We start from the raw sequence: 72,089 nt of genomic DNA on the forward strand, positions 1-72,089 counted from the left end.
TCATTTTGACTATATACTTGAACTTGATCCACTCTTATATCTCTACATATAGTTCACGTAATCATACTATAGCAAGAGTGTTCTTAGTTTATTGGATTTAGATTAATGATCGTAAAGTTTACTTTATTCAATAACAATCTTTATTGAATAAACAACAATAATAACTTTATTGAAAATAGAATATGTTTTTGTTTACAAACTATGAGTTTTAGGACATAAAACTCAACATCTTGACCCATGTTTATTATGTTGATCAATGAATCTTGACCCAATTCAATTTAGTGGGATCTTTCATTCACTTTTTTTTTCCATTAAGAACGTTTTATAAACCTCTTAGACTTCCGAATTTGTAGTATCCTACTTTCACGCAATTCACAGGGTTCAACAAGCAATCGATATTTGTAGTGTAGTTCTATTTGTAGTAGTGGTCCTTGTATATCGTATTAACAATCGAAAGATGATCAAAAGAAAAATCTCTATTTGACCAGGTTTCTTCCTTTACCTATGAATTTCATTGGATCTTTAATTGAACCCTTGGGGTATGGGAGAAGTTAGGGTATGGGAGAAGAAGAAAGGGAAGAAGAAGAGAGAGGCCAATGAGGGAAGGAATGAACTATTATAACCTTTGAACTGAGTAAATATTTACAAGCCTAAAACAATAGGGAAAGTTGTGTCAAATCTGAAGAACACAAAAGGGAAAATGATATCAAATCTAAAAACCTAAAAACCTAAAAAGCAAGATGTTCTAACAAGTAACTTGAACAGCGAGCCGATTACATTTCTTGCAACCAGTTGTCCCAAGATTCTTTTCTGAAACATTAATGGAGCATTTCCCTTTGTCCAAGACATGCGTGTAATTTTAATCAAAATTCAAACAAACTCATCAGAAAAACCCAAAACCCAAAACCCAAAACCCACAGTGTCATCCATTAGAAAAAAACCCAAAACCAGAGTATCATCTATTTAACAAAAACAGAGTTATACCTTCTTGATGACTAATAAGACAGTGGAGGACTAGCAGGAACTCTTCTAGAAATTATCACAAGTGCCATGGGGTTCCAAAAGCTCACAAATTTGATACCAGAGATGGTTCGATCATGGCATGACAGCTCCAACGTGCTTCCAGCATAAGGCATTGCACATACCTTTTTCACCCTCGTTGTTTAGATATCTATATCCAATGGCGTCCCACCACACTTTTCGAATAAAATCAGTGTGTTCTCTTCCCCATAATTCAGGTAAGATCTTGGGATATGGTACCTGAAAGTTTAAAAAAAACAAGATATTCACTTAAGCTAAAAGTTGTAGGATGTTGAATAGAGAGTTCAAAATCTAAGAACTCCTCAAGAACATACCATCTTTGAATAGGTTTTCCACCGTTAGTGGCACACTTGCCATCAGGGTAAGCCCCACGGAAGGCACAATTTGAAGAGCAGCCATTCTCATTTGAAAGATAACTTGGCCAATACCTTCCAATGCTTAGTCCATTAACCCAAGCATGGCCCTTCCCCATGCCCATCAAATCCATTATCATTGCTTCACTTCCGCTTGGAGTTTGGAAAGTGGTTTGTACAAATAAAAAAAAATAAAAAAATAAAAAAATAAAAAAAATAAAAAAAAATTTACGAACATTTCAAATTATTATACTAACAAGAACACTTCAAAACTGAAACGATTCAGTACCTTATACCAAATGAAAATTTTAATCAATGGGAGATTGCTACCGTCCCAGGGCTCCCTTTATTGACAATTGGGATTGAAAAATTCAAACTTTTCACCATCAAAACCAACCTTGTAATACCAATCATCGCTTGAAAAATTCATTATTGTTTCTCCAATCATCGCTTGAAAAATTCATTATTGTTTCTCCATCAATTCAACTGGTCCATGAACTCCTACATCAGAATTCTCAAAGTGTGCTCCATAATTTTGTTCATCAATTCAAAATCTCAGGTTGGCATGGAAGAGTTTGAGAAGGGTTGTTTTCAAATTTCATTCAACTTTTCATGTACTTGCAATCAAACTGTGGCACTTAGTAGAGAAATTTGGTTGTATCCATACAATAGATCGTTGATTTTCTTCTCAAATAAGAAACTATATTTGTCCTTTTGAGCATGTTGTGATCTTGGAATTGAATTATGAAGCAAGTTGTCATGTCATTTGATGAACATAAATGATCTAAGAGTAGTGAGTTTATAAATATGCCTCCTGTTCAAGAATGCATGGAAGTATGTGGCCACTGGTCTTAACACGATGGAAGCTGAAGGTAGGATTATTCTAATGAGTATGATTAAGATTAATTAAGTGAGATTTGAGAAATGATAAAACCAAAAAAAAGTTTACCGGGTGATGTACCAGGTTTCTCCCTTATTGTTGTTTGAGTGTTTAAGGCACCTGTCTCAAATTTGAGGTCTAAGGACCAACAAATTTGAGGTCTAAGGACCAAAAAAAAGTTTACTTAGTGATAGTACCAGGTTTCTCCCGTATTGTTGTTTGAGTACGCCTCCTCCCTTATTGTTGTTTGAGTGTTTAAGGCACCAGTCTAAAATTTGGGGTCTAAGGCGCTCGTCTCAAATTCTGGTTAAGAGGGCGTGAGTTTATATCCCATTTTTTACAACTTTATATAGTTGTGAGGCTGATGCTGAGCCAAAGTTTCACGTTAGACGCCTTCTCTCTTATTGTTGTTTGAGTGTTTAAGGCACCAGTTTCTCCCTTATTGTTGTTTGAGTGTTTAAGGCACCCGTATCAAATTTGGGGTCTAAGGCGCCCGTCTCAAATTCTGGTTAAGAGGGCGTGAGTTTATATCCCATTTTTGGGCGTGAGTTTATATCCCATTTTTGACAACTTTATATAATTGTGAGGTTGATGCTGAGCTAAAGTGGATAATATCTACTTGCGTTGGGTGATTGGGTTGAAAGAATCATTATCTCGAAGTTCTAGTTAGTTCTCTTACACACGTCACAAACCCAAGTTGATTCAAAATTTCTACTAGGAAGAAGCAAAGGAGGGCTTAAACCTCTAACCTTGTGGTTAACAACCACACGCTCTAACCAACTGAGTTATTCCAAGCAATCATTTGTTATAGTCCAAGCCTACCACTAGTTGATATTGTCCGCTTTCGTTCGATACGTATTGTCGTCAGCCTCACGGTTTTAAACCGCATGTACTAGGGAGAGGTGTTCAAACCCTTGTAAGAAATGTTTCTTCCCCTCACCGGTAGATGTGGGATCTCACAATCCACCCCTTCTGAGAGCCTCCAGTAGATGTGGGATCTCATAATCCACCCCTTCTGAGGGCCTAGCGTCCTCACTCGCACATCGTCTGGTGACTAGCTCTAATATCATTTGTAAAAGTCCAAGCTCACTACTAATAAACATTGTTCATTTTGACCCATTAGGTATTTCCATCGGCCTCACAGTTTTAAAACCTGTCTATTAGGAAAAGGTTTCCGCACCCTTACAAGGATTCTCCGTTCCTCTCTCCAACAACTAGTGGATATTGTCTATTTTAATCCGTTACGTATCGCCGTCAGCCTCAAAGTTTTAAAATGAGTCTATTAGAAAGACGTTTACACACCCTTATAAGGAATGCTTCATTCCCCTCTTAAACCAATGTGAAATCTCACAATAAGCAGTCAAGATGGTTGAGTGGTCTAAGATGCTAGACTTAAGTTTGGTCCTTGTGAGAGGGTGTGGTTTCGTATCCCACTTTTGACAACGCATATTATTGTGAACTAATTTTTCGCAGATGACTCTATGGACGGTGTATCTCATCTCTTGGGTGATCTAATTTTTAATTCCTCAGAATTAGTCAGCTTGCGTTGTCACAATAGTGAATAGGTTGGCGCAGTAGTAGGTTCGATCTAAGTTGTTGAATAGCGCTGCTTGCGTTGTCACAATAGTGAATAGGTTGGCGCAGTAGTAGGTTCGATCTAAGTTGTTGAATAGCGCTACTGAGGTGTAGAGGAAATACGAGGTGGTCGGGCTTTAGTGACATTGTTCATCCTGTTAATGGACTTGTAAGTTGTCTTAAATTTTCTTAGGCGTAGTGGAGATTTACATAGTTTTTAGGGTATCTAAGTAGTTTAAATCACATCTCAATTTCTACGTTGCTCGGGACTAGCTTTTTAAGGCCAATCCAATTTCTATGTCGCTCTTTCCTATTTTTCAATGAAATTTGGTGACAAAATTTGTTGTTGAAGGGAGATTTGCTGCTTTTTGGGTTTTCTAAAAAAAAAAAAATTTAATGGATTTTTGAAACAATAGAAAAATTAAAAAGAAAAAAGAATGTGAATTTACATTTTTAATAGTATTTTTTATTTTTTTCTATTTTGGTTCTTTAGTTCTTACAAATTTGGAAAGCATTTTTTCCTTCCATCTGAATTAACCTCTAGCTTCTAAAACTCTCAATAAAATAAAATTTACTTAAAAAAATTAGAAAAATTAATTCTAGTGGAGGTCCTATAAAAATGATTTAAGGTTATTTTTATCTTAAAAAAATGTACTCCATAAAATTTTACCGGTAGAATCAATGATTTTTCTTAATTATTATCTCATTAAATTCATCTAGATGTGCACTATACTTTGGGTGAGGCATCAACTAAGGTTAGAATCGAGCTTGATGATATGAAAATTGGAAATTGAAGGAAAATGACACCTCCGACCTCCATTTGTGAAAATGAAGGTTGAATAACCAGTGTTGTTGGTTGAATTGAATCGGATCAGTTGGACTATTTTTATCTATTTTGATTCACTTTGACATCTTTGTTTTACCATTTTTTTTTGAGTTAAATGCAACTATTATACTTTTTATTTTGAAAACTAATCAGCAGATTTTGAAAAATTTATAAGAGGAAAATAGTTTGAATCAAACTTAGATTGCGGTAACTATTTGGATTTCTCCATTTCAATATTGCTTATAGATTAAACACGTTTATGAATTGATATTTAATTTAATATCTGTTATATGGTTGAATGGATGAATTTAACGTGTTAAAGCATGTTAAATGGCAAAGGGTTTAAGTTTTATGCCTGAGTTATATTTATAAATTAGACTTGAAAATTCATTTATTTAAGCATGTTTGTAACTATTAACATATATAGTTGAACTAATTAGAATTGTAAGCATGTTATTTAAGCATGTTAGTGATTGAATGATACTTGATATACAGTTGAACTAATTGATATTGATTTGATAAAGTACATCAGTGCTTATAAGTAAGTGAAATATCAATGTTTGATTGAATGATAGCATGAGATCCCACATCATTAGAGAGGGGAACAAAGCTGTAAGGACCGGGCTGACTCGATGACTCTAAAAGATGGGGAAATTTTTCGTGAAATAAAACAAAGGAAGTTAAAACATTATATTTACATTATATCAAAATAAAGTTTGTACATAAGTATTTAAAACACAACATACTAGTTAAAACACAAAATAACTAACGAACACAAAACATTTTAAGACAAAAGGGTTGAGGACGACGGGTGAGATTAGTATATGGCACCTGCTCCCGACCTCAACTAGCTCCTTATTACCTGAAAAAAAAAAAAAAAAAAGGAGAATAAGGAATGAGTACAAAGACTTAATAAGTAGCCTAATTGTAGGCTCTTAATCGTGTCCTTGATAGGTTAGGGTACCACATTACTTGTTCTTGTTTTTGTTTTTGTTCTTGTTCTTGTTCTTGTTGTAAGTACTTATGCCATCTACTTCTTGTTCTTTACTTCTTGATTATCCTTTAAGGGCCTTAGTACCATGGTTCTTGGTTTTTGTCCTCAGAACTAGGATATCGATCCATGTTCTAGTCCTTGATCTTTCTCTTATTCTTGTTACTTTCTTGGTTCTTGATTCGTTCTCCAAGACACTCCCCCTAGGATTTACGGCACTAGCCATGCACTTGACAATCCTATGTCCAAGGCTTCATGTGTTCTAAGGGACATAGCCTTAACCTACGTCCAAGGCTTCATGTGCTCCAAGCGACATAGTCTTACCCACATCATAGGGCTTGCCCTTTTATACGGTCTTCTAACCTATGCCCAAGGCTTCATGCGTTCCAAGCGGCATAGTAAAAAAATCTACATCCAAGGCATCTTGCGTTCCAAGCGATGCAGTCTAATCCACAATTAAGGGCTTGCCCTATAATACAGTCTAAATACCTATGCTCAAGGCTTCATGCGTTCCAAGCAGCGTAGTCTAAGTCATGAGCATGCTGTACCGTGGGAGGTCTTAGGAGGTTCTTGATTCTTGGTTAAGGTAACTTACTCTCTTCTTGTTCCTCCGTGGCCTTAGGCTACTCCCCATGATGGACCATAAAGGTCACGTGGTCGGTGCATACATGAATATTGCATCCTGCAAATCTTTTGGGTACCCATAACATGGTGCAGGACATCTCATCTAGGTAAAGGAAACTTGAGGCCAAACATGACATCCTACAAAGGAAACATGGTGCAAGGCATCCCACCTAGAAGAGGAATTCTTAGGCCTCTAAAAGTACCGCTTGGTGGGAGGTCACAGGTCATTATGTATATGATTAGAGTATTACGTAGAGTTTCTGAGTTTGGGGACCTTGGTCCCTCGTCCTTGAGTCAACCTAGTAAAGCTTGTGTGATGTTGTTCTTGGTTCTCAATCTTGTAAGTTTTTAAGGTCCATAATTTCTTGAGGTGTAAGTTGCAACTTTCATTTGTAACCATATGAACCCATCTTAGCGTGAGTCGTTCTAGAAGATCATAGATTCCTAGGAGTTTTTTGGAGGGTTCTAGAAGAGTCTTGATTCTTGTGGTGCTTCTTGGGTCCTGACTTGGTTTAGGTTCCAAACTTGCTCCAATCAACTTGAAATCTCAAACATATCTTCATGTCCTTGAGAATAAATCTTATAAGAATTATCAAATCATTTGAAGCACGTATAGACCTTGAATTATCATAAGTAGTCCTAGGGGCATTTTAGTCATTTACCCCTAATTCTTGGTTTTGCTACTGAACAAGCTCCAATAGTTTTCAAACTTGACCACATCATCAAGCATCATAAAATAAGATCTACTTCAGTGTTTCATAATATTTGGAGGTCATCTAGGTCATGAACCCTAGGTAGATATCCTTAGGGGCATTATGGTCATTTTGTACCGTTTCTTGGTTTACCTACTTATCCTTATCCAATGACTACCAAATTTCATATATAACCTCGACATGCTATAATATGCTAAGCATTAAAGTTTCATAGGTAGCAGAGTTCATTTAGTCAGTTATTTTAGTGTTACCTAATTTTTGAGCAATTTGATTGGTTTAAGGCCTTAACTCATGCTTCTTTGAGTTTTTCTTTCATATATCCTTAATTCATACTTTGTTCAAGGTTCATATGGAAATCCAAGTAATTCCTACAAGTATTTCTTAACAAAAAGTCCAAGGTGGCTACTTACCTCATCGTTGACGTTCAGGACCGTCGTTCTTGAGCTTCCGATATCCAAACTACCTCAAATTTCCTTACACAAACTCCTTATTGTGTCTAGTTTCTGGAACCATAAAGATTTTTGAGAGCCAGCCTGGAAGGGAGTTAAAATTGAGAAAGACAAAGGGTTTTGGGTCGACATGGCTGGTTCAACTGAACCGGCCATGTCATCGTCTTCTTCCTCTGGACGAGAAGAAGACGCGCATGACATATAGCACCCTCGTCTGAAACTGAACCTCCGTAGCTCCAATCACGTCATTTTTCTCCTCTATTTCTTCACGAAACTTAAGGATGGTGTTACAAGGAAGAGCTAGGAATTGATTTCATACATTCTCGTGGATTGTAGCCTAAGATATTTGCTTCCAAAGTTCGTCTAAAATATGATTTGTCGCCGAGGCAAAAACAGAGGATATGTTATTGGGTATCCGATTCTAGGGGTTTCAAGGCTCGATTTCTTCACGAAACCTCTTCCTTATTCTTTCCTCAAGCAACATGAATTGGTTTGGAGGAACGAAGTTGAGTGTGTGTTCGCAATTTTGGAGAATCGTCCTCGGTCTGCAAATTAGCCAAAACGCCAGAAAATCGATCTCTTGGGTAGCTTGTTTTACGACGTTTCAGCTCTCAATTCCTTCATTAAAGTTACTCAACTTCTTCCTCTGAAGCTAAAAGAATCCTTAATTTTAAGGAAAATGGACCATAGATAGGAATTCGAAACTTACCCCCAATTTGAGCCCAAAACGGATTTTCTTCAATTGGGCATGTTCCTGAGGCTATTTCTCTTTGTGGTCTTCTATGGAAACATTCCTTGAAGGTGTCGAAACTTATTGGGATCGTCCTAGCTCGATGAATTCTTGTGTATCCTCGGATTGGAATTTTGAGTTTTCCTTGAAGCTCTTTAGTGGCGGATTGGATTGGGGAACGGGTTTCTAGTCACTTTCAGCACTCAATTCCTTCATAGAACTTGTGGTTAATCTTGTTTAGAAACTATAGGAACAGGTTTGAAAGGAAATGGTGGGGAATTGCTCCAAAATTATGAAGAAATCCAAGAGTAGGAGACCTAAAATCTAAACGCTTATTGATTACGATTGGGAGCTCGACCTTGCTCGATTCTTGTTTCAAACTATTCCTCAACTTCAAACTTTATAGGGGAAGCTTAAATCGAGATTGAGAGCTCCCAAAGCGTTGTGAATTAGAGGTTGGATTTTCTGGAAAACCAATCGAAAATATCATCTCCGATCAGCGAGCTACTGACCTTGATTTTGAATCCTAGTCGTTGGATGTGATGATCAATGAGTGTTCTAGAATTATCCAATTTTAGAGGAGATCCAACGGCTAAGAGTCGATATTCGATGGATTTTGTGCAGGTGGTCATTGTTGATAATCTGATTCTTGCCCGAATGACAGTTTCGTAATTATCCATATCTTGAAGGGTAAATTAAAGTATCCTAGCTATGATTCATGGTTATAGGCTTCGTAACCAAGTTATGATGTAGGTTCTTTTAAGGGTTAGTTAAATAATCTTTAATATGAATTTGTCTTGAAGGGAAAGAGATGACATAGTATCGTGTAGCTGATAAAGGCACTAAATCACTTCCCATATAATTATATTGATAGGTTAAATACATGTTATTCGTAAAGGGTAATAGTTAAACTTTAATAGTAAACATTGTTAATGTATAGTATACATATTTGTATCAAAAGAGCTTGTTGAGCTAGGGGCATGCCCGAGGTGCATGTAATATCCAGTGCTATCAAGTTGTTATACAAAAACACCTCATTTTTAGGGCCTTCAAGACTTACATTTCTATATGATTTCTGTTGTCCCTTCCTTCTAATGGGTTTTGAATATAAAAAATAGTTTGTTAGTCTAACCTAAATAAATATTATGAACTGAATACAACAAATAAGAGTATCGTTCTTGTCTCAATTGTTTTCATGTTGTTCGATTAAAAATTGAATGTGTATCAATATGTTAATATTTGGTATATAGAGTCACTATTTGACATACAATCTATCTTCTATTTTTTTATAGATAGAAAACATCTCATTTTATAGAGATAGAATTTATTACCTCCAAGAAGTTCCTTATCTTATCGATCGATCTCCGTAGTCAAGAAGTTCCTTCGAGCTATTCTCCTAAGATTCATGCAAATTGTTACCTCCATCGAGCAGTCCGGCGACCTTATGAACGTGCTAGTTGAGAAGGTTTTTGGTTGTCTTAAGGTCCATGAGGAGACAATTTTTGTTATGAAGACAAAAAGGAGGAGAAACATCTCTTACTCACATATGTAGAGTGGCTCACACAGACGAAAAGGAATGATGTGGTTGACTCTTTTTTTTCAAGTACGAGGGGATGTGGTAGCCATAACGAGAAAAAAAAAAGGTCTTGGGTCTGGTCGTAGACATGGATGTGGACGTGGTGGCAGAGGAGGCTGTGACAATAGCTCACAAACCCACGATAATTCCAACCCTGAGAAGGACAATAGTATGATCAAGTGTTACTCTCGTGGAAAATATGGGAACTATGCAGTAGAGTGCCGCAAGAAGAAGCGCAATGTGGAGGGAAATCTCACACTCACCAGGATCAAGAGCTTGCACTGATGTTAGTTGAGAAGATGCCTAACCTGTTGATGCTCAACGAAGAGAAGGTTATGGTAAACCTTCTCAAAAAAGGAGAAGACCAAGTGAAGACCAACATGTGATACCTTGACAATGGAGCAAACAACCACTTGACCGGAGATCAAACAATGTTCAATGAGCTTGATGAGAAGTCATTGGAAATGTGAAGTTTGGCGATGGATCAATTGTACTGATATAAGGCAAATGATCCATCTTGTTGCAGTGCAAGAATGGTGACCAATGTTTACTGACCATGGTATATACTATATCCCAAACTTGAAGAGTAACATTATTAGTCTTAGTTAGAGGACGAAAGGAGGAAGCAGAGGGGAGCTAGTTAGCTCGTCCCTTAAGATGTTCGACAGAAATGGAACTGATGGTGTTAATATAACACATGCAGAAGCAATTTGGATCTTAGGCACTTTAAGTACATCAATTATAATAAATTGGCTAGCATGTTCAAAAGCATTAAAACTCAATGAGTTTGAATACTAACATTTTGTAGTTTAAATCCCTTTTCCTCACGAACCAGTTTCGAACCACCACTAGTTTCTTCCCTACTATTCTCCAGCCTTAGAACGGGATTGTGGAATCCAGTGAGTGACTAAATTTAAAAGAAATTTAGTAGATGTAAAGAGAGTTTTGAGAGAATTTCTCAAAGTTTTCAAGAACCCTTTACATGTACCTTGATCACTCTATTTATAGAGTGATATTTGCGTCTTCATGCAAATTTGCGATTAACAACACTCAAAATTCCACTCAATTTGTGGGATTATGTGGCAAGCATGCAAGTTTGAATTAACCAAATTTTGACACTCAAAATTCCACTCAAATTTTTGGAGTTTATTTGGCAAACATGCAAGCTTGGTTAAACCAAATTTTGAAACATGCAAGTTTGATTAAACAAAATTTTGACACTCAAAATTCCACTCAAATTCGTGGGATTATGTGGCAAACATGCAAGTTTGTTAAGCCATATATTGACACTCAATATTCCACTAACTCAAACATGGATTAAGTGAAGTTAACATTTTGACTTTTTCTATTTTAATTCAACAATTAATTTGAATAATTAATTTCAAATCAAAATAATATTAAAGAATTAACTAAACAATTTAATTAATATTTAACATTAAATCAAATGCAAATCTCAATCAATTTCGGCACATATTGATTATGAATCCCTATTCATAATTAAAATATTTAAATCTTATTTAAATATCTCAAATTCTCTCATTTTGTTTAATTCGTAAATAAATCAAAATACGGTTAAACATATCGTATATATTTAGCGCATATTTCCTAATTTGAGTTCGAATACTTCAAACTCACTCGTCACACTGTTCTAAGGTTTAGTACGATATGAGCTAGCAGGAGGACCTAATGGACCTACAGATCATGGGCTCCAACGATTCGGGATTAACCGGCAAAACTCATTAACCTTTTAACCAACATTCGTTAACTACTAGGACACTCCACTATTAGTAGTTGCACTTCCCTCACTATAGATATATTTTTGTCCATTAGATATAACCATGATTAGTAAGTCGATCCTTCACCAGTTGTTCGTAACTAGAGTTGGGTCAATTTACCGTTTTTACCCCTAAAGTTACTTCTTGTTCATGAAGTCCCACTGATCCTCTAATGAACAATTGATTTGTGGTCCAACCACCAAACCGAATCCCTCTTGGGCCAATGAGAGGGTGGGGCCTGTTGTTCAAGACCTAGAGTCAGTACTTAAGGGAACAACCTCTCTAATGTCCCTAAAAGCGGGTAGGAGTGAATTATATCTTGCACCCTATGTCCCTAGCTATTCACCCAGTCTTACCCTTGAAATGGGAGGCTTATTGAGTCGGCGAACTCGGGCCACTCTCACCCATGCAAATCTAAGGATAATTCTGAATGAACAGGAGTTTATAGTTAGCTTAAAATTAAGGTCGAGTTACCTAAGTCATCGAGTGAAAAAATTAGTCTCAACAGTAAACGACATTATAAAGTGAGAGTGATTTTCTTCATGGTCCGATCTTATGCAATACTCATTGCATAAGACGCCCCCACTCCCATGTCTCCACATATACAATTTAGTGATCATATTGTTTATATCATATACAAAAGTGGGCCGCATCCATAGTGTCCCCAGGTACTTAGTCTTATCCCTATACTATAGATCATTTTGACTATATACTTGAACTTGATCCACTCTTATGTCTCTACATATAGTTCAAGTAATCATACTTAGCCAGAGTATTCTTAGTTTGTTGGATTTAGATTAATGATCGTAAAATTCACGTTATTCAATAACAATTTTTACTGAATAAACATCAATAATAACATTATTGAAAATAGAATATGTTTTTATTTCCAAACTATGTGTTTTAGGACATAAAACCCAACAAAGTTGGAATAGACTCATAATGGAGATGACGAGATGCATGCTTCATGAGAAGGATCTTCCAAAACGTTTTTGGGGAAAAGCAGCAGACATTGTTGTGTGCTTGAAAAATTGAATTTCTTCGAAAGCTGTAGAGGACCTGATACAATTTGAAGTTGGGTATGGTTACAAACCTTCTTTAAAGTTCCTTAGAGTATTTGGGTGTCTTTGCTTTACTTACATTCCACAGGTCATGCGTGATAAGCTTGACAAAAAGGTAGAATCTGACATCTTTATTGGGTATAGCCCTATATCCAAAGCTTACAGGGTTTTTCAACCACACACTAGTCGTGTTATTGGGAGGCGAGATGTTCATTTTGCTGGAAATGAGCAATGGAATTGGGAAGAAATGACGAAGGTGAATAAGATTTCTAATGCACCAAACAATTTAATCTTTGGTAGCATGTTTGAAGAGTCTGAAGATGAATGACTAGAAAAGTCTGAAGATGAATGACAAGAAGAGTCTGAAGATGAACGACAAGAAGAGTGTGAAGATGAACGACAAGAAGAGCCTGAAGATGAACGATAAGATGCTTTGGTTGATGATGCACCTGTCAGAGGAGGAGGCTTTCGGTGATTGAGAAAAACAAAACCTGGGAGTTGGTTGATCGACCTATAAACAGAAAGATAATTGGAGTAAGATGGGTGTTCAGGAAAAAGCTTGGAGTTCACCGCATCTAAATAAGGAGGAGTGTTAAAAATCACATGTTTGTTTAGATTGTTGTCAGTTAGTATCTGATTAAATCTCCTTATAGTTAGGAGTTGATTTAGTTTTGATTTGTTTACTGGTTTGCTACCAGATTTTCTGTAGATTTTTAGATATTCTCTGTATATATAGAGCCTTCTTGCTCTTCATAATACAATCTTCTCATCAACCATTCAATCACTCACTCTTTTCACTAACAGTATGGAACAGATTACCTTGATGATCAAGATCAAGAGTAAAGAAAACTCATTTCTAAACTCGTGATTCGAATCACTCCACAAGAGGCTTGATCAATACCATTTAAATGACTCTCGCATGCAAGTTCTAAATAAAAGAATTTGCAAAGAAAATCTTAGCTTTCATCAAAGCTAAAAAATAGAAATTTTATTCTTTTTTTTTAGTTCCAAAATGTGATCTTTCTGATCAAAGAAAAGAAGGTTTTATACTGTGTTTACAACCTTAAACTATGTGACACATAACTCCCAAATTAAATTCGCTGGTAAATGAGAAATACTCATAACCTAGTATTAAAATGGCTAGTTAAGGGTGGGTTACAATATAACCTTAACTCCTATATTAATAGCTAGCTTAAATATGACAAACAAATATTTAAATTATATTTAAACAGTGCAGTGAATGAAATGTGCTTATTAGTCATCCTTAGACTAGTTCCATAAATTCAGTGAGTTCGTTAAATGCAACTTAAAGTGCATTTAATGCATCTCTTTCTTGAAGCTCAACTTTGCACAACATATAAGGGAGATCTCCAATGTCTTCTAGAATTTCCTTTGATGAGCTCACCATAGCTCGAATATAAGTGTACAAGATTTGTTGTAGCTTCTTGGCTCTCGTCCTTGTAATTGGACCTTAAGGTATGGAAATCCCTTGGTCGTGGTTCATATCACAAATTAAGACATGGAACTTCCTACCATGCTGGATAGAAATTGAACTCACTAAAGTTTTAAAAGTGTCAAAACATGATTTTTAAAATTTCATATTTTGAGAATATCTCGAATTTCGAGTTAGTTCTCTTACACGCCACGTCACAAACTCAAGTTGATAAAAAATTTCTACTAGGGAGAAGCACCAACATCGTTATAAGTTATGCTTCATTCTCATCTCTAGAAGAAGGGCTTGACGACCTCCGACCTTGTGCTTAACAGCCACACGCTCTAACCAACTAAGCTATTCTAGCCAATCAGTTGTTACCATCCAAGCCCAGTAGTTGATATTGTCTACTTTCGTTCGTTACGTATCGCTGTCAGCCTTACGATTTTAAACCGCATCTAGTAGGGAGAGGTTTTCAGACCCTGGTAAAAATGTTTCTTCACCTCTCCAATCGATGTGGGATCTCACTATCCATACCTTCTGAGGGCCAAGTGTCCTTACTAGTACATCGCCTAGTGACTAGCTCTGATATCATTTGTAAAAGTTCAAGTGCATTGCTAGCAGACATTGTCCATTTTGGCCCATTAGGTATTGTCATCAGCCTCACAGTTTTAAAACGAGCCTATTAAGGAGAGGTTTCTGCACCCTTATCAGGATTGTTTCGTTCCTCTCTCCCACTGCTAGTAGATATTATCTATTTTAATCCGTTACGTATCGCCGTCAGCCACACAGTTTTAAAACGTGTCTACTAGGGAGACGTTTACACACACATATAAGAAATGCTCAATTTTCCTCTCGAACACATGCGGGATTGCACAATAAGCAGTCAGGATGATCGAGTGGTCTAAGGCACCAGACTTAAGTTCAGGTCCTTGTAAGAGGGCGTGGGTTGTTCAAATCGCACTTCTGACAACTCATATTATTGTGAGGCAAAAAGCAAGCCAAAGTGGATAATATCTACTACCGTTCAGGGCTTGGGTTGAAAGCATCATTATTTATCAAAAAATGATAAGAACTTCGTAGATTTCAACTTTTCAAAGTTAAGAAATGGAACTTAACCATGGTGGATATCAATTGATCTCAATAGAGTTTTTAAAAGTGTCAAAACATGATTTTTAAAAAACTTCAAAGTTTGAGAATATCTAGACGCCACGTCAGAAGCCCAACTTCATTGAAAACTTTTGTATGCTTCATTCCCATCGCTAGAAGAAGGGCTTGAGAACCTCTGACCTTGGGGTTAATAATTGCATGCTCTAACGAACTGAGATGTTTAAAATGCTTCTACTACGGAGATGTTTACACACCCAAATACGGAATGCTAAATTCTCCTCTCAAAACAATCCTGGAACACATAATAAGCAGGATGGGTGAGTAGTCTAAAGTGCCAGACTTAAGTTTTGGTGCTCATGAAGAGGGTAACTATTTTCAAAGTTAAAGGCATGGAACTTCCTACCATGGTGGATATCAATTAAACTCATTAGAGTTTTAAAAGTGTCGAAACATAATTTTTTAAAACTACAAATTTTGAGAATATCTCAAATCAGTTCTCTTAAATTTCTACTAAGGCAAAGCACCAACACACTTATAAAGTATGAGAGTTTTAAAAGTGTCAAAACATGATTTTTTAAAACTACAAATTTTGAGAATATCTCAAATCAGCTCTCTTACATGCCACGTCACGAATGAAAGTTCATTGAAAATTTCTACGAAGGCAAAGCACCAACACACTTATAAGGTATGCTTTATTCCTAAAGCTAAAGAAGGGCTTGAACCTTCAAACTTGTAGTTAACAGCCACACGCCCTAACAAACTAAGCTATTCCAGCCAATCATTTGTTGCGATCCAAGACAACCATTAGTTGATATTGTCAGATTTCGTTCGCTACATATTGCTGTCACCCAAATGGTTTTAAACCGCATCTACTAAGGAGAGGTTTTCAGACCCTTGTAAGAAATGTTTCTTCACCTCTCCAATTGATATAGGATCTCACAATCCACCCCTTCTGAGGGCCAAGCGTCCTCACTAGAGCATCGCCTGGTGACTAGCTCTGATGTCATTCGTAAAAGTTAAAGCACACTAGTAGCAAATATTGTCCATTTTTTTCCATTAGGTATTGCCATCAACCTCAAAGTTTTAAAACGCGACTATTAGAGAGAGGTTTTAGCCACTTATTAGGATTGTTTTGTTCCTCTCCCCAACAATTAGTAGATATTATCTATTTTAATCCGTTACGTATCGTAGTCAGCCTCACAGTTTTAAAACGCGTCTACTATGGAGACATTTACACACCCATATACGGAATGTTAAACTCCCCTCCCAAACCAATCTAGGCACACACCATTAGCAGTTAGGATGGTCGAGTGGTCTAAGGCGTCAAACTCAAGTTTTCGTCCTTGTAAGAGGGTGTGGGTTCAAATCCTACTTTTTGACATCTCCATATTATTGTAAGGCTAAACGCGAGCCAAAGTGGATAAAATCTACTACCGATGTGGGTGTGCTTTGGGGTCGGCGGAAACATCATTGTTTATCAACAATGTGCTTTTTAAAAGTGTCAAAACATGATTTTTGAGAATATCAGTAAGTTCTTACACACCACGTCACATGCCGATTTTGATTGAAAATATATAACAGAGAGAAGCACCAACACCTATGTAAGAAATGTTTCTTCACCTCTTTCTCACAAAGAAACCATTGTGTGGGCCAAGCGTCCTCACTGGCGCATCTCCTGGTGACTAGCTCTGATATCATTCGTAAAAGTCCAAGCGCACAACTAGCAGACATTGTCCATTTTTTCCCGTTAGGTATTGCCATCACCCTCACAGTTTTAAAACGCGCCTATTAGAGAGAGGTTTTCGCCGTTTATTAGGATTGTTTCGTTCCTCTCTCCAACAATTAGTAGATATTATCTATTTTAATCCGTTACGTATCGTCGTCGGCCTCACAATTTTAAAACGCGTCTACTATGGAGACATTTACACACCATATATGAAATGCTGAACTCCCCTCTCAAACCAATCAAGGCACACACCATTAGTAGTCAGGATGGTCGAGTGGTCTAAGGCGCCAGACTCAAGTTTTGGTCCTCGTAAGAGGGCGTGGGTTCAAATCCCACTTCTGACATCTCATATTATTGTGAGGCAAAACGCGAGACACAGTGGATGATATCATTGTTTACCATTAAATAATAAGAACTTCCTATTTCCTACCCTTCCTACCATGGTGGATTTAACTCACCACGTCACAAGGTCGCTCGAGCTGCAAGAACTTTTGTGCTAAAAGAATGAAGGAACCTGCACCCCCTACACTCTCTCTTAGGCTTGTGCGGCTACCTTCGGTGTCACCATGAGGGAAGCCAACAAGGGATTTTGGGCGGGGGCGGAATCGAAGCGAAGAAATTCTGAGTTCATGCCATGACGATATATATATGGAAGGGCAGTTTTGTTGATGCATTCCTGTTGAGAATGAAGAAGAGAGATCCTCTTTTGAACAGAAAAATTTGGTCACGTAGATCTTCGATTTTGCCGAAATTCGTTAATAGCTCCGTGCGAATTTACAATGGAAAAACTTCTATTTGTTGTAAGATCACTGAAGTAAGGGTTGGTCATAAATTTGGAGAGTTTGCTTCGACACGGAAATGAAGACTTTCAAGAACAAATATTGGACCGGGAAAAAAAAGGGGAGAAAGTCAAGCCGCATATGGCACGAAAAGGAAATCCGATTTCGGTAAGACTTGATCTGAATCGTAGTTTAGATTCAAGTTGGTTCAGTGAGGGCGGCCGCGAAAGTCACTGAATAGGTCAGTCTTTTCCTTTTGTTCTATATTGAAAATCAAAAAAAGCGTGGGAGGACATTGCACAAATGTCGAGGACGGACACGACTTCTTCTAACGCTAGAAGACCACAGGAAGACACCCGGGACCAGAGCATGTCGTGAAGAAGCACACTAGCCGTGCTTCGACCGTGTCTCCGGGGCAATGTTGAATGTAGATATCATGAATGCGAGGTGCAGGATACTAGGCCGAGAAACCCGGGCAACCACTACCCTATGTTCTCATTAAATAATAAGAACTTCGTACTTCCTACCATGGTGGATTTAACATGACTTGCCAATGCTCTTTAAAAAGTGTCAAAACAAGATTTTTTAGAATATCTGTAAGTTCGAGTTAGTTATCTTACACACCACGTCACAAACAACCGAAGTTGATTGAAAAATTATATTATTAAAGGGAAGCACCAAAACCCATGCTTCGTTCGACTTCACTAGAAAGTGGGCTTGAACCTCCAACCTTGTGGTTAACAGCTACATGCTCTAACCAACTAAGCTATTCCAACCAACAATTTGTTAAATACAAAGACCATCATTAGTTGATATTGTCTGCTCTCGTTCGTTACTTATCGCTGTCACCCTCATGGTTTAAAACTGCATCTACTAAGGAGAAGTTTTCAGACCCTTGTAAGAAATGTTTTTTCACCTCTCCAATCGATGTGGGTTCTCACAAAGCAACCATTCTGTGGGCCAAGCGTCCTCACTGGCGCATCGCCTGGTGACTAGCTCTGATATCATTCGTAAAAGTCCAAGCACACAACTAGCAGACATTGTCCATTTTTTCCCGTTAGGTATTGCCATCAGCCTCACAGTTTTAAAACGCGCCTATTAGAGAGAGGTTTTCGCCACTTATTAGGATTTTTTCGTTCCTCTCTCCAACAATAAGTAGATATTATCTATTTTAATCCGTTACGTATCGTCGTAAGCCTCACAGTTTTAAAACGCGTCTACTATGGAGACATTTACACACCATATACGGAATGCTGAACTCCCCTCTCAAACCAATCAAGGCACACACCATTAGTAGTTAGGATGGCTGAGTGGTCTAAGGCGCCAGACTCAGGTTCTGTTCCTTGTAAAAGGGGGTGTGGGTTCAAATCCCACTTCTAACATCTCATATTATTGTGAGGCAAAATGCGAGACATAGTGGATAAAATCTACTAGTGATTGAATTGTAACGTATCATTGTTTATCATTAAATAATAAGAACTTACTTCGACTCGCCAATGCCTTTTAAAAAGTGTCAAAACAAGATTTTTTAGAATATCTGTAAGTTCGAGTTAGTTATCTTACACACCACGTCACAAACAACCGAAGTTGATTGAAAAAATACACTATTAAAGGGAAGCACCAACACCCAATGCTTCGTTCGACTTCGCTAGAAGGAGGGCTTAAACCTCCGACCTTGTGGTTAACAGCCACATGCTCTAACCAACTGAGCTATCCCTGCCAACAATTTGTTACAATCCAAGAGCATAATTAGTTGATATTGTCTGCTCTCGTTTGTTACGTATCGCTGTCACCCTCATGGTTTTAAACCGCATCTACTAAGGAGAAGTTTTCAGACCCTTGTAAGAAATGTTTCTTCACCTCTCCAATCGATGTGGGTTCTCACAAACAACCATTCTGTGGGCCAAGCGTCCTCACTGGCGCATCGCTTGGTGACTAGCTCTGATATCATTCGTAAAAGTCCAAGCGCACAACTAGTAGACATTTTCCATTTTTTCCCGTTAGGTATTGCCATCAGCCTCACAGTTTTAAAAGCGCCTATTAGAGAGAGGTTTTCGCCGCTTATTAGGATTGTTTCGTTCCTCTCCCCAACAATTAGTGGATATTATCTATTTTAATCTGTTACATATCGTCGTTAGTCTCACAGTTTTAAAACGCGTCTACTATGGAGACATTTACACACCATATACGGAATGCTGAACTCCCCTCTCAAACCAATCAAGCTACACACCATTAGCAGTCAGGATGGCCGAGTGGTCTAAGGCGCCAGACTCAAGTTCTGGTCCTCGTAAGAGGGCGTGGGTTCAAATCCCACTTCTGACATCTCATATTATTGTGAGGCAAAATGCGAGACACAGTGTAAAGAATCTACTAGTGGTTGAAACGTATCATTGTTATTCATTATATAATATAAACTTCACACCAACACCCATGCTTCATCCAACTTCGTTAGAAGGAGGGTTTGAACCTCCGACCTTGTGGTTAAACAGCCACACGCTCTAACCAACTGAGCTATTCCAGCCAACAATTTGTTACAGTCCAAGAGCATAATTAGTTGATATTGTCTGCTCTCGTTCGTTACGTATCGCTGTCACTCTCATGGTTTTAAACCGCATCTACTAAGGAGAAGTTTTCAGACCTGACCCTTGTAAGAAATGTTTCTTCACCTCTCTAATCGATGTGGGTTCTCACAAAGCAACCGTTCTGTGGGCCAAGCGTCCTCACTGGCGCATCGCCTGATGACTAGCTCTTATATCATTTGTAAAAGTCCAAGCGCACAACTAGCAGACATTGTGCATTTTTTTCCCGTTAGGTATTGCCATCAGCCTCACAGTTTTAAAACGCGCCTATTAGAGAGAGGTTTTTATCGCTTATTAGGAATGTTTCGTTCCTCTCTCCAACAATTAGTAGATATTATCTATTTTAATCCGTTACGTATAGTCGTCAGCCTCACAATTTTAAAACGCGTCTACTATGGAGACATTTAGACACCATATACGGAATGCTGAACTCCTCTCTCAAACCAATCAAGGCACACACCATTAGTAGTCAGGATGGTTGAGTGTTCTAAGGCGTTAGACTCAAGTTCTTGTCCTCGTAGGAGGGTGTGGGTGGGTTCAAATCCCCCTTTTGACATCTCATATTATTGTGAGGCAAAATGCGAGACACAGTGGATTTAACTTGAATCGCCAATGCTTTTTTAAAAAGTTACTAGTGGTTGAAAAACGTATCATTGTGTTTCCTACCATGGTGGATTTAACTTGAATCGCCAATGCTTTTTTAAAAAGTGTCAAAACATGATTTTTGAGAATATCTGTAATCGAGTTAGTTATCTTACACACCACGTCACAAACAACCGAAGTTGATTGAAACTATTATATTTAAGGGGAGCACCAACACCCCATGCTTGACTTCGCTAGAAGGAGGGCTTGAACCTTTTTTAAAAAGTGTCAAAACATGATTTTTGAGAATATCTGTAATCGAGTTAGTTATCTTACACACCACGTCACAAACAACTGAAGTTGATTGAAACTATTATATTAAAGGGGAGCACCAACACCCCATGCTTCGTTCGACTTCGCTAGAAGGAGGGCTTGAACCTCCGACCTTGTGTGGTTAAAAGGCAAACGCTCTAACCAACTGAGCTATTTCAGCCAACAATTTGTTACAATCCAAGGTCATCATTAGTTGATATTGTCTTCTCTCGTTCGTTACGTATCGCTATCACCCTCGTTGTTTTAAACCGCATCAACTAAGGAGAAGTTTTCAGACCCTTGTAAGAAATGTTTCTTCACCTCTCCAATCGATGTGGGTTCTCACAAAGCAACCATTTTGTGGGCAAAGCGTCCTCACTGGCGCATCGCCTGGTGACTAGCTCTTATATCATTCGTAAAAGTCCAAGCGCACAACTAGCAGACATTGTCCATTTTTTTCCGTTAGGTATTGCCATCAGCCTCACAGTTTTAAAACGCGCCTATTAGAGAGAGGTTTTCGCCGCTTATTAGGATTGTTTCGTTCCTCTCTCCAACAATTAGTAGATATTATCTATTTTAATCCGTTACGTATCGTTATCAGCCTCCCAGTTTTAAAACGCATCTACTATGGAGACATTTACACACCATATATGGAATGCTGAACTCCCCTCTAAAACCAATCCAGGGACACACCATTAGTAGTCAGGATGACTGAGTGGTCTAAGGCGTCAAACTCAATTTTTGGTCCTCATAAGAGGGTGTGGGTTCAATTCCCACTTTTGATATCTCCATATTATTGTGAGGAAAAATGCGAGTCTCATATTATTGTCTCCTCGTAACAGGGTGGGCATGTGTTTATGTCCCATTTTTGACAACTATATATATTTGTGAGGCTAATTAGCCAAAGTGGATCGAAAGTATCATTAGTTTATCAAATGATAAGTATTTCGTAGTCATGGAAAAAGTACCATGGTGGATATCAATTGAACTCACTAAAGATTTTATCAATTGAACTCACATGAGAGTTGAACCTTTGACCTTATTGTTGTTCGCTCTAACCAACTAAGCTATTCCAAGCAATCATTGTCACAATCCAAGCCCACCACTAGTTGATATTGTCCGCTTTCATTCGTTACGTATGGCCGTCAGCCTCACGGTTTTAAACCGCATGTACTAGGGAGAGGTTTTCAAACCCTTGTTATAAATGTTTCTTCCCCTCTCCAGTAGATGTCGGATGTCACAATCCACCCCTTCTGAGGGCCTAGCGTCCTCACTGGCACATCGTTTGGTGACTAGCTCTAATATCATTTGTAAAAGTCCAAGCTCAATGCTAGTAGACATTGTTCATTTTTGCCCATTAGGTATTTTCATCAGCCTCACAGTTTTGAAACATGTCTATTAGGAAGAGGTTTCCACACCCTTATAAGGATTGTTTCGTTCCTCTCTCGAACAGCTAGCGGATATTGTCTATTTTAGTCTGTTACGTATCGCCGTTAGCCTCACAGTTTTAAAATGCGTCTACTAGAGATAGCGTTAGGGGATTGGGTCGAAAGTATCATTAGTTTATCAAATGATAAGTATTTCGTAGTCATGGAAAAAGTACCATGGTGGATATCAATTGAACTCACTAGAGATTTAAAATTGTCAAAACATGATTTTTAAACATCAAATTTTGAGAATATCTCTTCGAGTTAGTTCTCTTACATGTCACAAACCCAAGTTAATTTAAAATTTATGCTAGAAGGATGAAAAGGAGTAGGGCTTGAACCTTTGACCTTGTTGTTCACTCTAACCAACTAAGTTATTCCAAGCAATCACTTGTCACAATTCAAGCCCAGCACTAGTTGATATTGTCCATTTTCATTCGTTACGTATGGGCGTCAGCCTCACGGTTTTAAACCGCATGTACTAGGGATCGGTTTTCAAACCCTTGTAAGAAATGTTTCTTCCCCTCTCCAGTAGACGTGGGATCTCACAATCCACCCCTTCTGAGGGCCTAGCGTCCTCACTAGCACATCGTCTGGTGACTAGCTCTAATATCATTTGTAAATGTCCAAGCTCAGTGCTAGTAGACATTGTTCATTTTGGCCCATTAGGTATTTTCATCAGCCTCACAGTTTTGAAACGTGCCTATTAGGAAGAGGTTTCCGCACCCTTATAAGGATTGTTTTGTTCCTCTCTCGAACAGCTAGCGGATATTGTCTATTTTAGTCTGTTTCGTATCGTCGTCAGCCTTACAGTTTTAAAACGCATCTACTAGAGAGACGTTTACACACCCTTATAAGGAATGCTTCATTCCCCTCTCAAACCAATGTGAGATCTCATAATAAGCAGTCAGGATGGCCGAGTGGTCTAAGTCGCTAGACTCAAGTTTTGGTCCTCGTAAGAGGGTGTGGTTTCATATACCACTTCTGACAACTCATATTATTGTGAACTAATTTTTTCAATGCGGATCTACTGGACCGTGTATCTCATATCTAGGGTGAACTAAATTTTAATTCCTCAAAATTAGTCAGCTTGCATTGTCACAATAGTGAATAGGTTGGCGCACTACGAGGTTCGATCTAAGTTTTTGAATAGTGCTACTGAGGTGTTGAGGGAATAGGAGGTGGTCGGGCTTTAGTGACATTGTTCACTCTATTAATGGACTTGTAAGCTGTCTTAAATTTTCTTAGGCGTAGTGGAGATTTACATGGTTTTTAGTGTATCTAGGTAGTTTAAATCACATCTCATATTTATACGTCGCTTTTTAAGGCTAATCCAATTTCTGAGAGCACAAAGGTCTACGTAACTAATTATCGTTCACGATCCTAGAATTCTCAGTCTACTAAAAATATAGTGACCTAGGTCATGTGAAACAAGTCTAGCTCTTGTGCCCTACTCTAAACAAGCCTAGCTCTTTCCTATTTTTTTTCATTGACATTGGGAGACAAAATTTTGTGTTGAAGGGAGATGGCTATTTTTAGGTTTTCTAAAAAAAATATTTAAAATGGATTTTTGAAACAATCTTAAAGATTAAGAAGGGAAAGAATGTGTTAAAAATTTCAATAGTATTTTTTTTTTTTTTTTTTTTTGACTATTTTCTTTTATATTCTTCTTGAGTTCTTAAGAATTTGTAAAGCATTTTTTCCTTCTAATCTCATTTCGAAATTCAGCCTTTAAGACTCTCACTTAGAAAAATTAGAAAAATTAAGTCTGGTTAGGGTTTTAGTCTAACAAAAATGATTTTAGGTTATTTTTATCTTCTAAAATGTACTCCAAAAATTCTACTCTTAGAGTTAATGATTTTTCTTGATTATTATCTCATTAAATTCATCTAGATGAGCACTATACTTTTGGTGAAGGCATCAACTAAAGATAGAATCTAGCTTGATGATATGTAAAATGGAAATTGAAGGAAAATGACACCTCAACATCCATTTGTGAAAATGGAGGTTGAATAACTAGTGTTGTTGGTTGAATTGAATTGGACCCGTTGGACTATTTTTTATCTATTTTGATTCACTTTGACATCTTTGTTTGTTTAATGCAATTATTATAATTTTTTATGTTAGAAACTAATTGAAAGATTTTGAAAAATTTAAAAGAGAAAAATAGCTTGAATCAAACTTAGATTTTGCGGTAACTATTTGGATTTCTCCATTAAAGTATTGCTTATAGATTAAACACTTTTACGAATTGATATTTAATTTATATCTGTTATATGGTTGAAATGATGAATTTAACGTGTTAAGGCATGTTAAATTGCGAAGGGTTTGTATAAAGTTAATTGAAGTTTATAGTTAAAGTATCCTAGCTATGATTCATGGTTATAGGCTTCGTAACCAAGTTATAATGTAGGTTCTTTTAAGGGTTAGTTAAATAATGTTTAATATTAACGTCTCAAAGGGAAAGAGATCACGTAGTATGGTGTAGCTGATAAAGGCACTAGATCACTTCTCATATGATTATATTGATAGGTTAAATATATGTTATTCGTAAAGGGTAACAGTTAAACTTTAATAGTAAATATTGTTAATGTATAGTAACATATTTGTATCAAAAGAGTTTGTTGAGTTAGGGACGTGCCCTAGGTGCATGTTATATCCAATGCTATCAAGTTGTTATACAAATACACCTTAGCATTTTTAGGGCTTTCAAGACTAACATTTCTATATGATTTCTAATGTCCCTTCCTTCTAATGGGTTTTGAATATAAAAAATACTTTTTTAGTCTAACCTAAATAAATATTATGAACTGAATACAACAAATAAGAGTATCGTTCCTGTCTCAATTTTTTTCACGTTGTTCGAACAAAAATTGAATGTGTATCAATATGTTAATATTTGGTACACAGAGTCGCTATTTGACATACAATCTATCATCTATTTTTTTTATAGATAGAAAACATCTCATCTTATAGAGATAGAATTTATTACCTCCAAGAAGTTCCTTATCTTATCGATCGATCTTCGTAGTCAAGAAGTTCCGTCGAGCTATTCCCCTAAGATTCATGCAAATTGTTACCTCCATCGAGCAGTTCGACGACCTTAAGAACATGTTAGTTGAGAAGGTTTTTGTTCGTCTTAAGGTCCATGAGGAGACAATTTTTTGTTATGAAGACAAAAAGAAGAAGAAACACTTCTTACTCACATATGTGGAGTGGCTCGCACAGATGAAAAGGAATGATGTGGTAGACTCTTCTTTTTCAAGTACGAAGGGATGTGGTAGCCATAACAAGAAAAACAAGGGTCGTCAGCGTGGTCGTAGACATGGATGCAGACATGGTGGCAGAGGAGGTCGTGACAATAGGTTACAAACCCACGATAATTCCATCCCTTAGAAGGACAATAGTATGATCAAGTGTTACTCTTGTGTTAAATATGGGCACTATGCAGTAGAGTGCCGCAAGAAGAAGCTCGTGAGGAGGGAAACCTCACACTTACTAAGATCAAGAGCCCATACTGATGTTATTCAAGAAGATGCCTAACCTGCTGATGCTCAACGAAGAGAAGGTTATGGTGAACATTCTCACAAAAGGAGAAGATCGAGTGGAGACGGACATGTGGTACCTTGACAATGAAGCAAGCAACCACTTGACCGGAGATTGAACAAAGTTCAAGGAGCTTGATGAGAAGTTATTGGAAATGTGAAGTTTGGCGATGGATCAATTATACTGATCTAAGGCAAAGGATCCATCTTATTCCAGTCCAAGAATGGTGACCAATGTTTACTGATCAATGTGTACTATATCCCAAACTTGAAGAGTAACATTATCTGTCTTGGTCAGCGGACGGAAGAAGGAAGCAGAGTGGAGTTAGCTAGCTCGTCCCTCAAGATGTTCGAAAGAAATGGAACCTTGTTGATGTAGGTAAAACGATCGCATAACCGTTTATACAGGATACTATTGGAGACCAACCAACCCACCTCTCTACTGATGAAATTTGCAGACCCAGTTTGGCTATGACATGCAAGACTTAGGCACGTGAACTTTCAGACGCTCAAAATGATGGGAGAGAAGAAGATGGCTACGGGGCTACCTAAGATCATACATCCAAACAAGCTATGTGAATGTTTCCTAGTCTGCAAACAAGCACGACAGTTGTTCCCAACTCAAACAAGCTTCTGTATTGAGTGATACTGCAACTGGTTCATGCAGATTTGTGTGGTCTGATCACCCCCATCATCATTGGGGGTAATAAGTATTTTCTTTTACTTGTCGACGATTATAGCTGTTGGATGTGGTGTACATTCTCAAAGAAAAAGGAAAATCTATGTTCAAGAAATTCAAAAGATTCGTTGAAAATGGGTATGATCAGAAGTTGAAAACCTTTGGCACTAATCGAGATGGCGAGTTCTTATCCCAAAACTTCTCAAATGGAGGAAGGTATCAAACGTCAACTCACTGCTCTGTACACTCTACAACAAGATGGTGTAGTCTACCAAAGAAATCGCATCATAATGAACACTACAAGAAGCTTACTCAAGAGCATGCAAGTCCTAGCGATTTTCTGGGGCAAGGCGATACGACATGCGGTTTATCTTATAAATCGTTTACTGACAGAGGCGCTGGAAGCTTGCATCTCCTACGAAGCATGGTTTGACAAGACACCTCACTTTGAGTACCTAAGATTCTTTGGTTGTACAACATATGTTAAGACTGCAAAACAATATATAACAAGGCTTGATAATAGAAGCTAAAAGATGGTGTACTTTGGCATAGAGGATGGAACCAAGGCACACAGATTATATGATCCGCAACATTAAGAAATTAATGTAAGTAGGGATGCCGTATTCAAAGAAGATAAGAAGTGGGATTGGTGCAGCGTTGGCGATAACAAGCAGACTGTTATAGAGTTCATTACTCTAGAAGAAGAGGGAGATTGTAGAAATTGAACGCAACTCTAATGCCAACTAATGCTGCTCTAATACCAATTTGTTAGAATTGAAATCGCCCTGATACCAATTTGATGAAGTAAGCTAAAGTTGCTCCGATACCAACCTCGAAATAAAACGCTTGCTCTGAATCTAACTCGTTTAGATAATTCTCACGAAACTTTAAGAAAGGAGGTGTCGCAGGGGGAGACAGAGACAAGGAGACAAAGAAATTCTCAAGAGGTTATTACACACTAATTCAGACAGTAAATATCTTTCTTCTCTTTCTTGTTGTTATTTCTCTCTGCACTATTACTTTGAACACATGAGGCTTTTTTATAGCATTTCCTGAGGCAAATTTGGCTTTAACTACCCCCGATTTTTTTTTTCACCCATTTACTTTCCCTTCGGTAAATTTCTCCCCTATTTGCTCTCCCTCCCTGGGATAATTATGCCCTCGTTATTAAATCGTTTAGACTGAATTAAAAAAAGCAAAAAAACAAAAAAAAAACATTTAAGTTTATCTTCCAACAGAGATGCAACAGACTTAGAAAATGCCCCTAAAGTAACACGAACAAATCCATACATGTCATCATCGATGACATCTGCTGTCTTTTGACTGAGCAGCTCACCGCGGGTGAGAACAGGAAGAAAATAACCGAAAGTGCAAGAGAGCAAAAACCTTGGATTTTGCTGTTGCTAAAAACTAGTACATTTGTTCCTTGTTTGATTGCAATATTTAAATAACAAACCTAGACTAAAAATGGCAAAATTGGCCAAATGAATTTGCACCACTCTACCCTCTAAAAATTGCTGGAGTGGCCAATTGAATTTTTGCCACTCGAGGGCAAGTTCTTTGCACAGGCTTTATTTAACAATTTTCTTCTAAAACCTATGGTATATCTACCTTATTGATTGAACTCCGATCTTTGAGCGTAGTTCCTCAAATTTCACTCGCATCAGATAGTTGGTGAAGATGTCTCCAAGCTGTTCCTTTGTTCGAATGTCAATCTTGATAAGTCCCCGATCTGCACACTCCTAAATGTAATGGAATCTGATCTCTATGTGCTTGCTCCGGTTGTGCAAAACTGGGTTTTTAATCAAGGAGATCGTATCCTTGTTGTCCACGTATAGTATTGGTGGATTGCCTTCTTTTCCGATCAGCTCCTCCAACAGCCGCGCAAGCCAGACCCCCTATGTGGCCACCATCGTAGCGGCAATGTACTTTGCTTTGCAAGAAGACAAAGCAACTACCTTCTGTTTAATTGATTGCCAGCAGATCATGCCACCTGAGAGGAAGTAAATCATCCCATGGTTGCTCTAATGATCATCAACGTCACCGGCCATGTCACTATCACTCTAGCCAACCAGCTTAAGCTTATGTCTTCCTCTCCCAGTATCTCACACCCCAGCCTCGGGTTCTGGCCACATAGCACAAGATGTGCTTGACAGCTACAAGATCCTCCTTCGTTGATGCTTTCATAAACTTACTCACATATCCAATGGAATAGGCAAGGTTAGGGCATGTGTTTACCAGATAGCGCAGACTCCCGACGATGCTGCGATAATTGGTGGTGTCACCGCCAGCGTAGTGCCGACTTTCCTTAGCTGGAGACGGGCCTCCATTGGCATCCTTGTAAGATTACTGTTTGCCAGCCCAACTATGTCTAGTAGCTTCTTCGCATACGCACCTTGACAGATGGTGATGCCGGTAGTACTCTACTACACTTCGATGCCGAGGTAGTAGCTAAGCACGCCAAGGTCGCTCATCTTGAAGGTCTTTAACATCTCCCTCTTGAATCTTCTAAGAACTTCCATGTCGCCTCAAGTGATTATGAGATCATCGACTTACACTCCCATGATCAACCGCTTCTTGCCGTGGTCGCACGTCTACATCCCATGCTAAGAGGCTCAATGCTTGAACTTGAGCGACAACAGGATACTATCGAGCTTTTTGTTCCAGGCTCGTGGTGCTTGTCGAAGCTGGTAGAGCACCTTGTGCAGGTGCAGTACCTTTCCGGGGTGTCATTATCGATGAAGCCAGGTTGTTGTCAGACGTAGATGATCTCCTTCAGCTCTCCGTTGAGGAAAGCGAACTTCACGTCCATGTGGTGGACTTCCCAGGAGTGATGTCCGCGATCGCCAACAACAGGCGGACAGATTCCAACCCTACCACCGGCGCGAACACCTCTTCGAAGTCCACCCCTTGCTTCTAGACGTAGCCCTTTGCCACGAGACGGGCCCTGTGCTTTACAACTTCTCCCTCTTCGTGACGCTTCAGCTTGAACACCCATTTGAGCCCTATGGCTCGATGTCTTGGCGGCATATCCTCCAGACTCCACGTCTTGTTGTCAATGACAGACATCATCTCTTCCTACATTGCCTTCAGCTAGCACGAGTTCTTCTCTTGTTTGGGGAAAGATTTCGTTTCATCCGCACTGATGGCATGCAATTCGACACCTCTTCTTCGAGCTCGCATGCCGCCAGTCCCGGTGGTTCACCTTCTCCCAATAGGTCTTCAATATTTCGGTGCCTGGCTGTCAGAACATCATCGTGATCGGCATCCATAAATAACTAGAGCAACTAGTCACAATGTCCATTCCTCCATTATAGCACAACCAAAAGCATTAACTTCAAAATGCATCATAAATTCTCACCCTAGGGTTATTTCGATAATTTTTTTAATATACATAACAATCATCTAGATTGCCTTTGGAGCTACCACACGTGCCTAAATGAGTCTTACGCACAATTACGCGTGCTTTGTGGCACAATCGCACTCTTACGACAGTGGGATAGCGATTGTGCAACACTTGTTCTAGCCCAGAAAATAAGTCGGTCGTGTTAAATTCAAACTTTCCAAACAATATTGGTGTATGCTCGCGACACGGGTCACGTTTAATTTTTTTTTTTAGAAAACAGGAGCAAATAAATGCGTTGAAAACAATTTTAAAGAAATCAATATTATAAGCTAAAAGCGAGTAGGCAACAACAACAACTTTGATAGCATATAACTCATGTACGAAGAATTGACACCTATTCAAATTCTCCTATAGTACATTTTGGGGTTTTTTAGCCCTACGGGTGTAGATATAATTTTGGTGACCGGTCATATACCCCGTATTGACACAACGATAATAGTAAAGCCCTATCTAACATGAAAAAATTAAAAAAAAAAAAAGGTTTGGAACAGGCATACGCCCATGAACAAAAAGTCCTAGACAAGCATGACCAGGATATTGGACATGCTCCCATAGGCAACACGTCTTGAAAAAGTATGACCGTGACATCCTCCCTCAATTGGTTGACATCTTTGACAATCGACTCTTAACAAACTCAGTGTTGTAGGATGAGGTTGACTTCAAGTCCATGGATGCACTTCCCACTGATCTTTGTATTAACGATTCTCTTCCAATATGATAGGAACTATTGAAACCCACTTCTTGATTTGTTGACTCTTCGCGTGTTCTTAGTTGGTGTATGTTCTACTTTCTTAGCATGAAAATTTTTCATCTTTGTGTGAGGATTGTGCTTGATGTCTTTTTGGTCGAGATAGTAACATTTCAAGTTACTAATGTGGACAAAAGGGCTAGTCTGCATCTATGGGAGTAGTTGAATCCTATATTATACCTTCTCAACCTTGTGGATAACTTCGACTAGTCTATAGTATTATCGCACCAGTCTTTGGTTCTTGTTGCTTTGAACTCAGAGTTGGTTCTTTGTAACTGTACTAGTCAAGACGTGTTTAATAAGGATTTTGGTATTAATTATTGAGTCTTTGTAACTCTTGAAGTCATTTTTTGACCTTATTTAAGGCATTTGAGGTCGGTAAGACTCCTATTTATCACATTTTAGTTAGTGGGGTGACTTACTGAGTATTTCTTAAAATACTCAAGCCACGTGTTACCTTATATTTTTTAGGTAAAGTTAAAGTTAAAGTTAAAGCTCCCATGCATGGATAACGATAAATGCTGCAAAAGTCATGGAAGTGAGGATAGATCATGATAGAGAAGTAGTATTGAATTTAATTAGTAGATATTAGGTGTTTTTAATGCAATTTGTTTTATGTTAAAAAACAATGTTATTTTAATTGTTATTTTGAATTGAATAGGTAAGTCCATGACTTTATTTTAAAAATATTTATTATGAATTTTCGCATATATAATTAAAACATGCGTGGGGTGACGTAACTAATTAACCTAAAAGAATTAGAAGTGTTACATTATCCTTCAACACTTCTATCCTTCAACACTTCTATTCACTAGTCTGTAATGTCTTGTTAAGTCATTTCAATCCTTTAGTTGCATATTTCGCAAATTGTGTAAGTGATTTCCTTATTTACTTCATTTTGTTGATGTTAAAAAATTATCACTGTGATTGCATACACGAACATGTTTTTAGTCAGACTTTGTGAAATGACTTGAGAGGTGTAGGATAAGTAGGAGCCGAAAGGCGAAAGTGAAATGTCACTACTTTTAACGTTATTTTACTTATTCCGTGAATCGGAAGCGGGGCACTGCCCCTCTTTTTGGACCCAATGCCTACCTCGGTGGGCGATCCAGGCGGAAGACATTGTCAGGTGGGGAGTTTGGCTGAGGCGGCACATCTGTTAAAAAATAACGCAGGTGTCCTAAGATGAGCTCAACGAGAACAGAACTCTCGTGTGGAACAAAAGAGTAAAAGCTCGTTTGATTCTGATTTTTAGTACGAATACGAACCGTAAAAGCGTGTCCTATCGATCCTTTAGACCTTCGAAATTTGAAGCTAGAGGTGTCAGAAAAGTTACCACAGGGATAACTAGCTTGTGGCAGCCAAGCGTTCATAGCGACATTGCTTTTTTATCCTTCGATGTCGGCTCTTCCTATCATTGTGAAGCAGAATTCACCAAGTGTTGGATTTTTCACCCACCAATAGGGAATGTGAGCTGGGTTTAGACCGTCGTGAGACAGGTTAGTTTTACCCTACTGATGAAAGTGTCGCAATAGTAATTCAACCTAGTACGAGATGAACCGTTGATTTGCCCAATTGGTCATCGCGCTTGGTTGAAAAGCCAGTGGCGCGAAGCTATTGTGCGCTGGATTATGACTGAACGCCTCTAAGTCAGAATCTGGGCTAGAAGTGATGCATGCGCCCATTGCTTGATTGCCGACTAGCAGTAGGGGCCTTTTGGCCCCAAAGGCACGTGTCGTTGGCTAAGCCCTTGTGACGGATGAGTCTCAAGGGCCGCCTTGTAACGTAATTCCCACTGAGCGATGGGTAGAATCCTTTGCAGACGACTTAAATATGCGACAGGGTATTGTAAATGGCAGAGTGGCCTTGCTGCCACGATCCATTGAGATTCAGCCCTTCGTCCCTCCCCACACAATATACTAATTTATTTATTTGAAGTGTCATAGAGGTTGTAGGCAAAGTAATGATTTTACATGTTAAGTGTTGATGGATTGGACATGCTCCAAATCAAGGCCATCTATGCTATGTGTGATACATGCCGTACCAACACCTCATGCACCCTTACACACCCATAATGTCCACCCACCCCCTCCAACGCAAACACACCTACAAGAATATCAAAAGTGTTAGATGTTACCTCCATAAAAAAGCATCAGACCCAATACCTATGAAGCGTGAGTACACGTATAAAGCCTTGAAGGTTAGCCTTTAAACAATTCATACACCTAACATCTGTGGAAAGTACGAACATGTATAAAGCCTTGGACTATTAAAAATATCATCAAACCCAATACCCGTGAAAAGTGAATGTACATTTATAATGTTTTATTGTTGTGTTTTATTTTTTTGGGAACTAAGAAATGAGTGATGCCCGTAAAATTTAATTTTTTTTTTTTTTAATCTTTTGGTCATCTAAAACAAAAAAAAAAATGAAGAGTTTTGATGCTAGAGCAAGTACATTACACCAAGACACCCACCATGACGTTGTTTTTACACCCATCACCCATTAATTGTGAAAGTACATGTGTAGTGGTTATTAATTGTAAACTTCATTCTTTTCAAAAGTTTAGACCACCAATGAAGTCACATGTGGATGATCTCCCGTAAATTTTAATTGTATCAGTGCTCCACGCTTTTGGCAGTGAGTAAAGAGAGCGAGAAAAATCTTGTCAGTGACCATGTCTAGGAAGAAATAATTAATATGAACATTGAAATAAAATGCTAGAAGGGAAATGGAGGGACATTGGGAACAAGCTTCTTATGCTACTAAAAAAAACAAACTTATGAAACTATCTACGTCCCAACAGTTCCAAATCTCTTATATTTCAAGAGACAAAAAGAATTGCGAATTAAAATGTCATCAAGAAATTGAAAACAATCTTAGCAAATAGACTAAAACGAAAATGGTGAATCAACAACTAAAAGATAGAATTGGAACCTCGTTTCTAAACTCGTGATTCAAATATCAACAAGCCAAAAAACTAGAAATGGAAAAGGGCGCTACAATAGGAAAGTTAAAAGCTCTCATTAGTAAAGACTACAATGGGAAAGTTAAAAACTCTCATCAGATACGAACCTATGGTTTGGGTTCTGCTAATCTCCGAGGCTGAGCTTCAGTTTTAAGCTTGAATTTCGACTATTTCAACGCTTTCCTTTGTTTTTTTTTTTTTTTTTTTTTTTTTGCATTTGCTTCTAGTTTTTGGACCTATTTCCAATCGATTTTGGCTAAGTTTTAATTATTCTTGCATAGTAATTTACTAGAACATTAGCCAACTTTTATATTTAGTTTTTTTTTTTTTGTAATTATCGATATTTCTCTAATCCCAAAATTGAAAATACAGTCAACGATTAGAGTGATGTATCATAATTTTGATATCAAAGTTCTAATCCAAAGATCTAAATTCCTATAACATGGAGGTCCTAAAAACATACGCTATTCGATATGGGATCTAAAAAAAATGCATGGGATTTACACCGTTGACGAAGAAGAAGGTTTGAGAACAAGACTTTACTGCACTGGGGTCCTTTCATGTCGATCTATTCTCCCTTGTGTTGAAATATTGTGGCTCGTGACCCACACATGGCCAGTCAACTATTCTAAATCTTGCGACAAATGATTTTGTGATAAATGGAAATGTAAAATATTTACATAAATATGAGAATCAGTATTTGGTTTACACACCCTTGGAAAGAATGCTTCATTCTCCTCAAACCAACGAGGGATCTCAGTAGATAATATCTACTAGTGTTGGGAGGCTTGGGTTGAAAGTATCATTAGCTTACCAATCAATGATAAGAACTTCGTAGATTTAAACATTTCAAAGTTAAGTCATGGAAGAAAACTACCATCGTGGATATCAATTGAACTCACTAGAGTTTTAGAAGTGTGAAAACATGATTTTTAAAACTTCAAATTTTGAGAATGTATCAAAGTTCCAGTTAGTTCTCTTACACGCCACGTCACAAAACCAAGTTGATTGAAAATTTCTACTAGGGAGAAGAACAAACATCGTTATAAGTTACGCTTCATTCCCATCACTAGAAGAAGGGCTTGACGACCTCCGACCTTGTGGTTAACAGCCACACGCTCTAACCAACTGACCTATTCCAGCCAATCATTTGTTACAATCCAAGTCCACCACTAGTTGATATTGAATGGTTTCATTCGTTACGTATCGCTGTCAGCCTCACATTTTTAAACCGTATCTAATAAGGAGAGGTTTTTAGACCCTTGTAAGAAATGTTTCTTCACCTCTCCAATCGACGTGTGATCTACTTATCCAACCCTTCTGAGAGCCAAGCGTCATCACTTGCACATCGCTTAGTGATTAGTTCTGATATCATTTGTAATAGTCCAAGCGCACTACCCATTAGATATTGGCATCAGCCTCACAGTTTACACACCCATATAAAGGATGTTTCATACCCTCTCAAACCAATGCGGGAGTGGATAATATCTACTATCGTTGTGGGCTTGGGTCAAAAGCATCATTAGTTTATCAAATGATAATAAGATAAGAAATTTGTAGATTTTAACTTTTCAAAGTGATATGGAATCAATCGAAGGGAAAGTATGGAACCTCGTTTCTAAACTCGTGATTCGAATATCAAATGTATAATAAGAAATTTGTAGATTTTAACTTTTCAAAGTGATATGGAATCAACCGAAGGGAAAGTATGGAACCTCGTTTCTAAACTCGTGATTCGAATATTAAATGATAATAAGAAATTTGTAGATTTTAACTTTTCGAAGTGATATGGAATCAACAGAAGGGAAAGTATGGAACCTTGTTTCTAAACTCGTGATTCGAATCACTCCACAAGAGTTTTGATCAATACCGCTTGAATAACTCTAGCATGCTCTCATCAAAGCATTCTTTTTTTAATTCCAAAATGTGATGTCTAGAAAAGAACGCTTATAGAGCCTTTACAAAAAAGAAATTCTATTATTTTTTTAATTAAAAAATGTCTCTAATCAAAGAAAAGAAGGCTTATATAGCCTTTACAGCAACGAAGACTTATATAGCCTTTACAGAAAAGAAGTTAAATGGTGGGTTACAATCTAACCTTAAGTCCTATATTAAAAATTAGTTTAAATATGACCAACAAATATTTAAATTATAATTAAATGGTGCAAGGAAGGAAATGTGCTTATTAGTCAGATAAATATTGCTTATTAGTCAAATATTTAAATTATAATTAAATGGTGCACTAAACTAGTTCCTAAATTACTAGTCACATAAATTCCGTGGAGTTCATTAAATGCAACTTAAAATGTATTTAATGCATCTCTTTCTTGACGCTCAACTTTGCACAACATTATAAGGGAGGTCTCCAACGATTTCTAGACTTTCCTTTGATGAGCTCACCATCGCTTGAATATAAGTGAACAAGGTTTGTTGTAGCTTCTTGGCTCTCGTCCTTGTAATTGGACCTTGAGGTATGAAAATTCCTTGGTCGTGGTTCATATCATTCTCCCTCTCTTGAGAAGGATTCGTCCTCGAATCCCAGCCATCACCTACATCAAAAGGACTCAAATCAACAACATTAAAAGTTGCACTAACACCATACATACCTGGTAAATCAATTTTATAAGCATTGTCATTGATACGCTCAAGAACTTGAAAAGGTCCATCACCTCATGGTAAAAGCTTAGATTTTCTTTGAGTAGAAATCTTTCTTTTCGGAAATGCACCCAAACCCAATCTCCTAGCTTGAAGATAACAATCTTGCGTCCTTTATTAATTTTGGTGGCAACCTTGGAATTTTGCTTCTCAATTTGTTCTTTTACTTGCTTGTGTAGTTTATAAACAAACTCAACCTTGGCATTTGCATCGAAATTCACAAACTCTTATGACGGCATAGGTAACAAGTCAATGGGGGGTTAAAGGATTAAAGCCATAAACAATTTCAAAAGGTGTGCATTTAGTAGTGGTATGAACAACCCTATTGTATGCAAATTCTATAAATGACAAACAATCCTCCTAAGTCTTAAGATTCTTATCAATAATAGCCCTAAGCTCAGTAGTCATTGTTCGGTTAACAACTTCAGTTTGTCCATCTGTTTGAGGATGACAAGTAGTTGAATATACTGGCTCACTTCCTAACTTACCCAATAAAACATGCCAAAAATGGCTTCAAAATTTTACATGGCGAATATGCAACTCATCCCCAATATACATGCGAATTTGATGATAACCCAATTTTAAATTAATCTTAGTAAAATGACGGCATCCATGCAACTCATCAAGCATATCATCTAATCTAGGAATTTGATGCCTATACTTTATAGTTATTTTGTTTATAGCCCTACAATCAACACACATACGCTAAGAACCATCTTTCTTAGGTACAAGAATAACTGGAACAAAACAAGGACTCAAACATTCACGTACATACCCTTTAGCAAGGAGTTCACTTACTTGCCTTTGTATCTCTTCGGCCTCCTTTGGATTAGTCCTGTTGGTTGGTTTGGAATGGGCTTGCTAGGAATGAAGTCAATCTTGTGTTCAATCCCTCTAAGTGGTGGAAAACTACTAGGCATCTCCTCGGAAAAGAAATCTTCAAACTCTTGCAAAAGCACAACAAAATCACTAGGCAAAGAAGGATTCAGCGTGTTAGTAAAGTTACAAGACCCTTTGCACATAAGTACAAGAATAGTCTGGTTAGAGAGCAAAACATTCCTAGCCTCACTTGATCTAACATACAAGCTTATAGATTTGACTTTTCTCTCTTTTTTTTTTTTTTTTCTCTCTCTAGGCTGGGTCCTACACTTGCTTTTCACTTAAGCTCTTTTTTTCACTTGATTCTTTTTCAATCTTTGCTTTTGCATCCGCCTCTTGCATTTTCTTTTCAAGTTTGCAATGATCAATAAGTACATCTTTTGGAGACAATGGAACAAAAGTAGTTTTTCTACCCTTGTGAGTAAAAGAGTATCGATTTGCATACCCATCATCTATTCGACGATCAAATTGCCAAGGCCTCCCTAGTAGTAAATCTCCAACATGCATGGATACAACATCACATAAAATATCATCAACATATTTTCCAATATTAAAAGAAACAATAGCTTGTTGAGTTACCCGTACTTCCCCACGATCACTCAACCATTGAAGCTTGTAGGATCTTGGATGTGGTTGTGTCTTTAAATTAAATCTTGTGACTAGAATGGAACTCACAACATTGGTGCAACTACCGCTATCAATGACAACACTACAAGGTACTGATTGAACAAGGCACCGAGTTTGAAATAAGTTCTCTCATTGGTCTAAGCCGTCCTCCTCAATGTGGGTGTTTAGAGCTCATCGAGTAACCATAGATATATGTGTAGGGTCCTCTTCACTAAACTCCTCACTCTCATCATTTTCCTCATTTATGTAGTCATGTGCCTCGTCATCTGTAACAATTTCTCCCTCCTTAATGGTCATAATTCTTGTATTTGGGCGATCTCTACTCTAGTGTCTACCCTTTGACATCTCCAACACTTTAAATCCCTATTTCGAACATTAGACTTTTCTATTTTTTCTTTCACTGTTCTAGAATTCTCACCTTTCTCAAATTTAGCTTGAGGCTCTCATGAATCTCTTGATTTCTATGCTTATAATCAATGTTCTCACTATCATTTTTTCACGTAGAAGTAGAATTGGAATATGTTTTTGTAATACGGAAGAAAGAGAAATAGAAATAGAAAAGGAAAAAAAAAATAGGAAAAGTCAGGGGCAAATAGGTAAATTTGCCCCTCCAACCACCTAAGTGGTCCAAATGAAACCCCATAGAGAGTACTGCAAAAGAGAAATAGTGAGAGAAAGGGGTTGAGAGAACCTAGAGAGAGGAGAAAGGATGAACCCGGGAAGACTCACCGAAAACTACCGTCGCAGTCTATTCCGGTGAAGATCATGATGCAAGGAGGTGAAGATCATGATGCAAGGAAGTGAAGATCATGATGCAGGGAGACTTTCTTGGAAGGGAAAAAAGAATGTGGGTGGTCGGAGTCTAATTTTTCATCAAGAAATCGGAAAACCCGCCAGGTAAGGATCTTGAACATTTTCTTAGATCTACGGTTTTCCTTTGTGAATCAAGATCTGAAATCTTGATATATTCATCTAGGAACAACTCTACACATGATCTGTGAAGAAGTTTGGCCGAGATCTCAACCTAAAGGCGGAGGTCCGAGAGTCATCTGAGAACGGTGAGCGAACTTCTGACGTTCTGAACTCGTCTGGTAGTTAAGCAAAAAATTACAAAAAAAAAATACTAGGATGTAGCCCGAAACACGATCTAGAACTTTGCCGAAGGAATCATATCGATCCGATCTACGGATCAAAAGATATGAAAATCGGAAAAGGAGACTATGTTTCGGTTTTCAGAGGACAAAGAAGAAAGAAGAAGAAAAAAAAGGGGGGTGGCCGGCGAGCGGCGGAGGGCGGCAATAGGCGCCGAACATGCGTCGACCATCGGCTGGAGCAACACAGCTCCAGCGAGGCATCGACACGTGTCGCCTGCAAGCCGGGCCAAACCACAAACGCGAGCCGAGCTGACCAGACCGGCTGACCCGTGACTACGCGGAAGCGGGCGCGCATGCAGCCTGTGACTGGCGCCTTCCCGCGCGCGTGACCACGCACTCCCAGTGCGCTGCTGGCGCGTGAGCGCGCGTGGAACGGCCAATTTGGCCCGGTTTCTTTCTGTTTGCCCGATTTTTGTCCCCATTCCAGTTCTAATACTTTTTTTACATGAATAGGGATCTAATTTAAAGAAATCAGTATTTTTTGACACCTCACGGGCAAAGAAACACTAGCAAAAAGGGCACGCGTCAACCAGGTAAGTCACCACCCGGTATTTAGGAAGAAATACTTGTAGGATTCGCTTGGATTGCATGCATGCTAGTAGTTTTACTTCAGATTAGCTCTCCATGTAAATTGTTAGTCAGAGTATTTGATATGATTATATTGGGTGAATTACATGAGTGTTGTTGTATGCTTCATGCTTCCGCTGTATGTATGCATGCATTTAATTTATGTTGCAATTGTGTATTCCGTGTTCCGGGTGCTTGATGGACGAATTCACCCCATTGAGCGTGAATTTCGTGCTCTGGGTGCTTGATGAAGGTCATCGCCTCGTTGAGCCGGTATGCCAAGTTTGCATGAATTATATAGTATGATGTTAGAAGACGATTGCATGCACACTCTGTTAATTTCTAGGGCCCATTTCTATGATAAACTTAGGGAATTATTGTTAGGAGCGATATGTCGCTCCAGCCAGATTTAATTTTTCCCTAGGAACTTAGCGGTTTACCACGGCAAGAAGGTACCTCGGAGTGTTCATAGATTGCCAGCGTGAGAACGGTATCTATAGCTTCGTGGGAGGACCAAGGGTCCCTGACCAGTCCTTATTACTCTTAGCCATTTCGCATGGGAAATGTGTCCCCACATCGTACAACCCATTAGCTCCATGGGAACGGGTTGGGTCGCGCCCCCATAGGGGGGACTATATGGGCGTAGGGGTATTCAGCACACCCCTAGGCTAGATACCATGTAGTCCCAGATAGCCATGTAGAAGTAGCACCTCATAGAGAGATACCGACCACATTAGCTTGGCATAAGGAACCTCTAGGCATTTAATGAAAGGACGATGAGCCGCTGAAACCCAAGAGGCAAGCCCCAAGGGACTAAGATTAGAACCAGATGTCCTAGAACCGAAGTAGGAAACCGTGGGAATTCTGTTAAATTAAGATGCGAATAGAGCCTACAAGTAGGTGGCTTACTGAGTATAATTTTTATACTCATTATTTTCTACTTTTTTTGTCAGGTGCCGGTCGAGGTGGAGGAACGTTCGAGAGCTGTGCGGTCACAGAGGGGGTCGTTCCGGAGCGTCAGTCCCTTTTCGGTCTTTTGGAGTCTTTTGCGAATTCATTTTAATTTTGTATTTGTAATTCCTTTTATATTTGTATTTTAACAAAACTTTTCTAGATTTTGTTTTAATTAAATGGTATTTTTACCTTTCATTTTTTTTTCGATTTCATCTTTTTAGTCACGATTCGATTTTTCGAAGCCTCGAAAATCGGGTCGTGACAGTTTTAGAAGAATACCGTTGAGACCTTCGTTGGATTTGCCTCTCGATCTTAATTACAATGTGCAACAACTCCTCGATATCAAAATAAGTCTATAAATCAGTCTTGTCTGCAATCTCTGTGTTTAACCCATTAAGAAATCGCGCCATGAGAGTTTCGATGTCCTCATCGAGATCAAATCGATCCATCAATGTAACCATCTCCTTGTAATAATCCTCCACAGATTTGCGTCCTTGTTTCAATGCTTGAAGCTTTTGCACCATGTCTCATTAAAAATAATGTGGAACAAAACACTTCTGCATGAACTCTTTGAACTCGTACCATGAATCAATTGGTGCTTCAAGATTTCTTCTCCTACTTGACATCTAACCGTACCTTCTTTTCATCACTAAAATTAAGACAGTTGAACACCGACTCCACCGTTTTCTCCCATTCAAGGTACTCCTCTAGATTGGTTTTGCCATAAAACTTGGGAAGTTTTAATTTGATTCTCCCCACGTTATGATCAATTCTATTGTCATAAAGAACTCATTGTGGTAAATTATGATACCTTCTTCCACGGACTCTCCCTTGCATCAAGCCACGACCAACCGCATGTGGATTATGCTCGTGTTGTTCAGAATTATCTTCCTCATATTGATCAGTAGATTGGGCAGGTAGTGGAATCCTCTCTTGAGCTTGATTTTGAATTTAAAATCTACCTATTTGATTGGTCAACTCTTCTATTCCTCAAATTAGTCTTTCCATGGTTAGTTGTTGTGCTTCTCTCAATCGTGCATCAATAATGTTAGGATTGTCGTCTGGATTTACCATGCTACAAAAGAAAGTTAAAAGAAAAAAAAAAGGACCTCACAAGTGCTCCCTCACGTGTTCACACGTAAATGTAGTTCACTCGTGCTTAGCACTCAACACTCGAATCAATGTATTATTCCCTTACAATCTCACCCTCACAATTGAGCACAAACAAATCACACTCCAAAAAAAATTGGGATGTGAGACAAGTTATGTTATAGAGGTGAGTGCAATTCAAAGTGAATACACAACACACTCAACACATAAACAAGGGTATTAGAGGAGCAATCCAATAACATATCAGAGTTACATATACTAATAAAGAGGAAAAAAAAAAACATTTAACATCAATAAGCTTTTTTCTTTTTTTTTTTATTCCGTAATATTGGCAAAAATGTAATAAATTTACCGAAAATTGATTTAGAAGATCTTAAAGAAGAACAAAGTGTTGATAAGATCCAGATCTAACGCTTTATAAAATATGTCAACATGAATTAAAGCACAAAAATAATATTTTTATTTTGTTATTTTTTGTGCTTTATATTTTTTTTTAGACAGAATGTGAACATACTATACAAATTGAATATATATATGGAATCAACCTAAGGGAAAGTATGAAACGGATTACCTTGATGATAAAGATCAAGAGTAAAAAAAACTTGTTTCTCAACTCATGATTCGAATCACTTCATAAGAGGTTTGATCAATACCACTTGATTGACACTAGCATAGCATGCAAATTCTAACCACTTGAATTTGCAAAGAAAATCTTAGTTCTCACCAACGCTAAAAAAAAAAAAAAAGAAATTCTATTTTTTTTTTTTATTCCAAAGATGTGATGTCTCTAATCAAACGAAAGAAGGCTTTATATAACCCTTACAACGTTAATGTATGTGACACATAACTCCCAAATTAAATTGGCTAGTAAATGAGAAATACCATGACCTCTATATTAAAATGACTAATTAATGGTGGAATATGGTAACCTATATGGGTTACCATGTAACTTAATTCCTATATTAAAAACTAGCTTAAATATAACAAATAATCCAAGCCCACCACTAGTTTATTTTGTCTGCTTTCGTTCATTAAGTATTGGTATCAGTCTCACGATTTTAAACTGCATTTGATAGGAAGAGGTTTTCAGATCCTTGTAAGAAATGTTTCTTCACCTCTTCAATCAATGTGGGATCTCACTATCCACACATTCTGAGCGCCAAGCATACTCACAGGTACATCGCCTAGTGACTAGCTCTAATATCATTGGTAAAAGTCCAAGTGCACTGCTAGCAGACATTGTCCATTTTGGCCCATTATGTATTGTCGTCAGCCTCAAAGTTTTAAAATGCGACTATTAGGGAGAGGCTTCAGTACCTTTATTAGGATTGTTTCGTTCCTCTCTCCAATCGCTAGTATATATTATTTTAATCTATTACGTATCGTCGTCAGCCTCACAATTTTAAAATGCGTCTACTAGGGAGACGTTTACACACCCTCGTTCCTCAATCCAATTGCTAGTAGTTATTATCTATTTTAATCCATTACCTATCGCCGTCAGCCTCACAGTTTTAAAACGCGTCTACTAGGGAGACGTTTGCACACCCCTGTTCCAAAATCCAATCACTAGTAGTTGTTATCTATTTTAATCCGTTACGTATCGCCGTCAGCCTCACAGTTTTAAAACACGTCTACTAGGGAGACGTTCGCACACCCATATAAGAAATGCTAAATTTCCCTCTCAAACAAATGCGGGATTGCACAATAAGCAGTCAAGATTATCGAGTGGCCTAAGGCGCTAGACTCAAGTTCTTGTCCCTGTAATAAAGCGTGGGTTGTTCAAATCCCACTTTTGACAACTCATATTATTGTGAGGCAAAAGGCGAGCAAAAGTGGATAATATCTACTATCGTTCAGGGCTTGGGTTGAAAGCATAATTAATTATCCAAAAATGATAAGAACTTCCTAGAATTTAACTTTTCAAAGTTAAGAAATAGAACTTCAAACCATGATGGATATAAATTGATCTCACTAGAGTTTTAGAAGTGTCAAAATATGATTTTTAAAACATCAAATTTTGAGAATATCTAGAAGTTCTATTACACGCCATGTCACGAGCCCAACTTCATTAAAAAAATTTGTATGCTTCATTCCCATCGTTAGAAGGAGGGCTTGAACCTCGTCACACGCTCTAACCAACTGAGCTATTCCAGCCAATCATTTGTTACAATCCAAGACCACCATTAGTTGATATTGTCTGCTTTCGTTCGTTACGTATCGTTGTCACCCTCATGGTTTTAAACCGCATCTACTAAGGAGAGGTTTTCAAACCCTTGTAAGAAATGTTTCTTCACCTCTCCAATCGATGTGGGATCTCACAATCCACTCTTCTGAGGGCCAAGCGTCCTCACTGGCGCATCGCCTGGTGACTAGCTCTGATATCATTCGTAAAAGTCCAAGTGCACTACTAGCAAACATTGTTCATTTTTTCAAAATAGGTATTGCCATCAGCCTCACAGTTTTACAAGTCTATTAGGGAGAGGTTTTCACACCCTTATTAGGATTGTTTCGTTCCTCTCTCCAACAGTTAGTAGATATTATCTATTTTAATCCATTACGTATGGTCGTCGGCCTCACAGTTTTAAAACGTGTCTATTATGGAGATATTTACACACCCATATACGGAATGCTAAACTCCCCAATCAAACCAATTCGGGAACACACCAATAGCAGTCAGGATGGCCGAGTGGTCTGAGGGGCCAGACTCAAGTTCTGGTCCTCGTAAGAGGGCATGGTTTCTCAAATCCCACTTCTGACATTTCATATTATTGTGAGGCAAAACGCGAGCCGAAGTAGATAAAATCTACTACTATTGTGGGCTTTAGGTCGAAAGCATCATTGTTTATCAAATGATAAGAACTTCCTACCATGGTGGATATCAAATGACAAGCCAGTGTTTTCCGAAGTTGATTGAAAATTTATACTAGAGAGAAGCACCAACACCCATTATGATAAGGTATGCTTCCTTTGCATCGCTAGAAGGAGGGCCTGAACCTCCAACCTTGTGGTTAACAGCCACACGCCCTAACCAACTAAACTATTCCAGCCAATCATTTGTTACAATCCAAGACCACCATTAGTTGATATTGTCTGCTTTCGTTTGTTACGTATCGCTGTCACCCTCATGGTTTTAAACTGAATCTACTAAGGAGCGGTTTTCAGACCTTTGTAAGAAATGTTTCTTCACCTCTCCAATCGATGTGGGATCTCAAAATCCACCCCTTCTGAGGGCCAAGCATCCTCACTGGCGCATCGCCTGGTGACTATCTCTGATATCATTCGTAAAAGTCCAAGCGCACTGCCAGCTGACATTCTCCATTTTTTCCCATTAGGTATTGTCGTCAGCCTCACAGTTTTAAAACGCGCCTATTAGAAGGTGGTTTTCGCCGCTTGTTAGGATTGTTTCGTTCCTCTCTCCAACAATTAGTAGATATTATCTATTTTAATTTGTGACGTATCGTCGTCAGCCTCATAGTTTTAAAACGCGTCTACTATGGAGACATTTACACACTCAGATACGGAATGCTAAACTCCCCTCTCAAACCAATCCAAGAACACATCATTAGCAGTCAAGATGGTTGAGTGGTGTAAGGCACTAGACTCAAGTTTTGGTTCTCGTAAGAGGGCGTGGGTTTAAATCCCACTTCTGGCATCTCATATTATTGTGAGGCAAAATTGTCCATTTTTTCCCATTAGGTATTGCCATCAGCCTCACAGTTTTAAACTATTAGAGAGAGGTTTTCGCGGCTTGTGTTACGATTGTTTCGTTCCTCTCTCCAACAATTAGTAGATATTAGAGAGAGGTTTTCGCGGGTTGTGATAGGATTGTTTCGTTCCTCCCTCCAACAAACAATTAGTAGATATTAGAGAGAGGTGTTCGCCCCCTTGTGTTTCCTCTCTCCAACAATTAGTAGATATTAGAGAGAGGCGACAATCAGTAGATATTAGAGAGAGGTTTTAGCAGCTTGTGTAAGGATTGTTTTGGTTCCGCTCTCCAACAATTAGTAGATATTAGAGAGAGGTTTCAGCCGCTTGTGTTAGGATTGTTTCCTTCCTCTCTCCAACAATTAGTAGATATTAGAGAGAGGTTTTAGCCGCTTGTGTTACAATTGTTTCCTTCCTATCTCCAACAATTTAGTAGATATTAGAGAGAGGTTTTCGCTTCTTGTGTTAGGATTGTTTCATTCCTCTCTCCAACAATTAGTATATATTATCTATTTTAATCCGTAACGTATCTTCCTCAGCCTCACAATTTTAAAACGTGTCTACAATGGAGACATTTACACACTCATATACAGAATGCTAAACTCTCCTCTCAAACCAATCCAGGAACACATCATTAGTAGTCAGGATGGCCGAGTGGTCTAAGGTGCCAGACTCAAAAGTTTTGGTCCTCGTAAGAGGGCGGCATGGGTTCAAATCCTTTGGAGAAATTCTTTGTAATGTTTTACCAATGCATGCTAGAGACATTGCTTGGCCGATCATGACAATTTGACTATGATGGCTATTTGAATAGGTATGTAAAAGATGGTAGAAAAACCACTTTGTACCTGCAAATATATTTGCTGATCAATCATATTTGCTGATCAATTAAAGTTTGATTAAAGTTTGAAGGGAAAAAGAGTTGAAGGGAAAAAGAGTTGAAAGAAAAACAAGAGTCCTGAAAAAATAGAGAAAAGATAATGAAATTGAAAAAAAAAAAAAAAAAAAGAAGGAAAGAATGTCAGTTGTTTGGCTAGAGTTGGAGAGGTAGTTGTTTGAAAGAAAAACAAGAGTCCCAAAAAAAATAGAGAAAAGATAATGAAATTGAAAAAAAAAAAAAAAAAAGGAAAGAATGTCACTTGTTTGGCTAGAGTTGGAGAGGTTAGAAGGGCAATGTTCTCACAAAAAAATCATCATTGTACTTGTGTACAAGGAAGGATGTTTAGTCTCTAACGATAACAATTTGTCTTTGCCTAGTATGTTTCAATCTCTTTTACAGGAATTTGATGACGTATTCCAAGATGAAGTTCCTAAAGAACTACCTCCCATTAGAGGTATTGAACATAAAATAGAGTTCATTCGAGGGGCAGTCATTCCTAATAGGCCAGCTTATAGAGCCAACCCAACTAAGACTAAAGAAATTCATAGGTTAGTAGAGGAGCTCATGGAGAAGGGCTATATACGAGAGAGTTTGAGCCCATGTTCTGTACCAGTCTTATTGGTTCCAAAGAAAGATGGAACGTGGCGCATGTGCATGGATTGTAGAGCCATCAACAAAATCACAGTGTGGCAACACTACTTATGGCCTAGAGAATTTGTGATCTACTCTGATCATGAAAGCTTGAAGTATCTTAAGGGTTAAAGCAAACTGAACCGTAGGCATGCAAAGTGGATGAAGTTTATTGAAACATTTTCGTATGTCATCAAATATAAGCAAGGTAAGGATAATGTGGTAGCTGATGCATTATCTAGAAGGTACAATCTTTTTACTTCTGTTAGTACAAAAATTCTTGGATTTGAGCATATTAAAGAATTATATCGAGATGACCAAGACTTTGGAATTATTTATGCATCGTGTCTTACAAAAACAGCTGTGGATGATTATTATGTATTTCATGAATTCTTATTTAAGAAAAATAAGTTTTGTATTCCTAAATGCTCTATCAGAGATTTGCTCGTAAAAGAAGCACATGGTGGTGGCTTAATGGGACATTTTGGGATTAATAAAACTTATAATATGTTGCATGAACACTTCTTTTGGCCGAAAATGAAGCATGATGTTCATAAATTTTGTAGTCAATGTTTTAAATGCAAAGAAGCTAAGTCTAGATCACAACCAAATGGATTGTACACTCCTTTGAATGTACCTAACGAACCTTGGACTAATATACCTATGGATTTTGTTCTTGGTTTACTGCACACTAAACAGGGTAAAGATAGTATTTTTGTTGTGGTAGGCAGATTTAGTAAAATGGCTCGTTTTATTGCATGCAACAAGATGGATGATGCAAAACATGTTGTTGACTTATTCTTTATGACGGAGTAAGATTACATGGAAGCCCTAGAATAATTGTCAGTGATACGGATGTTAAATTTTTGAGTCATTTTTGGAAAGTATTGTCGGGTAAAATGGGTACCAAGTTGTTGTCTTGAACTACATGTCATACTCATATTGGTGGGTAAACTAAGGTGGTTAATAGAACTTTAGGGGCATTGCTTAGGGCTATTATTTCTAAGAATGTTAAGTCTTGGGACGAATGTTTGCGATTTGTAGAGTTTGCATATAATAGAACAATTCATACTACCACTCATTGTTCTTCTTTTGAATTTGTATATGGATTTAATCCACTTATGCTTCTTAATTTGCTCCATATTTCTTCTAATATTTTTGTGAGTGAAGCAGCCACAAGTCAGACAGATTTGATCAAAACATTGCACAAAAAGGTGAAGGAGCAAAATTTGAAATAAAATTTCAAAGTTGTTTCAAGAATTAACAAAGGACGGAAGGAAATCATTTTTCAATCTAATGACTTTGTTTGGATACATTTTTGCAAGGAATGATTCCTATCTCAAATGAAAATAAAGTTACATCCAGGAGGGGATGACCCTTATCAAGTCCTTGGAAGAATTAATAACAATGCATATAAAATTGATCTTTCCATAGAATTACCAGTATATTCTACTTTCAATGTTACTGACTTGAGTCTTTTTGTTGTAGGGGATGATTTTTCTGATTTGAGGATGAATACTTTTGAAGAGGGGGAAGATAATAAGGATCATAGTGTTCCAAATGTTCAAATTGAACCTATTACACGATCCAAGGCCAAAAAGATTCAACAAACATTCATTCTCATCTACAAAATTGGATAGGCTTGGTTCAACCATCATTTCATGTTTTACAAGATTTGATTGAGGAATGACAATTTGGAACTTCAGGAGTGAATATTGTTGGGTTTTATGTCCTAAAACTCATAGTTGTAAACAAAAACATATTCTATTTTCAATAAAGTTATTATTGTTGTTTATTCAATAAAGATTGTTATTGAATAAAGTGACCTTTACGATCATTAATCTAAATCCAATAAACTAAGAACACTCTGGCTATAATATGATTACTTGAACTATATGTAGAGACATAAGAGTGGATCAAGTTCAAGTATATAGTCAAAATGATCTATAGTATAAGGATAAGGCTGAGTACTTTATTCTGGGGACACTATGGATGCGGCCCACTTTTGTATATGATATAAACAATGTGATCACTAAATTGTACATGTGGAGACATGTGAGTGGGGGCGTCCTATGCAATGAGTATTGCATAAGATCGGACCATGAAGAAAACCTCTATCACTTTATAATATCGTTTACTGTTGAGACTGATTTTCTTTTCATTCGATAACCTAGGTAACTCGGTTTTAATCCTGAGCTAATCATGAACTCCTGTTTATTCGAAATTATCCTTAGATTGACATGGGTGAGAGTGGCTCTAGTTCGCCGACTCAATAAGCCTCCCATTTCAGGGGTAAGACTGGGTGAATGGCTAGAGACGTGGGGTGCAAGATGGAATTCACTCCTACCCACATTTAGGGATAGAAGAGAGGTAGTTCCCTTAAGCACTGACTTCAGGTCTTGAACAAGCGGCCCCACCCTCTCATTGGCCTAAGAGGGATTCAGTTTATTGGTTGGACTACAAACCAATTGTTCATTAGAGGATCAGTGAGACATAAGGAACAAAAAGTAACTTAGGGGTAAAATGGTAAATTGACCCAGCTCTAGTTACGAACAACCTGTGAAGGATCGACTTACTAATCATGGTTATATCAAATGGACAGAAATATATCTATAGTGAGGGGAGTGCAACTACTAGGCTATAGTGGAGTGTCCTAGTAGTTAACGAATGTTGGTTAACAAGGTTAATGAGTTTAACCGGTTAATCTTGGATCGTTGGAGCCCATGATCTATAGGTCCATTAGGTCCCTCTGCTAGCTCATATCGGACTAAACCATAGAACAGTGTGACGAGTGAGTTCGAAGTGTTCGAATTCAAATTAGGGAATATGCTACATATATACGATATATTTAACCACATTTTTGTTTTATTTACAAATTAAACAAAAGAAGAGAATCTGAGATATTTAAATAAGATTTAAATATCTTAATCAATTATGTGTCGGAATTGATTGCGATTGAGATTTGAATTAATATTAAATATTAATTAAATAGTTTAATTAATCATTTAATTTTACTTTAATTTGAATTCAAATTAATTGTTGAATTAAAATGAAGAAAGTCAAAATTCATTTTAATGGAAAAATCCATGTTAGTGGAATTTTGAGGTGTCAAAATTTGGTTTAACCAAACTTGCATGCTTGTCAAATAAACCCCACAAGTTAATTTGGTTAACTCAAACATGCATGCTTGCCATATAATCCCAAACATTTATTGGAATTTTGAGTGTCAAAATTTGGTGATCTCAAATTTGCATGAACATGCAAACATGACTCTTTAAATAGAGTGATCATGGTACATGGAAGGTCTTCTTCTTGGTGAAAAACCTTGAGAAAAACCTCTCACAAACACTCTCTTCATATATACAAAATCTCTCCCAAGTTTAGTCACTCACCGAATTCCACAATCCCGTTTTAAGGCCGGAGGATAGTGGAGAAGACACTAGTGGTGGTTCGAAACCGGTTCGTGAGGAAAAAGGAGTTTGAACTACAAAAGGTTAGTATTCAAACTCATTAAGTTTTAATACTTATGAACATGCTAGTTATTTACTATAATTGATGTTCTAAAAGTGCCTAAGATCAAATTGCTTCCACATGTGTTATATTAACACCATCAATTATTTGCACGGTTCAAGCAACGGATGGAGTTGCAAGCATCATTTTCTGAGTTGCTAGAAAACTTTGGTTATTATTTTTTAATTCAATAATTTTTGTAATGGGCAATAGGGCGGAAGTTATTTGTCAAATTGACTTCGTCTTTTGTCGAGATTTAAGGGAATCGGGATTAAATCATGACCACTAACTTCTTTACTGGGCAGTCCAAGGATTGAAGGTTTCTTTTATGGGGAGACTATAAATATCCACAAATTATTATGTAATAAAGCAGATTTGTGATGAATGAAATTGATCTCTCAAGTTGAGACTTGCTCCCTTAGAAATCCGAGCATCATCTTTGTTATTTCTAAGTTTCATGTAATTCTTGTGGTAGATTGCATCTGAGCAATTCAATCAGGTCGTGATCAAGTTCAATTGTGGAGTGACTCAATTTAGAACAAGGTTCCAAATCTTGCTTCTAGATCTTTAAGCTTAAGAAGTAATCTAATTCTAGTCTTATCTCTTGGTTGATCTGAATTTTGTATAAGAAGGTCTTAATTTCTTTGATTAAAGAGTTCTTGCTTCAACACAAGTTTGGATCGTTGAGCTAAGGATTAGGGTTGCCTTATCACCTATCATTTTAAAGCTGTATTCCCTTACGTGACTATCCTAAACGGGTCATTGAATGTGTATTTACTATCTACACACGACCCATATATGCGAATATTGACCCACTAGTTGGTTCACACACACCTCTTGTGCCTCTTTCCTGGTTGGGCTAACATTCTCGGTACTATTGTCGCACACTCGGTAGGAGTAGTGACCGTCGTAGCATCATCATAAACATAATGATTCATTTTTCTTTTTGTAATGTATGTGTCCGTACTCATCATACAAGGTGATAGTTTCCTGATGGATGTAACATACAATCATGCATGAGGTCCCATCATTTTTCACATTTATTAAACCAGGTAAAACAACCTCTTCCATTTTCCTTCATATCATATCATTTTATTACATAGTCTTTAAAGAATATATTAGGGTTGTATATCACGTCAAAATATATTTACTGTGTATCATTCATGTCATACATCGTATTATATCATATCATAACATATCCTTCAACATAACATGTTATATCATACACATAACATGTTCTTCAACATAACATATCATATCGTGCACGTATTAAATCATAAACCATATATCATACATGTATCATATTGTCAAATATATCATATCATCAACATATCATTTCATAAATATCTCACACATATCAAACATATGACACGTGCAAAGCCACGAGGCACACGTCATCATACTGAATACAAAACTTATAACCATGTCGATGGTAAAGCCACTTACTTGGATGACTTTAACCAACGTTCTCTATAAATTTGAATATGCATGATTTTGACCCCAGGAGTTGTTCCAAATATCATCGACCCTATTAGAACAATCACCTGATTCTATAGAAATTCTAGTTTCCTAACTAATTTAACTTGAATTGAACAAATGGGAGTTATACCTTAATTACCTTAAATAAGGTCAAATTTAGTAGAAATTCTAGTTTCCTAACTAATTTAACTTGAATTGAACAAATGGGAGTTATACCTTAATTACCTTAAATAAGGTCAAATTTAGCTATGGGAGGGTCTGGAATGTAGGGAACTATGTCCAATTATCTAAACCGAGCCAAATGACTAAAATTTAGTTGTTGAAGCCGCCCCGAGCCGAGCCGATGGAGTAAGGTGAGTCGGAGGAGCTGACACACGTCAAAGACGGATAAGGTTGGAGTGTGCTGGTGGGTCGCTGTTTCGGGTCGGATCGAGAACTTGGTTTACGTGGTAGCGTTTCTGAGGGTGCGCCAGTTAAGCCATAAATTTTCAACTGGGCTAGGTTGGCTACTGGGCTTGAATGATGGATTCCTACAAGTGGTAACTGGTTGTTGGTTATGGGCTTGAGTCGTGGGCTACTGCATTGCGCTTGGCTGAGGATGTTTGTTCGTTGGGCTTCGAGTTGTCTATTGGGTTAGATGGGAGGTTGGATAGGTGGGTATAAGTGGGTTGCTGAGTGGGTGTCCGACCCCGATTCGAGTCTAATGAATCTTGTCTTCCCCACGTGAATCGTATGATTCCCTTTCATCTTTCTCTCTTCCCAAAACGTTTCAACTTCGTTCCCCGGTCGTTCCTCCGTTCAACCATCGACTTCTGTAACTTCCTATTGGGCTCCTTTTACGAGCTTATAAGTTACTGACTTAGGCAACTACCGACCAAATTTTGTGGGTGTGGACTAAGTTTTATGCTTTAATTAGGAAGCTTGTATCCTTATTATGGTACATTTGAAGATTTATTGTACATAGGAAGTTTGCATCCTCATCATTGTAAGTTACAACAAGATTTTCTCTAGGCTCCAGGAAGTTTGGGCCTAGTCATATAGCTATCTAAACTTGTGTGTAAGCTTCGGAGTTCTAAGCAATTCCTCATCATGAGTCAACTACCTATGCAATCCCAAGTCACCAGTTAGGTCCAGTTAATGGAATCACGATTTTCGTCTTGTCCTGTTCCTACACTCAATAGGAGCACTCTTCCTACACTCAATAGGAGCACTCTTCCTACACTCAATAGGAGCACTCACCCTAACAACTACAACTACTGTGGAGTCTAAGTCTCTTCCAAAATAGATTTTTACTAGGTTCATTGGGAGTTTAGGCGGTTTAGTCTCTCGTTTCTAGGACGTTAGGACTAACTCCTCGGTATCCAACCAATTGGTGAATTTAAATTTATGCTCTCTGATTACCGTTCAGATCCTATGGTGCACAGTCTACTAGAAACGTACTGACATAGAGAAACTCTAAAACCGTTCTAGCTCTAGTGCCCTAAATTTAACTTGGTTCATGCATTGCTAGGGAGATATGCTATCAATCACCAAGAGCACAAAAATCATAATCTAAACATTCATGCATGCTTATTAGAGAGATATTCATATCCATCACTCAAGTACAAAATTACATAATCCATAGAATCATTCACCTAAATCTAGCACACAATTTTACACGGTATTCAAACATGCTTAAGAGAGAGATAATGTCCATCAATCACCAATAGTATAGATCACAAGTTTTACTTTCCACCTTTCTAACACAAGAGAACACAAGAGAACAATACAAGGATACATAAACATCACATAACATAAATATATGATATACATTATGGTACATGTAAAAGCCACATGGCATGCACCATCATACATCATATAATAGGCTAACACCTATAGTAAAATTACTTACTTGGTTGGTCTTACCGAAGTCACAAATGATATGGTAGTCATCTCGATACTACAATTCAACGCCTAACTCTTTCCTATAACAATCCATATGGCATGTTTAGGGGCTATTGATAACTTAGTCTAGTAAACATAAAGAATAATTTCCAAAATAAGCCCCTAAACTACTCAAACTTGATAATTAAGAGTCACCTTTAATGGGCTAGATAAAATCAGAAAGGGCTTCAAAAGTGTCAAAATTATATGAATACATATATTATATGTATACCGAGCCGCCTAAGCCGCCAAGCTGAGCCACACGAAACGACGAAGCCAAGTTGATGATGTGTTGAAGTCCAGCCGAGAATAGTCAAGTTGAGCCGAGATTACACGCACGCATGAGCCGAGGACAACACGACTGTCGGGTCACAAACTCGGGTTTTGGGTCGCATGTTTGGGCTGTGTGACATTGGACCAAAATGGATGGTTTTGTGTTTGGGCCGTAATTTCTAGGCGGATTGAAGTTGGCTGCAGATTGAGCTTGGAACTTGAATCAGAATCCGAATAATTGAACCGTCAACCCATCTTCTTCACCCAAAAACCGATTGAAAACCCTTGTGATTCCCTCCTCTTTTTCTGGCGAGAAGAAAATGAAAGATGAATGAGCAAATAAGTCGGTCGTGTTAAATTCGAACTTTGCGAACAATATTGGTGTATGCGCACGCCTTGGGTCACGTTTAAAAAAAAATGTTTAGAAAACGTGAGTAAAGAAATGCATTGAAAACATAGCATATAACTCAGGCCGGAAGAATTGACAACTATTCAAATTCTACTGTAGTACATTTTGGGGCATTTTAGCCCCACGAGTTTAGATATAATTTTGGTGACCGGTCATAAACCCCCGTATTGACACAACGATAATAGTAAAACTCTATCTAACATGAAAAAAGTAAAGAAGGTTTGGAACAGGCATACACCCATGAACAACACGTCCTAGACAAGCATGGCCAGGATATCTGACATGCGTCCATAGGCAACACGCCTTGAATAAGTATGACCGTCACAACCTCCCTCACTCAATTGGTTGATGTCTTCGACAATCGACTCTTAACGAACTTAGTGTCGTAGGATGAGGTTGACTTCAAGTCTCTCGATGCACTTTCCAATGATCTTAGTATTAACAATTCTCTTCCAATATGATAAGGAACTATTGAAAACCACTTCTCGATTTATTTACTCTTCACATCTTCTTAGTTGGTGTATGTTCTACTTTTTTTTGCATGGAAATTTTTCTTTTTTGCGTGAGGTCGTACCACCTCCTTATGCTTGATGTCTTTTTGGTCGAGGTAGTAACGTTACAAGTTACTGACGTGGACAAAAGGGCTAGTCCGTATCTATGGGAGCAGTTTAATCCTATATGATACATTCTCAACCTTGTGGATAACTTTGACTAGTCTATAGTATTTTTGCACCAGTCTTTGGTTCTTGTTGCTTTTAACTCGGAGTTGATTCTTTGTAACTCTACTAGTCAAGTTATCTATGACGGCCCAAGCCCACCACTAGCAGATATTGTCCTCCATGGGCTTTCCCTTCTGGGTTTCCCTTCAAGGTATTTTGCGAGGGAGATGTTTTCAAACTGTTAAAAAAAATGCTTCATTGTCATCCACAACTGATGAGGAATCTCAAAATCCACCCCCCTTCGAGACCCAACGTCGTCATTGACTTTCGTTCCTCTATTCTCCACCCCAATCGCTCAGTGGCTTGATTAACTTGGCTTCACAACTCGACTCATTGGCTTGGCAGCTTGGCTTAGACGACTTGGTATAAATTTTTATAATGCTTCCTAAGTTTTCAACCCTCATGAAGTCATTTTTAACCTTATTTAAGGCATTTAAGGTTAGTAAGACTCTTATTTATCCAATTTTAGATAGTTTTAGTGCGTATATTGGAATTAATGGTCATGTTTAGTTAGGTTAACAATATGACTATGATATGTATAAGAACATTAAGGTTATGATAAGTTAGGGAGTGCTCACGATATGATACGAGATGTGAATGGCGAATATATATATGTTGTGATATGATATGAAATATGTTATAGAACGAGATATAGATAAAATTGACATGTTTATGATATGATACATTGTGATGCGATATGTTATGGTATGAAATGTATATGAGGATATGTTATGTTAAAAACATGGAACGTTATGTTATGTCTCTTAAATTGTATGTACATAGCATGATATGAATGACATGAAATCCCAATAAATGACATGAAATATAACTCCGTTAGACTTATATATGATATGAGAAATGAAAAACGAGAAACGATATGATATGAATGTGAACGATATGTGAAATGATATGAAAAACAATATATATGTACAGAATGCTAGTGGGGTTATATTAAATGATAATGAAAACGGAAAAATGTTGGGACCTCATGCATTATGTATTCTCATACATTGGGGGATACCCTTATTCCATCACGAGGGTACGGACGCGTACATCCATTAGGCAGGCGAAGTATCGTTATGTTTTACATAATTCTGCCGTGACAGTTACTAATTCTAATGGGTGTCCGGCAAAAGTTGAGCAACCAGAGAAGGTTCGCCCAACAAGAAAAGGAGCCCAGCGGTGTGCAAACTATCTAGTGAGCCCATACTTGCACGTATGGACTGTGTGTAGAGTATATGGTACACATTCAAGCTGCCCATTAGAATAGTATCGTAGGAAAAATAGACTGATATAATAGATTCCATCATTCCCGAATATGAATCTGTATTATGAATCTGCTAGCTTAATGATGTGGCTCTATTATGAATCTGTTGACTTAAGAATGTGGCTCTGTTATGAATCTGGCTTATTGATGTGTTTATTCTATTGAATCAATGAATCTTGTGATGGTGTTAATATAACACATGCTGGAACAATTTGGATCTTAAGCACTTTTAGAACATCAATTATAGTAAATAACTAGCATGTTCATAAGTATTAAAACTTAATGAGTTTAAATACTAACCTTTTGTAGTTCAAACTTCTTTTTCCTCACAAACCGGTTTCGAACCACCACTAGTGTCTTCTCCACTATCCTCCGGCCTTAGAACGGGATTGTGGAATCCGGTGAGTGACTAAACTTGGGAGAGATTTTGTATATATGAAGAGAGTGTTTGTGAGAGGTTTTTCTCAAGGTTTTTTTTTCACCAAGAAGAAGAAGACCTTCCATGTACCATGATCACTCTATTTAAAGAGTCATGTTTGCATGTTCATGCAAATTTGAGTTCACCAAATTTTGACACTCAAAATTTCACTCAAATGTTTGGGATTATGTGGCAAGCATGCATGTTTGAGTTAACCAAATTTTGACACTTAAAATTCCACTCAAACTTGTGGGGTTTATTTGGTTAAACTAAATTTTGACACCTCAAAATTCCACTGACATGGATTTTTCCATTAAATTAAGTCAACATTTTGACTTTCTTCATTTTAATTCAACAATTAATTTGAATAATGAATTTCAAATTAAAGTAACATTAAAGGATTAATTAAATTATTTAATTAATATTTAATATTAATTCAAATGTCAATCCCAATCAATTCCGACACATAATTGATTAAGATATTTAAATCTTATTTAAATATCTCAGATTCTCTTTTTTTGTTTAATTCATAAAACAAAAATGCGGTTAAATATATTGTATATATGTAGCGCATATTCCCTAATTTGAATTCGAACACTTCGAACTCACTCGTCACACTGTTCTATGGTTTATTCCGGTATGAGCTAGCAGAGGGACCTAATGGACCTATAGATCATGGGCTCCAACGATCCAAGATTAACCGGCTAAACTCATTAACCTTGTTAACCAACATTCGTTAACTACTAGGACACTCTACTATAGCCTAGTAGTTGCACTCCCCTCACTATAGATATATTTCTGTCCATTTGATATAACCATGATTAGTATGTCGATCCTTCACAGGTTGTTCGTAACTAGAGCTGGGTCAATTTACTGTTTTACCCCTAAAGTTACTTCTTGTTCCTTATGTCTCACTGATCCTCTAATGAACAATTGGTTTGTGGTCCAACCAGTAAACCGAATCCCTCTTAGGCCAATGAGAGGGTGCGACCCCTTGTTCAAGACCTGAATTCAGTGCTTAAGGGAACTACCTTTCTTCTATCCCTAAAAGTGGGTAGGAGTGAATTCCATCTTGCACCCCACGTCCCCAACCATTCACCCAGTCTTACCCCTAAAATGGGAGGCCTATTGAGTCGGCGAACTAGAGCCACTCTCACCCATGTCAATCTAAGGATAATTCCGAATAAACAGGAGTTCATGGTTAACTCAGGATTAAAACAGAGTTACCTAGGTTATCGAATGAAAAGAAAATCAGTCTCAATAGTAAACGACATTATAAAGTGAGAGTGGTTTTCTTCATGGTCCAATCTTATGCAATACTCATTGCATAGGATGCCCCCACTCACATGTCTCCACATGTACAATTTAGTGATCACATTGTTTATATCATATACAAAAGTGGGCCGCATCCATAGTGTCTCCAGAATAAGGTACTCAGCCTTATCCTTATACTATAGATCATTTTGACTATATACTTGAACTTGATCCACTCTTATGTCTCTACATATAGTTCAAGTAATCATACTATAGCAAGAGTGTTCTTAGTTTATTGGATTTAGATTAATGATCGTAAAGTTTACTTTATTCAATAACAATCTTTATTGAATAAACAACAATAATAACTTTATTGAAAATAGAATATGTTTTTGTTTACAAACTATGAGTTTTAGGACATAAAACCCAACATCTTGACCCATGTTTATTATGTTGATCAATGAATCTTGACCCAATTCAATTTAGTGGAATCTTTCATTCACTTTTTTTTTTTCATCAAGAACGTTTTATAAACCTCTTAGACTTCCAAATTTGGAGTATCCTACTTTCACGCAATTCACAGGGTTCAACAAGCAATCGATATTTGTAGTGTAGTTCTATTTGTAGTAGCGGTCCTTGTATATCGTATTAACAATCGAAAGATGATCAAAAGAAAAATCTCTATTTGACCAGGTTTCTTCCTTTACCTATGAATTTCATTGGATCTTTAATTGAACTGTTGGGGTATGGGAGAAGTTAGGGTATGGGAGGAGAAGAAAGGGAAGAAGAAGAGAGAGGCCAATGAGGGAAGGAATGAACTATTATAACCTTTGAACCGAGTAAATATTTACAAGCCTAAAACAATAGGGAAAGTTGTGTCAAATCTGAAGAACACAAAAGGGAAAATTATATCAAATCTAAAAACCTAAAAACCTAAAAAGCAAGATGTTCTAACAAGTAAGTTGAATAGCGAGCCGATTACGTTTCTTGCAACCAGTTGTCCTAAGATTCTTTTCTGAAACATTAATGGAGCATTTCCATTTGTCCATGCGTGTAATTTCAATAAAAATTCAAACAAACTCATCAGAAAAACCCAAAACCCAAAGTGTCATCCATTAGAAAAAAACCCAAAACCAGAGTATCATCTATTTAACAAAAATAGAGTTATACCTTCTTGATGACTAATAAGATAGTGGAGGACTAGCGGGAACCCTTCTAGAAATTATCACAAGTGCCATGGGGTTCCAAAAGCTCACAAATTTGATACCAGAGATGGTTCGATCATGGCATGACAGCTCCAACGTGCTTCCAGCATAAGGCATTGCACATATCTTTTTCACCCTCGTTGTTTAGATATCTATATCCAATGGCGTCCCACCAAACTTTTCGAATAAAATCTGTGTGTTCTCTTCCCCATAATTCAGGTAAGATCTTGGGATATGGTACCTGAAAGTTTAAAAAAAACAAGATATTCACTTAAGCTAAAAGTTGTAGGATGTTGAATAGAGAGTTCAAAATTTAAGAACTCCTCAAGAACATACCATCTTTGAATAGGCTTTGCACCGTTAGTGGCACACTTGCCATCAAGGTAAGCCCCACGGAAGTCACAATTTGAAGAGCATCCATTCTCATTTGAAAGATAACTTGGCCAATACCTTCCAATGCTTAGTCCATTAACCCAAGCATGGCCCTTCCCCATGCCCATCAAATCCATTATCATTGCTTCACTTCCGCTTGGAGTTTGGAAAGTGGTTTAAAAAAAAAAAAAAAAAAAAAAAAAAAAAAAAAAAAAAAAAAAAAAAAAAAACCAATCATAAATTTACGAACATTTCAAATTATTATACTAACAAGAACACTTCAAAACTGAAACGATTCAGTACCTTATACCAAATGAAAATTTTAATCAATGGGAGATTGCCACAGTCCCAGGGCTCCCTTTATTGACAATTGGGATTGAAAACTTCAGACTTTTCACCATCCAAACCAACCTTGTAATACTAATCATCGCTTGATAAATTCATTATTGTTTCTCCATCAATTCAACTGGTCCATGAACTCCTACATCAGAATTCTCAAAGTGTGCTCCATAATTTTGTTCATCAATTCAAAATCTCAGGTTGGCATGGAAGAGTTTGAGAAGGGTTGTTTTCAAATTTCATTCAACTTTTCATGTACTTGCAATCAAACTATGGCACTTAGTAGAGAAATTTGGTTGAATCCATACAATAGATCGTTGATTTTCTTCTCAAATAAGAAACTATATTTGTCCTTTTGAGCATGTTGAGATCTTGGAATTGAATTATGAAGCAAGTTGTCATGTCATTTGATGAACATAAATGATCTAAGAGTAGTGAGTTTATAAATATGCCTCCTGTTCAAGAATGCATGGAAGTATGTGGCTATTGGTCTTAACACGATGGAAGCTGAAGGTAGGATTATTCTAATGAGTATGATTAAGATTAATTAAGTGAGATTTGAGAAATGATAAAACCAAAAAAAAGTTTACCTCGTGATGTACCAGGTTTCTCCCTTATTGTTGTTTGAGTACGCCTCCTCCCTTATTGTTGTTTGAGTGTTTAAGGCACCCATCTCAAATTTGGGGTCTAAGGACCAAAAAAAAGTTTACCTAGTGATGTACCAAGTTTCTCCCTTATTGTTGTTTGAGTACGCCTCCTCCCTTATTGTTGTTTGAGTGTTTAAGGCACCAGTCTCAAATTTGGGGTCTAAGGCGCCCGTCTCAAATTCTGGTTAAGAGGGCGTGAGTTTATATCCCATTTTTTACAACTTTATATAGTTGTGAGGCTGATGCTGAGCCAAAGTTTCACGTTAGACGCCTTCTCTCTTATTGTTGTTTGAGTGTTTAAGGCACCAGTTTCTCCCTTATTGTTGTTTGAGTGTTTAAGGTTTATATAGTTGTGAGGCTGATGCTGAGCCAAAGTTTCACGTTAGATGCCTTCTCTCTTATTGTTGTTTGAGTGTTTAAGGCACTAGTTTCTCCCTTATTGTTGTTTGAGTGTTTAAGGCACCCGTCTCAAATTTGGGGTCTAAGGCGCCCGTCTCAAATTCTGGTTAAGAGGGCTTGAGTTTATATCCCATTTTTGACAACTTTATATAATTGTGAGGTTGATGCTGAGCTAAAGTGGATAATATCTACTTGCGTTAGGTGATTGGGTTGAAAGAATCATTATCTCGAAGTTCCAGTTAGTTCTCTTACACACGTCACAAACCCAAGTTGATTCAAAATTTCTACTAGGAAGAAGCAAAGGAGGGCTTAAACCTCTAACCTTGTGGTTAACAACCACACGCTCTAACCAACTGAGTTATTCCAAGCAATCATTTGTTATAGTCCAAGCCTACCACTAGTTGATATTGTCCGCTTTCGTTCCTTACGTATTGCCGTCAGCCTCACGGTTTTAAACCGCATGTACTAGGGAGAGGTGTTCAAACCCTTGTAAGAAATGTTTCTTCCCCTCACCGGTAGATGTGGGATCTCACAATCCACCCCTTCTGAGGGCCTCCAGTAGATGTGGGATCTCATAATCCACCCCTTCTGAGGGCCTAGCGTCCTCACTCGCACATCGTCTGGTGACTAGCTCTAATATCATTTGTAAAAGTCTAAGCTCACTACTAATAAACATCGTTCATTTTGGCCCATTAGGTATTTCCATCAGTCTCACAGTTTTAAAACCTGTCTATTAGGAAAAGGTTTCCGCACCCTTACAAGGATTCTCCGTTCCTCTCTCCAACAACTAGCGGATATTGTCTATTTTAATCCGTTACGTATCGCTGTCAGCCTCAAAGTTTTAAAATGCGTCTACTAGAGAGACGTTTACACACCCTTATAAGGAATGCTTCATTCCCCTCTCAAACCAATGTGAGATCTCACAATAAACAGTTAAGATGGCTGAGTGGTCTAAGATGTTAGACTTAAGTTTGGTCCTCGTAAGAGGGTGTGGTTTCATATCCCACTTTTGACAACGCATATTATTGTGAACTAATTTTTCGCAGATGGCTAAGTGGTCTAAGGCGCTAGACTTAAGATTGGTCCTGAGGGTGTGGTTTCATATCCCACTTTTGACAACTCATATTATTGTGAACTAATTTTTGCAAGGGTGAACTAATTTTTAATTAGTCAGCTTGCGTTGTCACAATAGTGAATAGGTTGGTGCACTAGTAGGTTCGATCTAAGTTGTTGAATAATGCTACTGAGGTGTAGAGGGAATATGAGGTGGTCGGGCTTTAGTGACATTGTTCACCCTGTTAATGGACTTGTAAGCTGTCTTAAATTTTCCTAGGCCTAGTGGAGATTTACATAGTTTTTAGGGTATCTAAGTAGTTTAAATTACATCTCAATTTCTACGTTGCTCGGAACTAGCTTTTTGAGGCCAATCCAATTTCTACGTTGCTCTTTCCTATTTTTCAATGAAATTTGGTGACAAAATTTGTTGTTGAAGGGAGATTTGCTGCTTTTTGGGTTTTCTAAAAAAAAATATTTAAAATGGATTTTTGAAACAATAGAAAAGATTAAAAAGAAAAAAGAATGTGAATTTACATTTTTAATAGTATTTTTTATTTTTTTTCTATTTTGGTTCTTTAGTTCTTAGAAATTTGGAAAGCATTTTTTCCTTCCATCTGAATTTCAACTCTAACTTCTAAAACTCTCAATAAAATTTACTTAAAAAAATTAGAAAAATTAATTCTAGTGGAGGTCCTATAAAACTGATTTAAGGTTATTTTTATCTTAAAAAATGTACTCCATAAAATTCTACGGTAGAATCAATGATTTTTCTTGATTATTATCTCATTAAATTCATCTAGATGTGCACTATACTTTGGGTGAAGGCATCAACTAAGGTTAGAATTAAGCTTGATGATATGAAAATTGGAAATTGAAGGAAAATGACACCTCCGACCTCCATTTGTGAAAATGAAGGTTGAATAACCAGTGTTGTTGGTTGAATTGAATCGGATCAGTTGGACTATTTTTATCTATTTTGATTCACTTTGACATCTTTGTTTTACCATTTTTTTTGAGCTAAATGCAACTATTATACTTTTTATTTTAAAAACTAATCAGAAGATTTTGAAAAATTTATAAGAGGAAAATAGTTTGAATCAAACTTAGATTGCGGTAACTATTTGGATTTCTCCATTTCAATATTGCTTATAGATTAAACACGTTTATGAATTGATATTTAATTTAATATCTGTTATATGGTTGAATGGATGAATTTAACGTGTTAAAGCATGTTAAATGGCAAAGGGTTTATATAAACTTAATTGAAGTTTTATGCCTGAGTTATATTTATAAATTAGACTTGAAAATTCATTTATTTAAGCATGTTTGTAACTATTAACATATATAGTTGAACTAATTAGAATGGTAAGCATGTTATTTAAGCATGTTAGTGATTGAATGATACTTGATATATAGTTGAACTAATTGATATTGATTTGATAAAGTACATCGGTGCTTATAAGTAAGTGAAATATCAATGTTTGATTGAATGATAGCATGAGATCCCACATCATTAGAGAGGGGAACGAAGCTGTAAGGACCGGGCTGACTCGATGACTCTAGAAGATGGGTAAATTTTTCGTGAAATAAAACGAAGGAAGTTAAAACATTATATTTACATTATATCAAAATAAAGTTTGTACATAAGTATTTAAAACACAACATACTAGTTAAAACACAAAATAACTAACGAACACAAAACATTTTAAGACAAAAGGGTTGAGGACGACGGGTGAGATTAGTATATGGCACCTGCTCCCAACCTCAACTAGCTCCTTATTACCTGAAAAAAAAAAAAAAGGAGAATAAGGAATGAGTACAAAGACTTAATAAGTAGCCTACTTGTAGGCTCTTAATCGTGTCCTTGATAGGTTAGGGTACCGCATTATTTGTTCTTGTCTTGTTCTTGTTTTTGTTTTTGTTCTTGTTTTTGTTCTTGTTCTTGTTCTTGTTGTAATTACTTATGCCATCTACTTCTTGTTCTTTACTTCTTGATTATCCTTTAAGGGCCTTAGTACCATGGTTCTTGGTTTTTGTCCTCAGAACTAGGATATCGATCCATGTTCTAGTCCTTGATCTTTCTCTTATTCTTGGTATTTTCTTGGTTCTTGATTCGTTCTCCAAGACACTCCCCCTAGGATTTACGGCACTAGCCATGCACTTGACAATCCTATGTCCAAGGCTTCATGTGTTCTAAGTGACATAGCCTTAACCTACGTCCAAGGCTTCATGTGCTCCAAGCGACGTAGTCTTAACCCACATCATAGGGCTTGCCCTTTGATATGGTCTTCTAACCTATGCCCAAGGCTTCATGCGTTCCAAGCGGCATAGTAAAATAACTACATCCAAGACATCTTGCGTTCCAAGCGATGCAGTCTAATCCACAATTAAGGGCTTGCCCTATAATACAATCTAAATACCTACGCTCAAGGCTTCATGCGTTCCAAGCAGCGTAGTCTAAGTCATGAGCATGCTGTACCGTGGGAGGTCTTAGGAGGTTCTTGATTCTTGGTTAAGGTAACTTACTCTCTTTTTGTTCCTCCATGGCCTTAGACTACTCCCCATGATGGACCATAAAGGTCACGTTAAAGTATCTTAGCTATGATTCATGGTTATAGGCTTCGTAACCAAGTTATAATGTAGGTTCTTTTAAGGGTTAGTTAAATAATCTTTAATATGAATTTGTCTTGAAGGGAAAGAGATGACATAGTATCGTGTAGCTGATAAAGGCACTAAATCACTTCCCATATAATTATATTGATAGGTTAAATACATGTTAATCGTAAAGGGTAATAGTTAAACCTTAATAGTAAACATTGTTAATGTATAGTGTACATATTTGTATCAAAAGAGCTTGTTGAGCTGGGGCATATCAAAAGAGCTTGTTGAGCTAGGGGCGTGCCCCAGGTGCATGTTATATCCAGTGCTATCAAGTTGTTATACAAAAACGCCTCATTTTTAGGGCCTTCAAAACTTACATTTCTATATGATTTCGGTTGTCTCTTCCTTCTAATGGGTTTTGAATATAAAAAATAGTTTGTTAGTCTAACCTAAATAAATATTATGAACTGAATACAACAAATAAGATTATTGTTCTTGTTTCAATTGTTTTCATGTTGTTCGATTAAAAATTGAATGTGTATCAATATGTTAATATTTGGTACATAGAGTCGCTATTTGACATGCAATCTATCTTCTATTTTTTTATAGATAGAAAACATCTCATTTTATAGAGATAGAATTTATTACCTCCAAGAAGTTCCTTATCTTATCGATCGATCTCCGTAGTCAAGAAGTTCCTTCGAGCTATTCTCCTAAGATTCATGCAAATTGTTACCTCCATCGAGCAGTCCGGCGACCTTATGAACGTGCTAGTTGAGAAGTCATTGGAAATGTGAAGTTTGGCGATGGATCAATTGTACTGATATAAGGCAAATGATCCATCTTGTTGCGTGCATTGAATGGTGACCAATGTTTACTGACCATGGTATATACTATATCCCAAACTTGAAGACTAACATTATTAGTCTTAGTCAGAGGACGAAAGGAGGAAGCAGAGGGGAGCTAGTTAGCTCGTCCCTTAAGATGTTCGACAGAAATGGAACTGATGGTGTTAATATAACACATGCAGAACCAATTTGGATCTTAGGCATTTTAAGTACATCAATTATAATAAATTGGCTAGCATGTTCAAAAGCATTAAAACTCAATGAGTTTGAATACTAACATTTTGTAGTTTAAATTCTTTTTCCTCACGAACCAGTTTCGAACCACCACTAGTTTCTTCCCTACTATTCTCAGGCCTTAGAACGGGATTGTGGAATCGAGTGAGTGACTAAATTTAAAAGAAATTTAGTAGATGTAAAGAGAGTTTTGAGAGAATTTCTCAAAGTTTTCAAGAACCCTTTACACGTAACTTGATCACTCTATTTATAGAGTGATATTTGCGTCTTCATGCAAATTTGCGATTACCAACACTCAAAATTCCACTCAATTTGTGGGATTATGTGGCAAGCATGCAAGTTTGAATTAACCAAATTTTGACACTCAAAATTCCACTCAGATTTGTGGAGTTTATTTGGCAAACATGCAAGCTTGGTTAAACCAAATTTTGAAACATGCAAGTTTGGTTAAACAAAATTTTGACACTCAAAATTCCACTCAAATTCGTGGGATTGTGCCAAACATGCAAGTTTGTTAAACCATATATTGACACTCAATATTCCACTAACTCAAACATGGATTAAGTGAAGTCAACATTTTGACTTTTTCTATTTTAATTCAACAATTAATTTGAATTATTAATTTCAAATCAAAATAATATTAAAGAATTAACTAAACAATTTAATTAATATTTAACATTAAATCAAATGCCAATCTCAATCAATTTCGGCACATATTGATTATGAATCCCTATTCATAAATAAAATATTTAAATCTTATTTAAATATCTCCAATTCTCTCATTTTGTTTAATTCGTAATTAAAATCAAAATACGATTAAATATATCGTATATATTTAGCGCATATTTCCTAATTTGAGTTCGAATACTTCAAACTCACTTGTCACACTGTTCTAAGGTTTAGTACGATATGAGCTAGCAGGAGGACCTAATGGACCTACAGATCATGGGCTCCAACGATTCGAGATTAATCGGCAAAACTCATTAACCTTTTAACCAACATTCGTTAACTACTAGGACACTCCACTATTAGTAGTTGCACTTCCCTCACTATAGATATATTTTTGTCCATTAGATATAACCATGATTAGTAAGTCGATCCTTCACCAGTTGTTCGTAACTAGAGTTGGGTCAATTTACCGTTTTTACCCCTAAAGTTACTTCTTGTTCCTAAAGTCCCACTGATCCTCTAATGAACAATTGATTTGGTGTCCAACCACCAAACCGAATCCCTCTTGGGTCAATGAGAGGGTGGGGCTCGTTGTTCAAGACCTAGAGTCAGTACTTAAGGGAACAACCTCTCTACTGTCCCTAAAAGCAGGTAGGAGTGAATTCTATCTTGCACCCTATGTCCCTAGCTATTCACCCAGTCTTACCCTTGAAATGGGAGGCTTATTGAGTCGGCGAACTCGGGCCACTCTCACCCATGCAAATCTAAGGATAATTCTGAATAAACAGGAGTTCATAGTTAGCTCAAAATTAAGGTCGAGTTACCTAAGTCATCGAGTGAAAAAATTAGTCTCAACAGTAAACGACATTATAAAGTGAGAGTGATTTTCTTCATGGTCCGATCTTATGCAATACTCATTGCATAAGACGCCCCCACTCACATGTCTCCACATATACAATTTAGTGATCACATTGTTTATATCATATACAAAAGTGGGCCGCATCTATAGTGTCCCCAGGATAAGGTACTTAGTCTTATCCCTATACTATAGATCATTTTGACTATATACTTGAACTTGATCCACTCTTATGTCTCTACATATAGTTCAAGTAATCATACTTAGCCAGAGTATTCTTAGTTTATTGGATTTAGATTAATGATCATAAAATTCACTTTATTCAATAACAATCTTTACTGAATAAACATCAATAATAACATTATTGAAAATAGAATATATTTTTATTTCCAAACTATGAGTTTTAGGACATAAAACCCAACAAAGTTGGAATAGATTCACAATGGAGATGACGAGATGCATGCTTCATGAGAAGGATCTTTCAAAACGTTTTTGGGGAAAAGCAGCAGACATTGTTGTGTGCTTGGAAAATCGAATTTCATCAAAAGCTGTAGAGAACCTGATACCATTTGAAGTTTGGTATGGTTACAAACCTTCTTTAAAGTTCCTTAGAGTATTTGGGTGTCTTTGCTTTACTTACATTCCACAGGTCATGCGTGATAAGCTTGACAAAAAGGTAGAATCTGGCATCTTTGTTGGGTATAGCCCTATATCCAAAGCTTACAGAGTTTTTCAACCACACACTAGTCGTGTTATTGTGAGGCGAGATGTTCATTTTGCTGGAAATGAGCAATGGAATTGGGAAGAAATGACGAAGGTGAATAAGATTTCTAATGCACCAAACAATTTAATCTTTGGTAGCATGTTTGAAGAGTCTGAAGATGAATGACTAGAAAAGTCTGAAGATGAACGACAAGAAGAGTCTGAAGATGAACGACAAGAAGAGTGTGAAGATGAACGACAAGAAGAGCTTGAAGATGAACGATAAGATGCTTTGGTTGATGATGCACCTGTCAGAGGAGGAGGCTTTCGGTGATCGAGAAAAACAAAACCTGGGAGTTGGTTGATCGACCTATAAACAGAAAGATAATTGGAGTAAGATGGGTGTTCAGGAAAAAGCTTGGAGTTCACCGCATCTAAATAAGGAGGAGTGTTAAAAATCACATGTTTGTTTAGATTGTTGTCAGTTAGTAACTGATTAAATCTCCTTATAGTTAGGAGTTGATTTAGTTTTGATTTGTTTACGGGTTTGCTACAAGATTTTCTGTAGATTTTTAGATATTCTCTGTATATATAGAGCCTTCTTGCTCTTCATAATACAATCTTCTCATCAACCATTCAATCACTCACTCTTTTCACTAACAGTATGGAACAGATTACCTTGATGATCAAGATCAAGAGTAAAGAAAACTCATTTCTAAACTCGTGATTCGAATCACTCCACAAGAGGCTTGATCAATATCATTTGAATGACTCTCGCATGCAAGTTCTAAATAAAAGAATTTGCAAAGAAAATCTTAGCTTTCATCGAAGTTAAAAAATAGAAATTCTATTCTTTTTTTTAATTCCAAAATGAGATCTTTCTGATCAAAGAAAAGAAGGCTTTATACCGTGTTTACAACCTTAAACTATGTGACACATAACTCCCAAATTAAATTCGCTGGTAAATGAGAAATACTCATAACTTAGTATTAAAATGGTAGTTAAGGGTGGGTTACAATATAACCTTAACTCCTATATTAATAGCTAGCTTAAATATGACAAACAAATATTTAAATTATATTTAAACAGTGCAATGAATGAAATGTGCTTATTAGTCATCCTTAGACTAGTTCCATAAATTCAGTGGGTTCGTTAAATGCAACTTAAAGTGCATTTAATGCATCTCTTTCTTGAAGCTCAACTTTGCACAACATATAAGGGAGATCTCCAACGTCTTCTAGAATTTCCTTTGATGAGCTCACCATAGCTCAAATATAAGTGTACAAGATTTGTTGTAGCTTCTTGGCTCGTCCTTGTAATTGGATCTTAAGGTATGGAAATCCCTTGGTCGTGGTTCATATCACAAATTAAGACATGGAACTTCCTACCATGTTGGATAGAAATTGAACTCACTAAAGTTTTAAAAGTGTCAAAACATGATTTTTAAAATTTCATATTTTGAGAATATCTCCAAGTTCGAGTTAGTTCTCTTACACGCCACGTCACAAACTCAAGTTGATAAAAAATTTCTACTAGGGAGAAGCACCAACATCGTTATAAGTTATGCTTCATTCTCATCTCTAGAAGAAGGGCTTGACGACCTCCGACCTTGTGCTTAACAGCCACACGCTCTAACCAACTGAGCTATTCTAGCCAATCAGTTGTTACCATCCAAGCCCAGTAGTTGATATTGTCTGCTTTCGTTCGTTCCGTATCGCTGTCAGCGTTACGATTTTAAACCGCATCTAGTAGGGAGAGGTTTTCAGACCCTTGTAAAAATGTTTCTTCACCTCTCCAATCGATGTGGGATCTCAAAATCCACCCCTTCTGAGGGCCAAGCGTCCTCACTGGCGCATCGCCTGGTGACTATCTCTGATATCATTCGTAAAAGTCCAAGTGCATTGCTAGCAGACATTGTCCATTTTGGCTCATTAGGTATTGTCATCAGCCTCACAGTTTTAAAACGAGCCTATTAAGGAGAGGTTTCTGCACCCTTATCAGGATTGTTTCGTTCCTCTCTCCCACTGCTAGTAGATATTATCTATTTTAATCCGTTACGTATCGCCGTCAGCCACACAGTTTTAAAACGTGTCTACTAGGGAGACGTTTACACACACATATAAGAAATGCTCAATTTTCCTCTCAAACACATGCGGGATTGCACAATAAGCAGTCAGGATGATCGAGTGGTCTAAGGCACCAGACTTAAGTTCAGGTTCTTGTAAGAGGGCGTGGGTTGTTCAAATCCCACTTCTGACAACTCATATTATTGTGAGGCAAAAAGCAAGCCAAAGTGGATAATATCTACTACCGTTCAGGGCTCTGGTTGAAAGCATCATTATTTATCAAAAAATGATAAGAACTTCGTAGATTTGAACTTTTCAAAGTTAAGAAATGGAACTTAACCATGGTGGATATCAATTGATCTCAATAGAGTTTTTAAAAGTGTCAAAACATGATTTTTAAAAAACTTCAAAGTTTGAGAATATCTAGACGCCACGTCAGAAGCCCAACTTCATTGAAAACTTTTGTATGCTTCATTCCCATCGCTAGAAGAAGGGCTTGAGAACCTCTGACCTTGGGGTTAATAACTGCATGCTCTAATGAACGGAGATGTTTAAAATGCTTTTACTACGGAGATGTTTACATACCCAAATATGGAATGCTAAATTCTCCTCTCAAAACAATCCTGGAACACATAATAAGGAGGATGGGTGAGTGGTCTAAAGTGCTAGACTTAAGTTTTGGTGCTCATGAAGAGTGTAACTTTTTTCAAAGTTAAAGGCATGGAACTTCCTACCATGGTGGATATCAATTAAACTCATTAGAGTTTTAAAAGTGTCAGAAACATGATTTTTTAAAACTACAAATTTTGAGAATATCTCAAATCAGTTCTCTTAAATTTCTACTAAGGCAAAGCACCAACACACTTATAAAGTATGAGAGTTTTAAAAGTGTGAAAACATGATTTTTTCAAACTACAAATTTTGAGAATATCTCAAATCAGTTCTCTTACATGCCACGTCACAAATGAAAGTTCATTGAAAATTTCTACGAAGGCAAAGCACCAACACACTCATAAGGTATGCTTCATTCCTAAAGCTAGAGAAGGGCTTGAACCTTCAAACTTGCCACGTCACAAATGAAAGTTCATTGAAAATTTCTACGAAGGCAAAGCACCAACACACTTATAAGGTATGCTTCATTCCTAAAGCTAGAGAAGGGCTTGAACCTTCAAACTTGTAGTTAACAGCCCCACGCCCTAACAAACTAAGCTATTCCAGCCAATCATTTGTTGCGATCCAAGACAACCATTAGTTGATATTGTCTGCTTTCGTTCGTTACATATCGCTGTCACCCAAATGGTTTTAAACCGCGTCTACTAAGAAGAGGTTTTCAGACCCTTGTAAGAAATGTTTCTTCACCTCTCCAATCGATATAGGATCTCACAATCCACCCCTTCTGAGGGCCAAGCGTCCTCACTAGCGCATCGCCTGGTGACTAGCTCTGATGTCATTCGTAAAAGTCAAAGCACACTAGTAGCAAATATTGTCCATTTTTTTCCATTAGGTATTGCCATCAACCTCAAAGTTTTAAAACGCGACTATTAGAGAGAGGTTTTAGCCACTTATTAGGATTGTTTTGTTCATCTCCCCAACAATTAGTAGATATTATCTATTTTAATCCGTTACGTATTGTAGTCAGCCTCACAGTTTTAAAACGCGTCTACTATGGAGACATTTACACACCCATATACGGAATGCTAAACTCCCCTCCCAAACCAATCCGGGCACACACCATTAGCAGTCAGGATGGTCGAGTGGTCTAAGGCGCCAGACTCAAATTTTCGTCCTCGTAAGAGG

The 72,089-nt window shown here is 37.4% G+C and overlaps 5 non-coding genes and 1 pseudogene across 5 annotated transcripts; 4 read left to right on the forward strand and 2 right to left on the reverse strand.

Annotated features, from left to right (window-relative positions):
- Positions 1–17,122: 17,122 nt before the first annotated feature.
- TRNAL-CAA (transfer RNA leucine (anticodon CAA)) lies at positions 17,123–17,206 on the forward strand. Its single transcript has one exon. It is a non-coding gene; the product is annotated as a tRNA-Leu (tRNA).
- A 1,731-nt stretch (positions 17,207–18,937) lies between these two features.
- TRNAL-CAG (transfer RNA leucine (anticodon CAG)) lies at positions 18,938–19,023 on the forward strand. The gene has a single exon. It is a non-coding gene; the product is annotated as a tRNA-Leu (tRNA).
- A 264-nt stretch (positions 19,024–19,287) lies between these two features.
- TRNAN-GUU (transfer RNA asparagine (anticodon GUU)) lies at positions 19,288–19,361 on the reverse strand. Its single transcript has one exon. It is a non-coding gene; the product is annotated as a tRNA-Asn (tRNA).
- Positions 19,362–19,879: 518 nt separating this feature from the next.
- On the forward strand, positions 19,880–19,963 carry TRNAL-CAA (transfer RNA leucine (anticodon CAA)). Its single transcript has one exon. It is a non-coding gene; the product is annotated as a tRNA-Leu (tRNA).
- A 1,256-nt stretch (positions 19,964–21,219) lies between these two features.
- On the reverse strand, positions 21,220–21,295 carry TRNAK-UUU (transfer RNA lysine (anticodon UUU)). The gene has a single exon. It is a non-coding gene; the product is annotated as a tRNA-Lys (tRNA).
- Positions 21,296–31,832: 10,537 nt separating this feature from the next.
- LOC147788976 (25S ribosomal RNA) lies at positions 31,833–32,826 on the forward strand (annotated as a pseudogene; the record flags this gene model as incomplete).
- Positions 32,827–72,089: the final 39,263 nt, after the last annotated feature.

The sequence above is a fragment of the Cucurbita pepo genome, chromosome 16 (assembly GCF_057944985.1).
Source record: "Cucurbita pepo subsp. pepo isolate OVF chromosome 16, ASM5794498v1, whole genome shotgun sequence".
Classification (NCBI taxonomy): domain Eukaryota; kingdom Viridiplantae; phylum Streptophyta; class Magnoliopsida; order Cucurbitales; family Cucurbitaceae; genus Cucurbita; species Cucurbita pepo.